At 30.7% G+C, this 72,089-nt stretch overlaps 3 protein-coding genes, 1 long non-coding RNA gene and 1 pseudogene across 6 annotated transcripts in view; 1 reads left to right on the top strand and 4 right to left on the bottom strand.

The window, feature by feature from the left end:
• Positions 1–13,740, bottom strand: part of LOC130803302 (probable receptor-like protein kinase At5g39020) — a 14,805-nt gene extending 1,065 nt beyond the window's left edge. Inside the window, exons 1-7 of the mRNA XM_057667502.1 lie at positions 12,797–13,740; positions 7,278–7,715; positions 6,482–6,597; positions 5,582–5,629; positions 3,671–4,796; positions 2,264–2,363; positions 1–540 (exon numbers count right to left, since the gene is read on the bottom strand). The exon at positions 1–540 is cut by the window's left edge and continues 1,065 nt beyond it. Coding sequence (XP_057523485.1) covers positions 1–540; positions 2,264–2,363; positions 3,671–4,796; positions 5,582–5,629; positions 6,482–6,597; positions 7,278–7,715; positions 12,797–13,605 — 3,177 coding nt within the window. The 5' untranslated portion in view covers positions 13,606–13,740. The remainder of the gene's footprint in view (positions 541–2,263; positions 2,364–3,670; positions 4,797–5,581; positions 5,630–6,481; positions 6,598–7,277; positions 7,716–12,796) is intronic.
• Positions 13,741–32,986: 19,246 nt separating this feature from the next.
• Positions 32,987–41,751, bottom strand: LOC130802233 (probable receptor-like protein kinase At5g39020). 3 transcript variants are annotated; one of them, XM_057666162.1, is made up of 5 exons: positions 40,780–41,751; positions 36,559–36,987; positions 35,827–35,936; positions 34,834–34,881; positions 32,987–34,278 (listed from the first exon to the last, which is right to left on the bottom strand). In XM_057666162.1, exons 1-5 carry the CDS (start codon positions 41,607–41,609, stop codon positions 33,161–33,163), a joined length of 2,535 nt encoding a protein of 844 aa, XP_057522145.1. In that variant the 5' UTR covers positions 41,610–41,751; the 3' UTR covers positions 32,987–33,160. The 3 variants fall into 3 exon arrangements, with proteins under 3 accessions (XP_057522145.1, XP_057522146.1, XP_057522147.1); XM_057666163.1 differs by lacking the exon at positions 34,834–34,881 and having other exon boundaries at positions 40,780–41,750; XM_057666164.1 differs by lacking the exon at positions 36,559–36,987 and having other exon boundaries at positions 40,780–41,748.
• A 1,418-nt stretch (positions 41,752–43,169) lies between these two features.
• On the bottom strand, positions 43,170–45,955 carry LOC130802232 (probable receptor-like protein kinase At5g39020). The gene is made up of 2 exons (XM_057666160.1): positions 45,240–45,955; positions 43,170–43,742 (listed from the first exon to the last, which is right to left on the bottom strand). The coding sequence occupies exon 1, from the start codon at positions 45,810–45,812 to the stop codon at positions 45,267–45,269; it is 546 nt and encodes a 181-aa protein (XP_057522143.1). The 5' UTR covers positions 45,813–45,955; the 3' UTR covers positions 43,170–43,742; positions 45,240–45,266.
• Positions 45,956–55,974: 10,019 nt separating this feature from the next.
• LOC130803301 (probable receptor-like protein kinase At5g39030) lies at positions 55,975–70,949 on the bottom strand (annotated as a pseudogene).
• LOC130802231 (uncharacterized) lies at positions 58,913–60,910 on the top strand. Its single transcript, XR_009039758.1, has 3 exons — positions 58,913–59,152; positions 59,978–60,051; positions 60,472–60,910. It is a non-coding gene; the product is annotated as an uncharacterized LOC130802231 (long non-coding RNA).
• Positions 70,950–72,089: the final 1,140 nt, after the last annotated feature.

Genomic DNA, 72,089 nt, shown 5'->3' with positions numbered 1-72,089 from the left:
TGTTGTCGTAAGACGTTTTATGGCCACAATAGTGGCTCCATCATCTATTGAACCCTTGTAAACTTTACCGAACCCATCGGTTCCTATGATCAAATCGTCGTCGAAATCGTTTGTAGCAACTTTAACTTGCGCAAATGAAAAACGTCGACAAAGATCGGACGACAGAGAAGAAATCACACTAGCGGTAGTTGCATTAGATCCAGAATCATCCAACGGCGAAATCCACTTAAGCTTGCTAGTATCATCTTTGCTCATTGTTTTCATGAATTTTTGTTTCTCCTTTTTTCTTCGGAAAATGATTATGAAATATATTGATGATATGAGTGCGACTACTAGAATAGCACCAAGGATTCCTCCGATAATCGGTATTAAATGATGAGAACTATTCGACGATCGATTATTACCTTGTAAAGATGTTAAATTCATAAGGATATTAGGATTTGGTGCGGCAAGAAAACCATTTGAAGAGTTCAACTTGAAAATCTTCAATCCATTGAGCAAGAGATCGTCATATCTAGAAAAACAAGACAAAAGTTTCAACTTCAATGCAAATTTGAAAAAGTCATTAAATAAAGTATTTTTCGAAGGAAAATATTCTTGTTATCAAACAAATAATTACTCTATATGCTCTTTTGAAATTGCAATAATGAATCATATATAATACAAAGACTAAGAAATTGTAAAGTCATTTATATTGCATAAATCTGGATTAAATTTAAAGTAAGGAAAAATTTGTATATGACAAAATTTTCCTTGGTGGGACCACTTCCCTAAAATAAAATGTGGCAAGAAAAATAAACAAACTAACTTTTTTATTTTTAAAAACTAGAGAAATGAGTTTCAGGTAAAAACAATTGGAAAAGTAAACTTCACATAAAATAGCTATCTTAAATAGCAATTTTAAACCCATATTGGCTAAAAATGTAAGTTTTTAAACAACGATTGTGGATCACAATGTTGCAATTGGCAATTAGCAAATGCATGCATATGAACATATGATCTGTTCACATTATCCAATTAGCTAACCTTCTCCATTCATCTACATACTAATTTGTTCACAAATTATTGTAAAATCAATAGAGTAATGATTTATTTAGAGCGTTGTTCGCATAACAGTTTAATAATATGGATAAAATAATAATGAGCTACTTTTGTGAAAGAACATTTCTCGATGAGACGACCACAAAATAAGAAGCACATATGTTAACATTTGTACTAGTTGAGCTGTTCAACCCTTATATGATGAACGTCTCATAGTGAGACCGTCTCTACACAGGAATTTGTGAATAGTAATTGCTCGGCTAAACAACATTTTAAGTAGCGTTTAGTGGTAGATGTAATTGTTTTCAAAACATTATAAGTTTTAGCATTTCAAAATCAAAATTAACGATTTATGATATTCTTATACATTTAAAATATATATATATATATATATATATATATATATATATATATATATATATATATATATATATATATATATATATATATATATATATATATATATATATATATATATATATATATATATATATATATATATATATATATATATATATATATATATATATATATATATTCCAATAGCGATTATGTGACAAATTGATTGATATTAGAGCCCATATAGCTATCAGACTCTACATATATGAACATAAATACAAAATTTCGTAACTAAACCTTTTGGGTTATAATGAGTTCTATGCTCCTATTTTTTGGCCCAGAGAAACACAAGTGATATCAAGCCTAATAAACAGAAAATGAAATGATAAAACAGAAGGTTTTAGGAGCCAATCGTCTTATATTGAGACCAATAGTCCAATCGGTTTAATTATAAATTTTTACAATACGCGATCAATAATTGATCAATTTAAAGTCATAATTGATATCTTTAAGGTCATAAATATAATTGGTTTCTTTTATAAGTTATAACTGATCATTTAATTGATCACTTTTTTGATCACTTCAACGTTTGAATTGATCACTTTAACATCGAAATTGAAGACTTTAAAATAATTGTCCATTTAAGTTTATAAACTTGTAAGTAGAAATTGATTACTTTAATGTCAAAATTGATCACTGTTAGATAAAAATTGAATATTTTTATTTTATTTGATTTATTTAATGTTTACTTTAAGTTGAAATTGATCACTTAAATGTCAGAATTGATATCTTTAAAGTCAAAATTAAATTTATTTTCTAATTTTGGGGTTTTGCGCCATTTTTATTTTTTTAACTTTTAGCTTTTGGGCCGGCCCAATTGTACCGCCTCACATTGAGGCGGTCTCTCCCAAGTTTTTGCCATGATATAAAGCCCACTCAGTAATAAAGCCACTCTCCTCCAAGCTACAAGAGCAAGTATGAAACTGTCTCACGATCATATGGTATTAACGATCTGTTTAGTTAGTGATACTAAATAGTGATAATGGAAATGATTTATAGTGTTTTATTTCACCTCAATTTCCATGTCATTCCTATGGTGATGAAACTTTGATCACAATAAAATATTTTTGTTTACAAATTTTCATTACCACCTAATACCACCTTTCCCAATGGTAATGCATAATGCATTGGGATGAATTGTATGAAGAAAATGAGATAATTAAAGTTGGACAAGTATGGCCATCAAGGTAGCCAAGAGATTTTTCAATCAAAATTACACTAGTTTTTATTTCCATTCCTACCATTTATTACCATCTACCTAACGGACTGACTCTATTAAAGAAAAAAATGAGTGCTATAATATTCAAAATGTTAGTTTTAGCATATAAAATGATGTGTTAAAGTATTAAACAACTAAAAGTGAGTAAATTTTGAGTACTAAAGTGAATGTGTTAACTAATTTAGTAAGACTATTTAGCCTAATTTAAGACCGTTTTACGATGAGATCGATATAAATAAGAAAAGACTTTTATTCTATTTTTTATTTCTATAAATGCATTTTTCTTAGAGAAGAAGCCTTGTAATGGCATGTTCCATGCTTAAAGATTGGAATGCAATACCTTTTATGGTTGGAGATAATTAAGTTATAATCAATATTTTGAGAAGTTTCAAACACCCATTGCAAATTGAGTTCTTCAATTGAGACACACGTTCGCCTCTTAATATTAGGATTTGCCATTATTAATATCTTAAACTACGTACATAAAAAAATTATAAAAATATTATCATAGACCCGAATTTAAAAGGCCAAATTGCAGTCATTGTCTAAGCAAATTCGGTGAGATTATTCCCGAGCTTATTGCGTACGCAATCAAGGTAGCGAACGTCCATCGGTTGGGGATGTTGGTTGGGGCCTACAGTTTGTTTTACAACTTCAAGAAATTGCGGAGAAGAATAAAATCATCGATGGTGATTTCCTAAAGTTGTGTTTGGAACTAATAAATTCATTTCAAATTGTAAATTTCAATTGTGAAATCATAAAGAAAGAATTTGAAAATAACAAGATTGTGAATCATTCTCACATTCTTAACTTTATCTACTTTTAATACAATGGTAGAAATGACTTCAATTCAAAATTGAATTCATTGATTTGCCAAACATGAAATTAAACCAATAATCATCGTTTCCAAATATAACATAAGCGAATTAACTAGCAAATTATGTTGCACTTATTGGAGACAATCATTTACACAAAGCTAAAAAGCTCACTATAATGGCTACATTGTCTAACTAGAACATGAAATGGAGGATACAAAAAAGTCCACCTAATGAGATTTCATCTAGAGTGGTAGAAATTTCGTGTGATCTCAAAGGAGAAGCAAGAGATGGAATCGGAGGAATCTGCAGCAAGTCGAGTGTTCCTTCGAGCATTTCTACAACTCGAGTCATATTTGGTCGGGTGAAGGGGTTGGTTTGTATGCACCATAAACCCACTACAACCATCTTCCTTTTGAGTACTGATCCCTCGTTGTTGTTTGTGGTGTCGATTTGATCGATCTCTTCAACTTCCTCGAGTTGCTTGTAAATCCAATGCGGAAAATACTGCTCACTACTATGTTCCACTTTCGCATCAATATTTTTTCGACACCCAATCATTTCTAAAACCAACATTCCGTAACTATAAACATCTGATTTATGAGAAACTCCGCCAAATCTCTTGAAGAAAACCTCAGGAGCAATGTACCCTGCAGTTCCTCTGGCTTCTGACATCGAAATTATGCTGTCCTTTTGTGGGCATATCTTAGCCAGGCCAAAATCAGATATCTTGGGGCAATAATTCTCGTCTAATAGAATGTTTTGGGGCTTAATGTCAAAGTGTAATATTCTCGTGTTGCACCCTTGGTGCAAGTACTCTAGCCCTCTTGCAATCCCAATCGCGATTTCAAATAAACTTTTCCATGAGAGTTGTTGATTGTTTTCGTCTCTGCCCCCATGTGTGAACTTTTCAAGAGATCCGCAAGGCATGTAGTCATATATAAGAGCGCGTTTTGAACCCTCGTAACAGAAGCCTAGGAGTTTCACAATGTTCTTATGATTGGTGTTTCCGATACTTGCAACTTCATTGATGAATTCCACCATATCCATATCTCGATTCGATGATCTCTTGAGAATTTTCACTGCCACTTGATCCCCACAATCTAGTTTTCCTTTGTATACAATACCGTAACCTCCTTCACCTAGCTTGATTTTGAAGGAGTTTGTAATTCTCTTCAAATCTGCATAAGTATGCCTCTTTGGACCGAGGGAACCATGTTGTTTCAACAATGTTTCAATTTCTTTACTTTTCTCGATCAGCGAGTTCATTTTTTTGTACAAGAGGATTAGTGCAATTAACATACATATGCCTATTCCAATTCCTGAAAAGAAAATATTCACATAGGAGTTAGCTTTACTGGTAAGACCACAAGCTGAAAAAATGAGTCTGGACAATTCAAATAAAAATTGAAGTAAAAACATAGGTGTACCACGTTCGTTAGCATGGGGTTCACATGTAACCCCATCTCTTAGGAAAAAAAAAATATAAGCTTTGCTGGAATCAAAGTCACAACCTACACCAACAAATGTGGTAGGCATGCCACTGCACTGTGTAAAGTTGTTTGATAGTTTTGCTGGAATATAGAAAATAATATTAAATGAAAGCGAAACATTCAAAATGGGAGGCCTGAATTTCAAGTTATAACCAAGGCTAATTTTTATTGTCCAAATTCTCTATAAATTAGTTTACTTTTTTAATTTAATTGAATTAGTTTCTAATTTGGGTAGAATTTTTAGGGTTCTTTTTTTATAATTTTTGTTTAGAATATTGAATTTTTGTAATCTACTTATAAGTTCGAAGAACGTTTACGATAATTTATAGTGTAGTTGAAATTATTCTTCTAGTTTATAAATTTGTATATTCTATTTCTCTTTTTCTGATGTTGAATGATATACATGTGAATAATAATGGACACTTTAACATGTACAAATTCTGATATGATGTTAGATTTGGGTTTGTATCTCAGGTCTCCTTTGTTCAAAAAAAGGAGGCAGCAGGTGTTTTTAACACGAAGTTGTTCACTGTTACTAATTGCGAATAAGAGTTGAAAGGAAAATCTAAAACTTCTTAAGTAGAGCAAAGATGGATAGGAAATGATGAATTTACCAAGTATGATGAAGATGATCATGATTTTGGTTAGACCGTGTTCACGTCCTACAATGTGCAACCAAGATTTGTTTAGTGAAACATTTGCAAGAAATAATGATGAAAATGATAACCATTAAACATTCCTCTGTTCTTTGCATTTTATTATATTTTAGCCAAAATGTCATCACATTGGAAATCATGATGTAACAAATTTAAAAGACGCGAGAGCATTACACTACTTAGACATAAATCAATCCAGTTATATATTTTTTCAAAATACATAGAAGGGCCAGGATGATGTCAGGGTTTTCGAAATCACAAAAGTGATCAACACAGTAGCAAATAGATATTTTCCAAGTAGTAAATCTAATCTCAAAAATAATATTGTTATTATAGTAGTAAATTCAATCTAGGTAATTAACTCTAATCTGAACTAATGATAGGATACTTAACCCAAATCAATATCTAAAATCTTGGGATATTCTATTGAATAATTTATCAACCGATAAAATATATAATATATCTTGAAGTTACAACCAAAAGCTTAAATTAATATTAAAGCCTCAAGATATGTACGTTATATATTCTATCAATAGTTAGCACTAGATCAAACATGGCTTGAACCTATATATGACATGCCTGAAGCAGGTAAGTGCGTGATCAGACCAGTGGTCGATGGAGCTCCAACTTATTATGCTTATGGTTATGGCTAGAATTCTACTTCCTCCGTTTATTATATACTTGCAACTGATAGAGACAATTTCTCACAAAACATATGGTTGTGGTTGGAATTTCTACTTCCTCCGTTTATAATATATGTGCAACTGATAGAGACAATTTTTCACATAACATATTTGAATCAAATCTTATTATTAGAAAGGTTGACAAAGTTTAAACGGCAAATAATAAGATTATTACTTTGTAAAGGGAGAGTAGGATTTGGTGCAGCAAGAGTAGGATTTGGTGCAGCAAGAGAACCATTTGAAGAACTCAACTTGAAAATCTCCAATCCATTGAGCATAACATCGCCATACCTAAAAACACAGAGCAACAGTTGAAACTCTAACTATATTGTTGTGTATTTATTTAAAACAATTAAAAAATTAAAAATTTATTGTAGTGTGACAAAAAGTCTTATCCTAATTTTCTAAATATGAAACAACATCAACTTTTAAATATTATGTCAAGAATATATATTTACAACAGTAAATATATTTGTATTTATTATGAAATATATCTTGCTTATATTAATGAAAATAATTATTAGCTGATTAATTATTAGTTGAATATTTGTTTTTTTTTACCCTATTTATTATATCATGGGGTCTTAATCATTAACTTAAGATTTTTATCCTAATGATTAATTATTAGTAAAGAAATTTTTTATTTTTAAAAAAAATAGAGAAATGGGCTTCAGGTAAAAACAGTTGAAAACTAAACTTCTCGTGAAATTGCTATCTTAAATAGCGATTTTAAACCTATATTGGCTAAAAATGTAAGTTTTTGGGTCAGAAGACTAAAAAAACACTGTCAAAGACGGCGAGTTTGACTTGGTTGAAATATATGCAAATGTATTGTAGAAAGTCTTTCCATTTATCCTTGTGATAGGCGTTCAATTTTTAACCCAGGAGAAAATCAATGCTTGACTCCTAACCTCCTCATGCAGGGACTGGATTCTCGATTTCTTACCCATAAAAAACAATGATTAACTTACGTTGCGGTAGGGTCGGGAGTAAGTGTCACTGAAAGAAGACCTCTGGTTTCGACACTAGCTTTGTTGCTACCACTACCTTCAAAAAGCGTAACGAAATCTCGATACATTGGAATTTTAATGCCACCAGTTACCGCAAAAACATCAATATCACGTGCACCCATTTGATTGTTGATACTAACGTCGAAAACTCTTTGGCCAGTGTTGTTGATTGAGAAAACTAACTCGCAAAAATGGAGCCTCACAAGATAATTAAATCCAACATCGACCTCGAACAACCATGTCAAATTTTGGTTTTTCTTCAATTCTCCAACATCTGGTCCCATCTCCCTCAATGTCAAGTACACTAACTCTGGCGCCGTATACGATGGTGTTGCAACTGTATAATTGAAGTTTGTGGTTGCAGTTGCGATGTAGGAATATGTGTCGTTTAGACCAGTACTGATTATGTACAACATAAAAATAAAATTAATCAATTTACCATCATATATGATAGATTCCGCTTAAAACTGGGTTTGTGGGTTCGTGACTGACAAATCATACCTACACCCCATCTGACGACAGGGCAAGAGGGATATAGTCAAAGCGACGCTCAAATAAAAAGAGCACTACAAAGAAAGAGACAAATGAAACCAAATACAATAGCAAAGTTACATGCGTTCAACACAAGCTAAGGTACAACTCAATGTAATCAATAAAAATAAACAAATAAATATATACATATATATATATATATATATATATATATATATATATATATATATATATATATATATATATATATATATATATATATATATATATATATATATATATATATATATTGTTATGATTGGTGTGACTTGAGTGCACAATTGGTGTGTGCATTCATGTGGTGACTCTTGGGATGAAATCCCATAAGTATGTCATGAATGGGTGTATTAAGATGAGTCTTAATATTTGTGGTTTATGATGGTGATTAAAAGTATGGATTAATGAGGTAATGAAATATGAAGAGTTATGGGACTTAATGAAGAAGTGCAAAGGGCTCCTAGGATGCTGTTTTTGGCTCTTCATATACTTAGGGATGTTTCATTATCATTTAATCATAGCTTTAATGTACTTAATGTTACTTAGTATGATCTCTCCTATAAATAGAGAGCTCTCATTCACTTTGTAAGTGTGGGTGAACATCATCCACATCCACAAAATATACCCCAAGCCAAATACTAGCCTATATCTCTTCTCTATTGTAATTCTCCATATTTTGAGAGTTCTTTGAACTCCTTTTGATAATATAAGAGATACTAGACACCGGAGGACGTAGCCTTAGTTGGGTGAACCTCATTAAATCTTTGTGTCATTTTATTGCTTTATTTTCTCCTACAAACATTGATTTTATTGATAGCGTAATTTGTTTGTCACAAAACCTCATACACTCGATCTTGGCAATATTGGAGTTTGAAACACATTGTTCGAACTCTAATACATCGTCGTTTTCAATTGGTATCAGAGCCACGTTGTAATTATCGTGTTTTAGAGGTTATATTGGTGCAACATGGCTACAATGAAACTTGATATTGAGAAGTTTGATAGGAGTGTGAACTTTGGCTTATGGCAAGTCAAAATGAAAGCAATTTTGATACAAAATGGAGTGCATAAAGCACTAGATGGTGTAGAGAAGAAACCCGAAGGCATTAGTGAGGCTAAGTGGGAAGAAATGGATGCGAATGCTTTATCCGCCATACAACTTTGTCTCTCTAATGAAGTTTTGAGAGAAGTTGTAAAGGAGGAAACTTCAAAAGGCATTTGGGAAAAATTGGAATCACTCTATATGGAAAAGAGTGTTACCAATCGACTTTTGTTAAAGAGTCGTTTGTATGATCTCAGATTGCAAGAAGGGAAGCCCATGAAATCGCACCTTGATGAATTTTACTCAATAATTATGGATTTGCAAAATATTGATGTAAAAGTAGATGATGAGGATTTGGCTATTCTATTGTTAGTTTCTCTACCGTTTTCATATAAGCATTTTAGGGAAACCTTGCTATATGGAAGAGACACTTTGAGTAGTGAGGATGTTAGAAAGGCTTTGACTCAAAAAGACCTTATTGATTCTCAATTTGCTCAAAAGGAGTCTAGAGTTTCCAATGATGCTCTAATTGTTAAAGAGTCGAGTAGGAACAAAAGGAGCATGACTTGCAAATTTTGTAAGAAGAAAGGCCACCTCAAGAAAGATTGTTGGAAATTAAAAGCCAAACAATCCGATGAAAGCAAGTCCGCAAAAGTTAGCTCCGCCGAAGCTAGCTATGTTGAAGATCAGATATATGATGTTGATGCTCTTGTCGTTACTAGTGAATATAAGGGTGGTGATTCTTGGATTTTGGATTCGGGATGTTCGAGACACATAACTTTTAACTCTAGGTTCTTCTCAACTTATCAAAAGGTTGATGGAAGAAAAGTCACTATGGGCAATGAGGCTAGTTGTCCGATAGTTGGTATTGGAGATGTTAAAATTGTCATGTTTGATGGTGTTGAAAGAACATTGACCGGAGTCCTTCATGTTCCAGGTATGAATAGAAACATAATTTCCCTTAGTATTCTGGATAAAGAAGGTTTTAGGTGCATTGGTGAAGGTGGAGTTTTGAAGGTTGGCAAGGGTCCTAATTTGTTCTGGAAAGGATCCATTAATGATGGCTTGTATATGCTTTTGGGTTCAACCTTAATTAGTTCGGCTTGTATGTCCACTACTTCAACCGAGCATGAAAATGAAATTGATACTTCTTTTAACGACAGTTTGAGAATAATTTCAACATATCCCAATGAGTCCATGGGATGTATGGACTTGATTGGTAATTAAAAGCATACTCTTGTGAGCCCCTTTTGAGGGCATGTTTAGTGCATGTGCTATGTTTATGCACATGTGTTGTTTTTGTTTTGACTATGATGTTGTGTAAGTTGTTATATTATGGAGTGAATTAGAGAATTTCATTGACTTAGGTGAACTCAATTCAAGGTGGAGATTGTTATGATTGGTGTGACTTGAGTGCACAATTGGTGTGTGCATTCATGTGGTGACTCTTGGGATGGAATCCCATAAGTATGTCATGAATGGGTGTATTAAGATGAGTCTTAATATTTGTGGTTTATGATAGTGATTAAAAGTATGGATTAATGAGGTAATGAAATATGAAGAGTTATGGGACTTAATGAAGAAGTGCAAAGGGCTCTTAGGATGCTGTTTTTGGCTCTTCATATACTTAGGGATGTTTCATTATCATTTAATCATAGCTTTAATGTACTTAATGTTACTTAGTATGATGTCTCCTATAAATCGAGAGCTCTCATTCACTTTGTAAGTGTGGGTGAACATCATCCACATCCACAAAATATACCCCAAGCCAAACACTAGCCTATATCTCTTCTCTATTGTAATTCTCCATATTTTGAGAGTTCTTTGAACTCCTTTTGATAATATAAGAGATACTACACACCGGAGGACGTAGCCTTAGTTGGGTGAAACTCGTTAAATCTTTGTGTCATTTTATTGCTTTATTTTCTCCTACAAACATTGATTTTATTGATAGCGTAATTTGTTTGTCACAAAACCTCATACACTCGATCTTGGAAATATAGGAGTTTGAAACACATTGTTCGAACTCTAATACGTCGTCGTTTTCACATATATATATATATATATATATATATATATATATATATATATATATATATATATATATATATATATATATATATATATATATAGGGTCAAGTTCCAGTGAAAACCAAGCTTATATAAAAACCGTGAGAACCAAAAAATGTATTACCTTTTTACAGGAAAGGTGTTACTTTTGCACAAAAAATGTGTTACTTTTGTTTTTAAAAAAATCTGGTACTTTTACCAAAAAAGTGTAACTTTCAGAAAAAAAATATAAATGCAAAGTAACACGTTTTTCTGGAATAGTAACACATTTTTATACAAAAAGTAATACCTTTTTCTGGTTCTCACGTTTCTCATATAAAGATGGTTTTCACTTGAACTTCTTCCTATATATATATATATATATATATATATATATATATATATATATATATATATATATATATATATATATATATATATATATATATATATATATATATATATAATTCAAAAATAAGTACATAAAAGTAGTGTAGTGCTATTATTCCAGATTTAAAATTGTATTTGCAGTTTTAAATGATTATTTAATCATCTAATTAAACTTTTGGATAAATTGAGTACTTGATATGACTTCAAAAGGTCATGTTAAGAATTAGAATCTCATTCATCTAACGTTTAAAGTGGGATTATATACTTCAAATATATGGAAGACTTGTATTGCATGATGTACACTTATAGCCTATAGTGAGAAGAGACGTGATTATACTTCTATATTGCATATTTCCTCCGTTTTTTTTCTTTATAGAATAATTTTACATTGTTCTTTATTCTATAGTATCTTACATATTGCGATTATTATATGAGAAAAATATATAACCATTTGAAATCTTATTTTATTCGTCTCTCCACGCATATCAATATAATATCATATTATTGTATTTTTAGTTATGTTTAACTCGATCTTATAAACCCATTGAACTTGGCAAACACGGGAAGAAACTAAGTATATATATACATATTAGTGTGTGATGTAGTAAACACATTCAAACTCTGCACACAAGTCAAAGATGTCACTGCTACAATCGACATATTGGTCAATTATATTTACCAAGAGCTTGTTTGGTCAACAAATAAATACTTAAATTCCTATAAAATTTTTAATTTCTTAAAAAATTAATAACTTAAAAAAAATTCTTAGAAATTGTTTTTTTCTTTTTCTTTTGGTTGAATACTGAAATTGGAAATTATCACATAAGTATCGAGCTATGAGTGATAAGTATAGAGCTATGAAGATTGCATTTTTATCATTACTAAAGAATTTTTTATTTTTATATCATAAATTTCGAATAAAAATTTAATTTTATTTTAATATTTTAATAATAATCTTTATAATTCTCACATATTTTCTAGCCACTAATTTCATTTTAACATTTGTATATTTCTTATAATCCTTATATATTTCTCATTAACTTTATAAAAATATTTTTTTATTAATTATGATCCTTATAATTTTTTCAATGACTTTATTATTTCAATTTTTTTAATAATTATATATGGTGCCTATTTTTTTCATTAAATTAAATTTATTATTTAATAAAATAATATATCTATTATCTAAAATATTATATTTTCTATATACATTCGTTATGGAAACTTTATAAGAAAGGAAGAAAGTAATTGATAACTTTGTAGGAAAAAAATATTATTTATTTTTTTACTTGACACTAATAAATTAATTACTTCCTATGCTTTTTGGGAATTCAAAAGAATTTATATTTCCTGGTGACCCAAAATTATCAATCCACCAGATAGTTTTAAGTTTATCAGAGAAAGAAAGAAAATTAGAAGACAATTGTCTAAAATTAAATTCAGGAAATTTGAAAAATATTGTTGAACTTACATCATGTAGTCATCGTCTCTACCGAACCAAGTCCGGCTAAGTCCGGAAAAATCACTCAGATCCACGATCGACCCACCAACGTTCAGCCGGATAATATTTTCCATAGCTATTAAATCCGAAAAATTAAACGGGTTATTCAAATAATCTTGAAACCCACCCGTAAGATATGGAACCATATTGGATCCGGAACGGTTAAAGTACAACCCATCGGGAACAGATATAATCTCCAACCCGTTTATGAACCCGAACCCATCCGGGTTACTTGGTGAGAAAGTTAGGTTTATAGCCCTTTGCCCCTCTCCTTCGTCTAAAGAGATGTGAATCTCTCTTACAAGACCGTCTGTTACCGGCGCGGTGGTGTTGGTGTGCGCATTAGCGTGGGCCATAACAGCGTACGCGCTAAAGTTGCGCAAAATATTAAACCCATTGATTGTGAGCGAAAGAAAAGATGATTTGGTGTCTATGATGTCGTAGGATATGAATAGGGGTGGAAAGTAGAGGCGGACTAGTTTTGGGCCCCACGTAGCAACAGGTATGGAATATGTTGTCGTGGCCTGAAATATTCGGGCCATGTGATAAGGAGTTGAAGCCGCCTCCAGTGCTTTTGCAGTGCATTTACTGGTGGCAGATTGCGTATTTAGGATGAAATCTAGATCGCTCTGCCATGTACCACCGTCGTTATAGGTAGGTTGGCCAAAGTTGATGAAAATGTGGTCGGTTGGTTCATATGGGGTTGTAATGGAATTTGCAAGAGTTGTAATAAAGAGGTAGAAAATAAGTGTGGAGAGCAATTGAGGGTGAATGAACATTATTGGAGATAGAGAATTAAACGAGTATGGACATATAATTTTTATCAATCAATTTAAATTTAAAAGTACGATTTTTGAGGTGTATTTTACATTAAAAATTGGATAAAAATTTGAGCACTTGAAAGTTATGCTCTGACCTACAAAATTTAGTTTTTTTTTTTTTTTTTTTTATATATATATTTCTCTTATTTCTCCGAAAATTATCATTATATATTCATTTTTTTTTATTTTTCCATTATATATTCATAAATTCTCAAATAAGATGGTTTTATGGTGAGATTATCTTTACATTTATTGTCGTCTTAAAGTCATTACTTATAACCTTAAAGTGATTATTCAAGATTTTAATGTGATTAATTTTTATAGTGTTAAAGTGATCACTTATAACTTTAAAATAATTACTTATAGCCTTAAAGTATTTATTTATAATTTCAAAGTCATCAATTAGAGAAATAGACAAATTATATAAATTTATTTCAATGATAAAATAGTTTGTTGAAATTCCTTGGCTAGATAGGGGTTGAAAAAAGGATGGCAAACAAGATAAGGATGGCAAATAGTTTGTTCACAAATTAATGTAAAATCAATAGAGTAATGATTTATATGCTTGAACTTCTTGTCTCCTGCTTTTCCTAACATCAACAAATAATTTCAATGTTGGTGTGACTCACTTTGATTTTATTCATTTGGATTTCTTACAAGTGAGAAAAATTGGTGTTATGGTTTGCCTTAATTGAATTTGGGTTATTTTTAAGTTATCATTTGCGTATTTAGAGCGTTGTCTGCATAGAAGTTTAATAATAAGGATAAAATAATAATGAGTTATTTTTGTGAAAAAGCATTTTTCAGTGAAACGACCACAAAACAAGAAGCACGTATGTTAATAATTATATTAGTTGGGCTATTCAACCCTTGTATGATGGTCTCATGGTGAGACCGTCTCCACACAGGAATTTGTGAATAGTAATTGTTTGGCTAAATAACATTTTAAGTAGCGTTTAGTGGTTGATGTAGTTGTTTTCAGAACATTACAACTTTTAGCATTTCAAAATCAAAATTAACGTTTTATGATATTCTATATATATATATATATATATATATATATATATATATATATATATATATATATATATATATATATATATATATATATATATATATATAGGGTGTTATTAAACATCGCCACCCTTTTTCATTTTATCGCCACCGACCTCTCAAAATTACTATTTTGCCCCTTAAGTTTAAAAAATTACAAAATTGCCATTGGACTTAATACTTAATTAACAAATGTAAATTACGCTTAATAATACTATTAACACTATAATGACGAAGATTTCTCTATACATATGGAATTCTCAGACGCGTTATTGTATCATATACGAATTCAAACACGGTACTATCTCTCTAAAAACGTTATTCGGTGTAAAACAAGTTGTTTCTTGTAATCGTTTAACTATGGCTAACGAAAGCGACTACGAATCGGATCCGGTACTTAAATTTTTCGATTTGTATCGGTGTAATTTTTTTTTTTTAAAAAAAAATCGCATAAAACTGATGTACTAGACCACGGTTCAGTCGCAAAAAAATATGCGACTGGACCATGGTTCAGTTGCACAAAATCAGGTGACTGAACCATGGTCCAGTCGCCCAGTTTTGTGCGACTGAACCATGGTCCAGTCGCCTAATTTTGTGCGATTCAAATTTTTTTTTTTTAAATTATTATATTTTTATTTGTTATTATAATTATTAATTTTATTATTATTATTAATATTATTATCATTATTAATGTTATTATTATTATTATTATTATTATTATTATTATTATTATTATTATTATTATTATTATTATTATTATTATTATCAGTATTATTTTTGTTATTATTATTATTGTTATTATTATTATTATTATGATTATTAATGTTATTATTATTATTATTATTATTACTATTATTATTATTATTATTATCATTATTATTATTATTATTATTATTATTATTATTATTATTATTATTATTATTATTATTAATGTTATTATTATTATTATTATTCTTATTATTATTATTATTATTTATTTTTAGTATTAGTATTTAAATTAATTTTTGTTATTAATATTATCTTTATTTTCATTATTAATGTAATGAATTTATATTTATTTTATTTGAAATTTGCAGGAGTTTGAAAACTTCGGAGACAACGTAGATTACTCCGGTAGCTTTGTTACGGATAGAGAATTTATTTTCGTAGATGAATTACATAGTTGGGCCGATGCGATAGCAATAACAATTGGTTTTCAATTTACACGTGCTTCCTATAAAAAAAAGAAGGACGTTCTAGAGTTAGTGTTTATTTAAGATGTCACCGCTATGGTAATATTAGGGGTGATTTACATAATCTAGATAACGCTGCCCAACCTGGTTCCAAAAGTAGATGTTGCGGGTGTAAATTTTTGATTGTAGCAAGTAGTCGTAAACCAGGAGAAAGACCTTGGACGGTAAGGGTGTGTCCTGGCGAAAAAGGAAGACATAACCACCCGTTCTTAGTGTACAGAGACGGTCATGTAAGGGCCAATAGGATCAATGTAGATATTCGGGTCCTCGGGAGCACATACGACAACTTAGTGCAACCGAAATGCAACCGGCCTTTATTATGAATGCAATTAGAGATAATTTTCCTGGTTTTTATGCTAGTATGAATCAAATATATAATATTAGGCAATCAATAAGGAGAGAAGAAATGGAGGGTAGGACTCCCCTTCAACACTGTCTTCATATGGCCACAGAACTTAATTATGTGGTCTGGACAGACTTGGATAGCGATGGGCAATTGTGCAGATTATTAGTTGCAAATCCCATCTCTATTCAAATGATACGTACGTGGCCCTATGTTGTATTGATAGATACAACGTATAAAACGAATAAACAAAAGTGCCACTGTGCGAAGTGATCGGAATGACGCCAACCAATCACAACTTCTTGGTTGTGTTTTGTTTGATGCGAGATGAGGCGGCTGTGTCGTATTCTAGAGTTTTGCAGGGATTGAGAGATATTTTCGGCACAGCTCAGACTCCTAGCGTCATTGTTACCGATCAAGATGAAGGTTTATCTGCAGCTATTCGTGACGTCTTCCCAGGTAAAAAGGTTTTGCTGATTAATTATTGTAGTTTTATCTATTGATTATGTATTAATTACGTTGAATGTTGTCTTTAATGTAGATGTGCGGCATTTGTTATGCATTTGGCATGTTGCAAACGACGTAGAGAACATGGTGGACAAGTTGTGTGGCGGAAAAAAATATCAACAAGGACAAATTTTCAGGACAGGTAGATGGAACCCCCTGGTTGAAAGTTCTACTATTGGCGAATTTGAACATAGATGGCAAGCGATCGTGAATACGTGGTAGGTTAGGAACAGAAAGGTCGTTCGGTATCTGGCTGGAACATGGATTCCACTTAGAGAGAAATTTGTGCGTGCATGGACGAATGATTGTTTGCACATGGGTAACCAGACTACCAGCAGAGTTGAAAGCCAACACTCGTCTTTCAAGTATTACCTTGGTAGAGGTAATAGCTCATTCGATACCCTGTTTAAAAGGGCACACGCACAAATTACAAATCAACAAGCCAGGATCCGACAAGCGCTACAGGAATCCATGAATTCTGTAGCAACGTCTTTGCGACAACATTTCTTTAGACCTTTATATTGCCACGTATCTATCTATGCCTTGAAGCAGCTCCAGCTTGAGTATAACCGTATGTTAGAATTGGGTGATTTTGTATTGAACAAATGCGGTTGTGTACTTCAACACACACATGGATTGCCGTGTGCTTGTTATATATATATATATATATATATATATATATATATATATATATATATATATATATATATATATATATATATATATATATATATATATATATATATATATATATATATATATATATATATATATATATATATATATATATATATATATATATATATATATATATATATATATATATATATATATATATATATATATATATATATATATATATATATATATATCTATCGGTTCGCACGGAGCTTTGTATGTGGATGACATTCATCAATTCTGGAGCACTTTGAGGTACACAGAGGTAGGACACGAGACAAACGAAGGAGTACGATTCGCCAACGCCAATGACAAAGAGTACTTTCAATCTCTGGTAGATGAAGTTCTAAAATCTGATCCCGCAGTTATACGCCGAATGTCTCAAGTACTTGAGTATGAACTGCACCCTGATGGAGCCGAAATACCTGAGCCTTACGCAAGTCCACCTAGAAAGGGAAGACCAAGCACAAGCAAAACCATGAGAAGAAATAAAAGTGCATTTGAATATATTAGATCATCTTCTCGTGGTCGAGGCTCTAGATCTTCATCCCGCGGGAGATCCAGTGGCAGATCCAGTGGTCGAGATACGCAATCATCAGTTGGAATTAAGTTTAGTTTCAATTTGTCTGGTACATGACTTTCCTTTCATTATTTACTTTCATTTGTTACAACTTCATCGTATTTACTTTATTTTCAATTATTGCAGATGATCCAGGAGGTCGCGATTTTTCACAGTTTTCATGGCCTAATCACATCCCATACATCCTTCCACCTTACTTGTTTGACTGGATTGATGTGTTAGGTGAAGGTAACTGTGAATTTAGAGCTATTGTCGTCACAGAGCTGGGAGGCGAGGAAGCATGGCCTCTTTTAAGACGTGCTATGTGTATGGAAATGCAAATGAACAGAGAACAATACCTGAGTTTGTATCTATCCCAGGTGTCGTTAGACGAGGCTATATTCAGACTAGGTTCACACAGCAATGGACCTGCTCCTTTTGTTCACTGGATGGATGCACCGATGGCATTGTACTCTGCAGCAATGTTTCTTAACATTGGCATTGCTTATTATGATTCTGCTGACGGTGATTCGCAATACAACTGTCTGATTCTTCCATTAAGAAAAGCACTGGGCGTGCATAGTGTAAATAAAGTTATACATATATGTTGGGTGAATGGAAATCATTTTGTTCAACTTTTATGAACGACGATTCAGCCCCACTGCCGCCCATCCATCAACGTTGGAGAGAAGCAGTTGACGATTTCACCAGACATATTGAGACACATTTCACTACGAGGATTAGGCTCTGGAATAATCTACGCGGGCCACAACCACCACCAACTAATAACACCGCTGACGATGCTGTAAATTTAGATACTCCATAGTCTTACGTGTTGTATAAATCATTATTTAGTTGTATTATAAAAATTATACACGAGATTCATTTTGTATGTAGTTCATAGTAATAGTACTGTGTATAGTGTTTGTTATAGAAAATATAGAAGACATTCATTGTGTATAATTACGATGTAAATTATTAAAAGCATTGACGTAATCATGAATTAAATGCGATGTAAATAGCGTTAACGAAAATAAATACAATCATTAATGTAACATAGTTTTAGTACAGACTATGAAGAGCCATGCCCTTTAAAAATTTGTCATTCGGCAAATAAATCTCTACAATCATTAAGATATATTTCTAACGCATGTTGTTGACGGGGGTTCAAATCCGCGAGCGAAGGAGGTAGTCTAGCCACTGGAGCGAATCGACTGGGCCATTCATTGAGGAACTAAAAAAACAAAAAGAAAAAAGGAGTTAACAAGATATAAAACAACAAAAAAAAAGGGAAATTATCAATAGTGCCCTTGTACTATTGAAAAATTACAATGGTACCCAACTGCATTTCAGTGGTACCCCCCAATTATATGGTAATTACAACCGTGACCTTAATGATGAATTTTCCGTTAAATGTCCGTTAAAACCTAACCATGGTTAGTTTCTTCTTCTTTTTCCCTTTTCTCTTTCATGGCTGCTCTTCTTCCATGGCAGCTCTTCTTCTATGGTTAGTATGAAATTACAAATTGCAAGAGCAATAAAATCTTTTTCATCCCAAAAAACAGCATTTTAAACCTAGAAATAAAATTAAATCAAATCAAAAACCCAAAAATCAAATCAAATTTCACCAGAAATCGAATCTCACCGGATAATTTGTTCTGCAGAATTAGAAGCTTTTTCATAGTCCCTTTTTTACACATATCAGGAGGGATTGTACCGGAAAGAGAATTGGTCGATACGTCGATGAAATTGAACTCAGCCCATGATCCAAGCTTCTGGGGAAGTTCTCCGGTGAGATTATTACTATATAGAGATAAATTTACCAGATTCTTGAATCCATACAAGCTGATTCATGAATTTAAGCTCAGATAAATCACCTTCTAAGCTATTATTTGAAGCATCAAAACGCTGTAATTTCGTCAAATTTCGAAACCCAGTTGGGATTTTCCCGGTGAGTTGATTACCGTAAAGCTCGAGTTGCCATAGATTTGTAAGATTGGAAATCTCAGATGGAATTGACCCAATTAAGAAATTAATGGATAATTCAAGATTAATTAACTGATGCAAAAGATTAATTTCTGGATTTTTGTTTAAATTTGGATGTCTCCAAACATCAAATTTGGAACTGAAAATTGTCATTTAAAGTGGCTAAATTCCGTCATTGAAATGTGATACAAGTTCCAAATGCTACCTTACAGAAGTAATTCATGATTTTATGTCAAGCCATTTAGGTTGTATAATCATTGCTCATATTTTGATGTTCAATCACATAAAATAAATTGGACCTTCTTCAACTGTTCATCAGAATTCCAACAACTATAACAGTTTACCATATATAACTTTATCAGAAATATTCTATTAATCTTTGATTTTTGGGTTTTTGATTTGATTTAATTTTATTTTATTTCTAGGTTTAAAATGCTGTTTTTTGGGATGAAAAGGTCCTTAATTTTCTATGCCCCCTTCAATTTTGAGCTAATTGAGCAATTTCATATTGTTAATAGCATAATACCAGACATTGATTGGTGTTGAAGTTTTTCTGGTTTTCCTGAATTGGGTCTTAATTCTTTTCTTTTATTAGCAATTTCTGATTGTACCAATGTGTTGATTCAGCTTCTCCTTGGAATTTTGATATCTACTATCCGAGGTTCTGGCTGCCATGGAAGAAGAGCTACCATGGAAGAAGAGCAGCCATGAAAGAGAAAAGGGAAGAAGAAGAAACTAACTATGGTTAGGTTAAATTTCAAATTTAACGGACATTTAACGGAAAATTCATCATTAAGGTCACGGTTGTAATTACCATATAATTGGGGGGTACCACTGAAATGCAGTTAGGTACCATTGTAATTTTTCAATAGTACAAGGGCACCATTGATAATTTCCCAAAAAAAAACCACAAAGACATAGCATAAAACAAGTATACTTTCAAAACTCACGTATTCAGCTCTGTTCTGAGAAGGACCAGCACCGGAAGTCGGGCCTACGTCGGGGGCTATGTACGGGTGCGAGCACACTCTGAACCAGTCAACGTAATTTTGTTCAGCCTCTGATGGAACAGATGCCCGACGAAGTGCCTGCTCAACAAGGCGCGCACTAAAGGGGAACCTACTCCATGCCTCCAAATAAACAGCAGAAGATGCAAAGGTCACGGAGTAAGTACCGTGTGCCGGTCGAAGAGCCTGGGCTGGTCTCATAGGAGCGGGGGGAATAGCCTGCATGAACCCGATCTGTCGCAATGTCCGCTCCGGCAAATACACCTCGACGATATCAAAGCACGTGATACCCCCGATGATGGTGGTGCGTGGGTGCTCATTGAGCAACGCCCTAGGAGCAGAATTGTACGGAGTCCATTCCACCTGCATGCATGCCAAGTTAACCAATAAGAATAATATAAAATTAAAAACACATGGATAACAAAATGTCATGTAATGTACAATACCTGAGTCTCCGTCATTGAGTCAAGAACCCTGCGGTAGTCCCTCAGCCTGTCCACCTCACGACATGGTTTCTTCGGTGACCACATCTCCGCCCTAGTCATGTTTGGCACATCTTCTCGACGAGGATGAGGGCGGAAAGCGGGAAAGTACTCATAGATCCATGTCTGGAGCAATGTTAGGTAGCCCGCAATGGTCTTGCAACCAGCCCTAGATGCCATTCCGAGCTGCCTATACAAGTAGGCCAAGGTCACCGCACCCCAGGCCACCTCCTGCTGATCGTCGTTCACGGCAAGTATCGGGTTAGGTCGCATGCCAATTCTGGTCTTATCCGCCAGCAAGATAGAGCCGACAATAGTCATGTAGTACGCTGTCGTCTGGGTATCCATGGCCTGCGACCTATGACACAGCTGCATCAGTTCAGCAACGTTCACACAGCCGCAGGTGAATGCACCTCTACGCCGAAGCTCAGACATAGGTCCCCGAATAGATTGGTGATACCGACCTGCCACTCCGCGTCAGAAGGCTCAGCCGGCAGAGAACCTTCAATGGAAATGCCCAGTATGCGTTGCACGTCATGCAACATAATCGTCCATTCCCCCATGGCATGTGGAAGGTGTTCGTATCCGGCTGCCACCTCTCCACGAAGGCCGATATCAAAGCACAGTCGATGTGTTAGTGCATAATTTCCGGTAGTCGGCCGAGGGAAGTGGCAGGTAGAACATCGTTTAGCTCATCGGACATATCCCTCAATCGGATGATGGACTTCACCGGCCTCTTCCTAATACGGCAATCCGGAATCGGAGGCGTACGCTCGGAGCCGTCGAAAATAACTTTAGCTATGTGCCCGCCATAGCTAGGGATCAGTCGCGTATCTGTCGGCCCCCCGAGCTGGGGCGACGTGACTAACCAGTCCGTATTAGCGGACTGTGATGGCCTCCTCTCCCGTGGCGGCTCATTATCGATGAAACTACGTCCTGCGCGCTCAGATGCGGCAGAAGAACTAGGGCCGCCACGTGCAAATCTCCCGTCCGGCCCCCGAACAACAGTCCAGTCCAATGGGCGAGAATCAAGAGCTTCGTATTCCACATCATCAGCATCATTATCATCGGGACTAGAAACCCTCCAACTACTTTGGATGCTGCTAGACTGGTCATCAAGAGGGGTTCGCACTACGTCTAGCGCACTCGACCTTTGGGCAATACTGTGTCTGGCAGCCTCTTCATGCCTAGCCCTCCTAGCAGAACCCGTTACCCCCCTCTCATGCGGGTTCCCTCTGAGTAAGGTAGGCCTAGAACTATTATCTCTCAACAATTGTCTAAAAAAACCCTTTCCTTTTCCTTGATTACCAGCCATTTTCTACAATTTTTGACAGTTTCATTAAACATTAAAAATAAATGAACAGAATCAAAAAACAATATTAATTTTCTAAATTGACAATAAGCATAAAAATAATAACAATATTAACAAAAATAATAACATTAATAATAATCATAACAATAATAACACAAATAATAACAATAATCATAACACTAATAACAAAAAAAAATAATTAAAAATAAAGCACAATATAATAACAATAATAATAATAACAATCACTATAATAATAATAATATAATAGTAAAAATAAAAAGAATAACAATAATAATAATAATAATAATAATAATAATAATAATAATAATAATAATAATAACAATAATATAAATAAGAATAATAATAATTATTCTAAAAAACAAACAAATGAAAAAAAAATAACAATAATCATAACACTAATAACAAAAAAAAAATAATTAAAAATAAAATTAAAGGAAAATATAATAACAATAATAATAATAACAATCACTATAATAACAATAAAATAGTAAAATAATAAGAATAACAGTAATAAGAAGAATAATAATAATAACAATAATAATATATATAAGAATAATAATAATTATTCTAAAAAAAAATTATAAAAAAAAAATATATAAACAACAATAATAAAAATAATTTTCAACACAACATACAAAGTTTATTAATAATAATAATAATAATTATTATAATAAACATATTTAAAATAATTAAATTTTAATTTAAAAAATAATAATTTAATAATATAAATAATAACAATCACAAAATTAATAAAAAAATTAATAAAAATAACAGTAATAAAAAAAATAATAATAATAATTATAATAAACATATTTAAAATAATAAAATAGTGATTAAAAAATAATAATTTAATAATAAAAATAATAATAATCACAAAATTAATAAAAAAATTAATAATAATAACAGTAATAAAATAATAATAATAATAATAATTATAATAAACATATTTAAAATAATAAAATAGTAATTAAAAAAAATAATAATTTAATAATAAAAATAATAACAATCACAAAATTAATAAAAAAAATTAATAATAATAATAATAATAATAATAATAATAATAATAATAATAATAATAATAATAATAATAATAAAAATAATAATAATAATAACATGTTTAATATAATAAAATAGTAATTAAAATAAAATAATAATTTAATAATATAAATAATAACAATCACAAAATTAATAAAAAAATTAATAATAATAACAGTAATAAAAAAAACATATAATAATGATAATAATTAATCAAAAAGAAACGAAAAAAAAAACAAAAAAATGAATCGCCCAGATCTGGGCTGTGGGATCCCGGTTCAATTGCCACTTTTTGGGCGATTGAACTGGGGTCCAATCGCCCAGATCTGGGCGATTCATTTTTTATTTTTTTTATTTTTTTTAATTAAATTAATAAATTACATTCGAAAATAAAAAAAAAACAACAACAACTATAACAGTACAAACAACATTCAAAATAATATAAAAAAGTTATTAAAAATAAAAATAATAATAATAATTATTATAACAAATATATTTACATTAAGAAATTAAAAATCAAAACATAAATATATATTTAATAATAAAAACAATAACAATCACAACAATAATAACAATAATAATAAAATTAATAATAATAACAGCAATAAAAATAATAATAATAACAATAATAATATAATTAAAAATTATAATAATTATTCAAAGAAAAAAGAAAAAAAAAAAAAATTAAATTGAATCGCCCAGATCTGGGCGGTTCATTTTTATTTTTTTTTTTCCTTTGTAAATTTAAATTAATTACATTCGAAAAAAATTACCTCGATTAATTGTTTGCGGATTGAACTTAGTTTTTGCTCCAACAATTTGCTTTTGTAAGTTGGTTTTTAAGTGTGGTAAGAAAAATTTTAGTGAAATTGTGGTATATGTAGGAAATTTTAAGTTCAATGGCAAAATCGTAATTTTTTGAAAATCCAGGGGCAAATTCGTAATTTCCTCAGGGAGGTGGCGATAAAATGAAAAAGGTGGCGATATTTAAGAATTGGGTATATATATATATATATATATATATATATATATATATATATATATATATATATATATATATATATATATATATATATATATATATATATATATATATATATATACATATATATATATATATACATATATATTTATATATATATACATATATATATATATATATACATATATATATATATATATACATATATATATATATATATACATATATATATATATATATATATATATACATATATATATATATATATTTACATATATATATATATATATATATATATATATATATGTATATATATATATATATATATATATATATATATATATATATGTATATATATATATATATATATATGTATATATATATATATATATATATATATATATATATATATATATATATATATATATATATATATATATATATATATATATATATATATATATATATATATATATATATATATATATATATATATATATATATATATATATATATATATATATATAAAATTAAACGGGAAGGGTGGGCTGTTGAAGATGCTTGATGTTAAATGCGAAAATCTTATGGTAAGACTATTTTTATTAGGATAACTTATGTATGAACATGAATACAAAACTTGGTAGCTAAACCTTTTGGGTTAAAGTGAGTTCCCTGAACCTATTTTTTGGCCCAATTATAAAGTTCAACTTGATTCTTTTGAAAATGATATCAAGCCCACGTAGTAATGATGCCACTCTCCCCAAGATCAACCCTCGTATGAAACGGTCTCACATATTAGATGGTATTAAAAGCGACTACTTAATTTTAAAAAATGAGTATTTTAATATTTAAAATGTTAGTTTTAACATTTAAAATAAGGTGTTAAAATATTAAACAACTAAAGCGAGTAATTTGAGTACGAAAGTGAATGTATTAACTAATTTAGTTGATTGACTATTTAACTCAATTTAAAATAAGTTTATGATTAGACCGATATAATGAGAAAAGACTTTTATTCAATTTTATTTTCTATAAATGCATTTTGCTTAGAGAAGAAGCTTTGTAATGACATGTTCAAATCATTTTTATCAAAAACAGCGTCATATTAATTAATGTGAAGCAATATGATCATAAATGACTATTATTTAATACTTTATTTATTTATGCTTAACCTTTAATTAAATTTAGTAGCCTTGGGTCGAATTTTAGATATTTGAGTGCGAAATTAACTCAACTGTCATAACTCATATTTACTTGTGATATGTTATAAAATTTAATATTAATAAATTTTAAATTAATTAATTTTGTCAGAACCTAAACAGTCACGAATTATATTCCGTTGTTTGCCATCTTGCAGTAAATAACCTAAGCTTTTATAAAGCATTATGATCTGTCATGGTAACATTTATTTAACTAATCTATTTATTTAAATTATTAGTCATTTGACCTTAATAACCCTTGACCTTTTGGAGTGACCTTGACTTTTAGTCAATGGGCCTTTTTTGGATTCTCCTAACTCTTCAGTTGGCCCATAAGCAAGAGGCCCATACAAAACCCTAACTCCCTCCAGAAAATAACCTCATGTTTGACCCAACTTCCCACTCTCCCACATTGCTTGGTTGTCCTTCTTCCATGGGTAGCAACTGCCCACTACCTCCATGATGGCCAACCTCTTCTCAGAAATAACTTCCTTTCTTCATCATTATAAATAGGGACTACCATCAAGAAGGAAGGATCATCTGAAAATAGCCTTCCTGGTATCCTTACTCACACTCTGCTTCATTAACCTACCCAAACACTAGCAATCTCAATCCCGATATCACTATTCCCGGATTCATTACATAATCTTTTATTCATTAATCTTTGATCTACGTTCTGACTTGAGCGTCGGAGGGGTTTTCCGGGAGATCACCCCCCGGACAAGGCTAACGTGTTGTACTGCAGGAATTCAAGCCGCTTCTTTCCACGAATCGCCGTTCCTGATAACGCTTCCATTCACGGTATTTTAAGTGTTTTCCATTTCCTCGTTTCATTATCGAAACATGATCAATGAATTAAACAAAACAGTTTTTTAGCATAGAAGAAAATTCAACATAACAATGAAAATTGTTCTGATTTACTTGAGGGCCATTATAGATTATGAAATAGAAAATTAATAAAAAGTTGGTCAAATTTAAGCGTTGATATATATATATATATATATATATATATATATATATATATATATATATATATATATATATATATATATATATATATATATATATATATATATATATATATATATATATATATATATATATATATATATATATATATTTACAAATAAAATAAAATAAAAAATTAAAAATCAGATATCCTTTTAGTAAATACTCCGATTTGGATCCGGAATATCTGCCTTGGCAGTGTTGGTGGTGGTCGCATGTAGCGGTGTGAGGATGAACTCTAGATCGCTCTGCCATTCGCTTACCAGTTGGTGTTCTGTTTTTTGCTTTTGCCTTTTACATTTTATACTCGTTTTTTACCTAGTTATTTTTATTTTATTTATTTCCTATTTTATGTTTAAGGTCCAAACTTGTATAGTAATATACTAATATGTAAGCTGACGGATTCAATTTCAATCATTCCTTCTCGTTAAAGGTTTTAGACTTTGGTGAGCGATGGTGACTAAAGAAGAAAGAAGAATGATAGTGTGATAATGGTTGCAATTGGTGGTGAAGGTGAAGCCCTCTAGCCTTGGCACGCGCTTGATGGAAGCACTCTTAGTGATGACGGAGGTGGGTGAAGTTTCTTAATGATGATGGCTTGTGTGTTACAAAAAATTTGTAAGATCGTAGACAAATCAGTAAAATGATGGATCATTTTAAGTAGTTTTTCTTATAAAAATTTAAATTATAAGAAATACTTCCTTCGTTTATTAAATAACTTTTATTTGTCATTTTTAAATGTTTTATTTATTGTTTTCATAATGAATTTTTCTATTTGTATCACAAATTTGGACATTAAAATAATCTTCATTTTAATATTTTAATAATGCCTATTTTCCCCACATATTTTTCATTAATTTAATTTTAACAAATTTATATTATTTATGGTCCTCACATATTTTTAACTAATTTTATTAAAACATCTTTTTATTAGTTGTGGTCTCCATATTTTTCCACTAACTTTCTTTTAATAATTTTTAAATGTTTATGGTCCTAATTTCTTCAATTAAATTTATTATTCAATAAATAATATATTCAAAAACTAAAGATTTTATTTTTCTTAATTCTCGTGAACATTTCTTGTGGTAACTTTATTAAGGAATGAAAGGAGTATATGTTAAAATTATATGTATGGTGACAAATGTAATAGGATCACACATTGATACTCCATATTTTAACTTTTTTATATCCATTAAAAATCATGAGTAGCATTTTTATCTCTTTATACATGGAATATTTGAAAAGTATCCAACAATATAAAATAGAGAGAGTAATATACAAATAATTATAGTAGTACTATTATTACTTTTTATAATTATATCTATCTCATATTAAAAATAATTTTTTTATCAAAATGAAACATTTTTCTTTGTTATTTATTTAAGGAAAAATTACCGTGAATGATATAAACTTTAATTAATTTCTCTACAATAATACGAAATTTTAATTAACCTGAAATAATACCAACTTGGACATACGTTTTCCCATAGCATTCAAATTCACATGCAACCTGTAAAACAGGTAATTCTACCCTAGAAAAAAGATAATTTTATTTAAAGAAAAATAATTTCCAATCCCCTCTTCACTCTCCACCTATGCACCACCCCCTCCCCTTCCCCTGCGACGGCGCCCCCCACCCAACGAGGCTCAACAACCCATATCTGCAACACCAATTTAATAATGGTGGTCAATTTTGATGGTCGAATTTGGTAGTGGAAAGGTAGATTAAAGATTATGTTGGTTTGAATTTGGGATGGTTATGGTGGTGGTTCACATTTAGGGTGGGTGGTTATGGTGGTTGTTTGTGGAGGTCGCATCAGGGGAAAGGAGGTGAGGAAGGCTGCACAGGACGCTGTTTATGGGAGGCCGATTTGTGGTGGTGGAGTGGAGGGAAGGGTTTGATGGTGGTTGAAAATAGAGGGGGATAGGGGCTGCGCAAAGGATGGGGAGTTGGATTCGGTGGTGGATTTTGATGAAGATGGTGGTGGCTGGAAGTGGGTGGGGAATAGGAGTGACAGTGAGCGGGAAACAGTGGTAGTTGTGGCCTGTGGGGGATGGGGGCTGGAGGTTGGGCTAGGGATAGGGAAAGGGTACGGTGAGGATTAGGAATTCATGTTCTTTATTTTTTCTTTTTTTCCTTTTTTTTGTACTTTTTATTTTATTTTTTGTATTTTATTTTTTTTTTTAACAACTTAACCTACAATTGTAGGTTAATAATAGGTTAAAAATGCTCTAGAGAAACGTCGACAAAGATGGGACGGCAGAGAAGAAATCACACTAGCGGTAGCTGCATTAGATCCAGAATCATCCAACTGCGAAATCCACTTAAGCTTGCTAGTATCATCTTTGCTCATTGTTTTCCTGAATTTTTGTTTCTCCTTTTTTCTTCGGAAAATGATTATGAAATATATTGATGATATGAGTGCGACTACTAGAATAGCACCAAGGATTCCTCCGATAATCGATATTAAATGATGAGAACTATTCGACGATCGATTATTACCTTGTGAAGATGTTAAATTCATAGGGATATCAGGATTTGGTGCGGCAAGAGAACCATTTGAAGAGTCCAACTTGAAAATCTCCAATCCGTTGAGCAAGAGATCGTCATATCTAGAAAAACAAGACAAAAGTTTCAACTTCAATGCAAATTTGAAAAAGTCATTAAATAAAGTATTTTTAGAAGGAAAATATTCTTGCTATCAAGCAAATAATTACTCTATATGCTCTTTTGAAATTGCAATAATGAATCATATATAATACAAAGACTAAGAAATTGTAAAGTCATTTATATTGCATAAATCTGGATTAAATTTAAAGTAAGGAAAAATTTGTATATGACAAAATTTTCATTGGTGGGACCACTTTCCTAAAATAAAATGTGGCAAGAAAAATAAATAAACTAACTTTTTTATTTCTAAAAAATAGAGAAATGGGCTTCAGATAAAAACAATTGGAAAAGTAAACTTCACATAAAATAGCTATCTTAAATAGCGATTTTAAACCGATATTGACTAAAAATGTAAGTTTTCAAACAAGGATTGTGGATCACAATGTAGCAATTGGCAATTAGCAAATGCATGCATATGAACATATGATTTGTTCACATTATCCAATTAGCTAACCTTCTCCATTCATCTACATACTAATTTGTTCACAAATTATTGTAAAATCAATAGAGTAATGATTTATATGCATGAACTTCTTGTCTCCTGCTTTCCTAACATCAACAAATAATTGCAATGTTGGTGTGACTCACTTTGATTTTATTCATTTGGATTTCTTACAAGTGAGAAAAATTGGTGTTATGGTGAATTTGGATTATTTTTGATTTATCATATGTTTATTTAGAGCGTTGTCCGCATAGCAGTTTAATAATAAGGATAAAATAATAATGAACTACTTTTGTGAAAGAACATTTCTCGATGAGACGACCACAAAATAAGAAGCACATATGTTAATATTTGTATTAGTTGGGCTATTCAACCCTTGTATGATGAACGTCTCATAGTGAGACCGTCTCTACACAGGAATTTGTGAATAGTAATTGCTCGGCTAAACAACATTTTAAGTAGCGTTTAGTAGTAGATGTAACTGTTTTCAAAACATTATAACTTTTAGCGTTTTAAAATCAAAAATAACGATTTATGATATTCTTATACATTTAATATATATATATACATACATATATATATATATATATATATATATATATATATATATATATATATATATATATATATATATATATATATATATATATATATATATATATATATATATATATATATATATATATATATATATATATATATATATATATATATATATATATATATATATATATATATATATATATAGGGCTGAACACGGTCCGGTCTGGTCCGGTTTGACAGAAAAATCAGACCAGACCAGAAATTCCGGTCTGGAAATTTTTCAGACCAGACCAGACCAGTCAAGAGACCAGACCGGACCAGACCAGACCGTTCTAGAACGGTCTGGTCTGGTCTGGTCTACGGTTTTTTTTTAATTTTTTTTTTTATTTTTATTGAGTGAGATCAGAAATAAAAAGGATTTATTTCTTCTTCTCTTCTCTCTTTACTATCCTGTTCTTGTTTGTGTTTCGATTAGCAAGGCAAAATTCATCACTGCTCGTGGATAAAAAAATGCAAAGCAAATCATCATACAGATATGCATTGACTCACTAAAGTAAGCAGATTATCAAGCAAGATAATCTATCAGAGCCAGCTAAATTCTATTGTAGTAATTGATAGTAAAGTGAACAAAAAACTTCCCAATTTATTAAGTAAAAGAACAAGGATGAGGTAAATGATAAAATGATAGAGATTAGAGATAAATTTCTTACAAAGCTCGATTCACAAAAATCAAAATTTCTGAATAAAAATGAAGGAAATTGCAAATTGGACAACTTTGAACATTGAAATCCTAAAATCTGAGATGATGATCTAAATTGACATGCTTAATCCAAAAAATTATCATAGTCTACCAAGTGCTTAATCATTAAAATGCCAAACATATATTTCATCCATCGAAGAAGAAATGGAGGATGAAACAAAAACCCTAAAAATCAAAAACTGATAAAAAAACCCTAAAAATCAAAAAAATCAATCAATATACTTACATTACGAGATTCTACACTTGATTCCGTGGTGAATGGTGAGATTGGAGAATGAAGATTGGAGGACTGTCGACTTTGAAGCTTGAAGGAGGCGTCTTTGAAGGAAGCAGAGGCGTCTGGCGTCTTTGAAGAGAGGTCGATGGGTTGAAGCTTGAAGAGTTGAAGGAAGCGAGCCGTCTTTGAAGGAGGTCGATGGGTTGAAGACTTGAAGCAGATGGGTTGAAGCTTGAAGGGGACTGTCTTTGAAGGAGGTCGAGGAAGAGAGGAGAATGGGAGAAGGAAGCAGCTTTTGCTTTTCCTAATTTACGGCAGCAGGAGAACAGGATAGCCCTAAGCCCCTAAATCTAATCCCTAATATTAGAGTTTATTACGGTTTATTGGTCCGGTTTGGTCTACAAATTTAAAAACCGGGACCGGACCGTAAACCGTTTTTAAAAAAAAAAAAAACCGGACCAGACTATTCAGACCGTAGACCAGACCAAATACTTAAATCACGGTTTGGTCCGGTTTGGTTTACGGTTTATACCAACCCATGTTCAGCCCTATATATATATATATATATATATATATATATATATATATATATATATATATATATATATATACATATATATATATATATACATATATATATATATATACATATATATATATATATACATATATATATATATATACATATATATATATATATACATATATATATATATATACATATATATATATATATACATATATATATATATACATATATATATATACATATATATATATATATATATATATATATATATATATATATATATATATATATATATATATATACATATATATATATATATATACATATATATATATATATATATATATATATATATATACATATATATATATATATATACATATATATATATATATACATATATATATATATACATATATATATATACACACACACATATATATATATATATATATATATATATATATATATATATATATATATATATATATATATATATATATATATATATATATATATATTTATTTATATATATATATATGTCCATCGGTTTGTTTGGGGCCTACAGTTTGTTTTACAACTTCAAGAAATTGCAGAGAAGAATAAAATCACCGATGGTGATTTTCTAATGTTGTGTTTGGAAATAATAAATTCATTTCAAATTGTAGATTTCAATTGTGAAATCATAAAGAAAGAATTTGGAAATGACAAGATTGTGAAATCATTCTCAAACTCTTTACTTTATCTACTTTTAATACAATGGTAGACATGACTTAAATTCAAAATTGAATTCATTGATTTGCCAAACATGAAATTAAACCAATAATTATCGTTTCCAAACATAACATAAGCGAATTAACTAGCAAATTATTTTGCACTTATTGGAGACAATCATTTACACAAAGCTAAAAAGCTCACTATAATGGCTACATTGTCTAACTAGAACATTAAATAGAGGATACAAAAAGTCCACCTAATGAGATTTCATCTAGAGTGGTAGAAATTTTGTGTGATCTTAAAGGAGAAGCAAGAGATGGAATCGGAGGAATCTGCAGCAAGTCGAGTGTTCCTTCGAGCATTTCTACAACTCGAGTCATATTTGGTCGGGTCAAGGGGTTGGTTTGTATGCACCATAAACTTACTACAACCATCTTCCTTTTGAGTACTGACCCCTCGTTGTTGTTTGTGGTGTCGATTTGATCGATCTCTTCAACTTCCTCGAGTTGCTTGTAAATCCAATGCGGAAAATACTGCTCACTACTATGTTCCACTTTCGCATCAATATTTTTTCGACACCCAACCATTTCCAAAACCAACATTCCGTAACTATAAACATCTGATTTATGAGAAACTCCGCCAAATCTCTTGAAGAAAACCTCAGGAGCAATGTACCCTGCAGTTCCTCTGGCTTCTGACATCAAAATTATGCTGTCCTTTTGTGGGCATATCTTAGCCAGGCCAAAATCAGATATCTTGGGGCAATAATTCTCGTCTAATAGAATGTTTTGGGGCTTAATGTCAAAGTGTAATATTCTCGTGTTGCACCCTTGGTGCAAGTACTCTAGCCCTCTTGCAATCCCAATCGCGATTTCAAATAAACTTTTCCATGAGAGTTGTTGATTGTTTTCGTCTCTGCCCCCATGTGTGAACTTTTCAAGAGATCCGCAAGGCATGTAGTCATATATAAGAGCGCGTTTTGAACCCTCGTAACAAAAGCCTAGGAGTTTCACAATGTTTTTATGATTGGTGTTTCCGATACTTGCAACTTCATTGATGAATTCCACCATATCCATATCTCGATTCGATGATCTCTTGAGAATTTTCACAGCCACTTGATCCCCACAATGTAGTTTTCCTTTGTATACAATACCGTAACCTCCTTCACCAAGCTTGATTTTGAAGGAGTTTGTAATTCTCTTCAAATCTGCATAAGTATGCCTCTTTGGACCGAGAGATCCATGTTGTTTCAACAATGTTTCAATTTCTTTACTTTTCTCGAACAGCGAGTTCATTTTTTTATACAAGAGGATTAGTGCAATTAACATGCATATGCCTATTCCAATTCCTGAAAAGAAAATATTCACATAGGAGTTAGCTTTGCTGGAATCACAGTCACAACCTTCACCAACAAATGGGAGGCCTGAATTTCAAATTATAACCAAGGCTAATTTTAATTGTCCAAATTCTCTATAAATTAGTTTACTTTTTTAATTTAATTGAATTAGTTTCTAATTTGGGTAGAACTTTTTAGGGTTCTTTTTTTTAATTTTTGTTTAGAATATTGAATTTTTGTAATCTACTTATAAGTTCGAAGAACGTTTACGATAATTTATGGTGTAGTTGAAATTATTCTTCTAGTTTATAAATTTGCATATTCTATTTCTCTTTTTCTGATGTTGAATGATATACATGTGAATAATAATGGACACTTTAACATGCACAAACTCTGATATGATGTTAGATTTGGGTTTGTATCCCAGGTCTCCTTAGTTCAAAAAAAGGAGGCAGCAGGTGTTTTTAACACAAAGCTGTTCACAGTTACTAATTGCGAACAAGAGTTGAAAGGAAAATTTAAAACTTCTTAAGTAGAGCAAAGATGGATAGGAAATGATGAATTTACCAAGTATGATGAAGATGATCATGATTTTGGTTAGACCGTGTTCACGTCCTACAATGTGCAACCAAGATTTGTTTAGTGAAACTTTTGCAAGAAATAATGATGAAAATGATAACCATTAAACATTCCTCTGTTCTTTGCATTTTATTATATTTTAGCCAAAATGTCATCACATTGGAAATCATGATGTAATAAATTTAAAAGACGTAAGAACATTACACTACTTAGACATAAATCAATTCAGTTATATAAATAATATATAAAAGGGCCAGGATGATGTCAGGGTTTTCCAAATCACAAAAGTGATCAACACAGTAGCAAATAGATATTTTCCAAGTAGTAAATCTAATCTCAAAAATAATATTTTTATTATAGTAGTAAATTCAATCTATGTAATTAACTCTAATTGGAACTTATCTGAACTAATGATAGGATACTTAACCCAAATCAATAGCTAAAATCTTGGGATATTCTATTGAATATTTTATCAACTGATAAAATATATAATATATCTTGAAGTTACAATCAAAAGCTTAAATTAATATTAAAGCCTCGAGATATGTACGTTATATATTCTATCAATTATTAGTACTAGATCAAACATGGCTTGAACCTATACATGACATGCCTGAAGCAGGTAAGTGCGTGATCAGACCAGTGGTCGATGGAGCTCCAACTTATTATGCTTATGGTTGTGGCTAGAATTCTACTTCCTCCGTTTATTATATATTTGCAACTGATAGAGATAATTTCTCACATAACATATGGTTGTGGTTGGAATTCTACTTCCTCCGTTTATTATATATTTGCAACTGATAGAGCCAATTTCTCACATAACATATTACAATCAAATCTTATTATTAGAAAGGTTGACAAAGTCTAAACGGTAAATAATAAGATTATTACTTATTATGAGTGCGACTACTAGAATAGCACCAAGAATTCCTCCGATAATCGGTATTAAATGATGAGCATTATTCGACGATTGATTATTACCTTGTAAAGATGTTAAATTCATAGGGATATTAGGATTTGGTGCGGCAAGAGAACCATTTGAAGAACTCAACTTGAAAATCTCCAATCCATTGAGCAAGACATCGTAATACCTAAAAACACAGAGCAACAGTTGATCATTATTGCAAATTTGAAAACTAAAATCTAACAACATCAACTTTTAAATATTATGTCAAGAATAATATTTACAACAGTAAATATATTTGTATTTATTATGAAATATATCTTGCTTATATTAATGAAAATAATTATTAGCTGATTAATTATTAGTTGAATATTTGTTTTTTTTAACCTAATGATTTTTACCCTATTTATTATATCATGGGGTCTTAATCATTAGCTTAAGATATTTACCCTAATGATTAATTATTAGTACAGAAATTTTTTATTTTTTAAAAAAATAGAGAAATGGGGTTCAGGTAAAAACAGTTGAAAACTAAACTACTTGTGAAATTGCTATCTTAAATAGCTTTTTAAACCTATATTGGCTAAAAATGTAAGTTTTGGGTCAAAAGACTAAAAAAACACCGTCGAAGACGGCGAATTTGACTTGGTTAAAATATATGCAAATGTATTGTAGAAAGTCTTTCCATTCATTCTTGTGATAGGCGTTCAATTTTTAACCCAGGGGAAAATCAATGCTTGACTCCTAGCCTCCTCATACATGGGCCGGATTCTCGATTTCTTACCCATAAAAAACAATGATTAACTTACGTTGCGGTAGGGTCGGGAGTAAGTGTAACTGAAAGAAGACCTCTGGTTTCAACACTAGCTTTGTTGGTACCACTACCTTCAAAGAGCGTAACGAAATCTCGATACATTGGAATGAAAATGCCACCAGTTAGCGAAAAAACATCAATATCATGTGCACCTATTTGATTGTTTATACTAACGTCGAAACGTCTTAGGCCAGCGTTGTTGATATTGGAATCAAACTCGCAAAAATGGAGCCTCACAAGATAATTAAATCCAACATCGACCTCAAACAACCATGTCAAATTTTGGCTTTTCTTCAATTCTCCAACATATGGTCCCATCACCCTCATTGTCAAGTACACTAACTCTGGCGCCGTATACGATGGTGTTGCAAAAGTATAATTGATTGTCATATCGTTGTAGGACGCTGTGTAGTTTAGACCATTACTGATCATGTACAACATAAAAATAAAATTAATCAATTTACCATCATATACGATAGATTCCGCTTAGGACTGGGTTTGTGGGTTCGTGACTAACAAATCATACCTACACCCCATCTGAAGACCGGGCAAGAGGGATACAGTCAAAGTAGTATAGTGCTTGATATGACTTTTAAAAATAAGTACATAAAAGTAGTATAGTGCTATTATTCCGAATTTAAAATTGTATTTGCACTTTTAAATGATTACTTAATCATCTAATTAAACTTTTGGATAAATTGAGTACTTGATATGACTTCAAAAGGTCATGTTTAGGATTAGAATCTCATTCATCTAACGTTTAAAGTGGGATTATATACTTCAAATATATGGAAGACTTGTATTGCATGATGCACACTTGTAGCCTATAATGAGAAGAGACGTAATTATACTTCTATATTGCATATTTCCTCCGTTTTTTTATGCTTTATAGAATAATTTTACATTGTTCTTTATTCTATAGTATCTTACATATTGCGATTATTATATGAGAAAAATATATAATCATTTGAAATCATATTTTTTCGTGTCTCCATGCATATCAATATAATATCATATTATTGTATTTTAATTATGTTTAACTCGTTCTTAATTATAAACGCATTGAACTTTGCAAACACGGGAAGAAAAATATATAAGGGCATGTTTGGTTGGCTCTTTTTTAATGGTATGGAATGGTATCACAACCATTCCAATGTTTGGTTAGGCCTTTTTACATTGGGATGTCATACCCTCTGAATTCTCATCCCATTCCAATCCTCTAAAATCCCATATCCTCCTACCCCCAAGTTTCAAACTCCATTCCATCCCATATTCAAACCCTAATTCACTCTTATATAAAAAAAGAGTGAATGATCCTATCTACCCTTTTGCTTTCACACATTTCATACGTCAAACACCGGCCACTTGCACTTGCTGCCGGCTACTGCCTTCCAGAATCCAGACCACCGTCCACCAAGACCACTGCCGGCTGCGCCTGCGGCTGCCGTTCCCTAGGTATTGCCCTAAATTTTTGAAATCCCCAAACGTTAGGGTTTTTTTTATTTCAAATTTCAATTTTGTTTCTTTTACATGTTATATTGTGATTTTTGAATTGTGAATCATGTTATTGTGATTTGTGAATGTGTGTGTAAGTGTGTATTGTATTTTGTAAATTGGTAATTAGATTTGGGAAACATGACAGGCTGCTCAAGAGTATTAGGCTGTTGAAGGAATCTAATGAAGTTCTTGCTAAGATCATGGACAAGATTTCAATAATGGAGTAACTGTATTATGGTCATGAATGGTGGAGTAATTGAAAGGTTTTGACATCATCATTATCTAGGGAGATTAATGATGTTTTTCATTTGAATCTTGTGCTTTTTTGTTTGTTTATTAACAGAACTTGCATGTTTCAAGTATGCTGTTTTAGAGATGTAATGCAAGTGTTTTGGTTGTCTATTCGGATTTTAAAATTAATATATGGCACATTCTACGCAATCAAATTTATCAATCACCCAAAATCACGATTTCTATTAATGAAATGAATGAATGAATGTTCATGAAAGTACTCGAACCTCGCCAACGGTCTTTACCACCGTTTTGTAAAACGCCCGACTTGAATTTATACTTGGGTCTGTGTGGTTGGTATTTGGCAACCCATTTCATCATCAAATCAGATTCAGAAATCTTATTCAACAATCCGCCATTGAAATACTCATCAAGCTACCTTTTGAATTCTTACATTATACAGCAAGGAACACACAGGTATTCTTTGCATCCCTTCCTTCCTTTATTCATTCATCTCTTTCCCCTTTTGTATGTAATCTTTTCTTTTCCTTTTCCTTTTACTGTATATATGGCATTATAGATAAGATATTGAAAGCAAAATGATAGAATATATATATGGTAATATATAATTTTTTTTCTATTTATTAATATGATGATGCATGTATACATTCACAGAAATGATTCCATCTCAATTAGCCATAGTAAGAAGAAGAAAGAAGAGACAAATTGAATTACTACTACTTTTTATGGTTGTTAACAATGTCGTCACAATCATGTACTTGGTGGTGTGTATGATGGGTGTAATTGTTTATGAAATTGAACGATCACGTTATAGCAAAAGTGAGAAGAAACACCTTAGACAAAAGCACTTGGATGCACTAATCAAGGATAGTGATATAGTCTGCAAAAGTAAACTTCGTGTGAATAGAAGAACCTTTTATGTCCTTTGTGAGATGGTCAGAGATGTCGGTGGTTTAAATGGCACTCGAAATATGTCTTTGGAGGAAATTGTAGCTATGTTCTTGTACACTTCTTTGGCACATCATTTGAAAAATAGGACAATTAGAAGTCATTTCTTTCGAAGTGGAGAAAGTGTTAGTAGAAACTTCCACCGATGTCTTCTTGCCGTCTTAAAACTACATACTCACTTGCTAAAAAAGTCGACACCTATAACAGAAGATTGTGAAGTGGATAGATGGAAATGTTTTAAGGTAATAACATAATTTCATCTATATTATTTAAATATCTATCCACTTTGTTTATTGTAAAACTTATCCCACTTTGTGTTTGGTTGTCAAAAACATATATTGGAATCTTTTTGTGTGGAGATGTATTGACACCATTTTGAGTGAAAATGTATTGAACTAGTACTTTTTAATTAGTGGTAATTATCTATTTGCAACATTATATGTGTGTATGTATTTGTGTGTTTAATAAATGTATGTATGTATATATATATATATAATATATATAAACTGGACAGAGAATCCATTCCATAATTGAACCAAACAGTGTGAATGGATTGAATATCTATTATAGGATTGAACCAAACAGTTTTAGTCTGCTATGGGGTTCTGAATCCATACCATCCTGATATGGGGTTCTATACCATTCCAATCTTGCTCACTGAACCAAACGGACCCTAACAAGTGTGGGATGCGGTAAACACATTCAAACTCTGCACACAAGTCAAAGATGTCACTGCTACAATCGACATATTGGTCAATTATATTTACCAAGAGCTTGTTTGGTCAACAAATAAATACTTAAATTCCTATAAAATTTTTAATTTCTTAAAAAATTAATAACTTTAAAAAATTCTTAGAAATTGTTTTTTTCTTTTTCCTTTGGTTGAATACTGAAAATGGAAATTATCACATAAGTATAGAGCTATGAAGATTGCATTTTTATCGTTACTTAAAGAATTTTTTATTTTTATATTATAAATTTCGAATAAAAATAACCTTTTTGATCTTATTTTAATATTTTTATAATAATCCTTATAATTCTCACATATTTTCTAGCCATTAACTTCATTTTAACATTTGTATATTTCTTTTGATTCATACATATTTCTCATTTAACTTTATAAAACTATTTTTTTATTAGTTATGATCCTTATAATTTTTTCAATGACTTTATTTTATTTTTTTAATAATTATATATGATGCCTACTTTTTTTCATTAAATTAAATTTATTATTTAATAAAATAATATATTCATTATCTAAAATATTATATTTTTCTTATTTTCATTTACATTTCGATAAGAAAGGAAGAAAGTAATTGATAACTTTATAAGGAAAAAATACTATTTATTTTTTTACTTGACACCAATAAATTAATTACTTCCTATGCTTTTTGGAATTCAAAAGAATTTATATTTCCTGGTCCACCAGATAGTTTAAGTTTATCAGTGAACAAAGAAAATTAGAAGACAATTGTCTAAAATTAAATTCAGGAAATTTGAAAAATATTGTTGAACTTACATCATGTAGTCATCGTCTCTACCGAACCAAGTCCGGCTAAGTCCGGAATCATCACTCGGATCTACGATCGACCCACCAACGTTCAGCCGGATAATATTTTCCATAGCTATTGAATCCGATAAATTAAACGGGTTATTCAAAGAATCTTGAAACCCACTAAGATATGGAACCATATTGGATCCGGAACGGTTAATGTACAACCCATCGGGAACAGATATAATCTCCAACCCGTTTATGAACCCGAACCCATCCGGGTTACTTGGTGAGAAAGTTAGCTTTAGACCCTTTTGCCCGTTTCCTTCGTCCAAAGAGATGTAAATCTCTCTTACAAGCCCGTATGTTACGGGCGCAGTTGTATTGGTGTGCGCGTTCGCGTTAGTCGTAACAGCAAACGCACTAAAATTGCACAAAATATTGAACCCATTAATTGTGAGCGAAAGAAAAGACGATTTGGTGTCTATGATGTCGTAGGATATGGATAGGGGTGGAAAGTAGAGGCGGACTAGTTTTGGGCCCCACGTAGTAACAGGTATGGAATATGTTGTTGTGGCCCGAAATATTCGGGCCATGTCATAAGGAGTTGAAGCCACCTCCACTGCTTTTGCAGTGGATTTACTAGTGGAGTTACTGGTGGCAGATAGCGAAGTGAGGATGAAGTCTTGATCGCTCTGCCATATACGGTTATCGATAAGTTGTGGAGAATTCTTTGGTAGGCCAAAGTTGATGAGGAGGTGGTCGGGTGGTTTATATGGGGTTGTAATGGAATTTGTTAGTGTTGTGATGAAGAGGAAGGAAAGAAGTGTAAGGAGCATTTGAGGGTGAACGAACATTATTGCAGATTGGAGATAGAAAATTAAATGATTTTGAATAATTAGTATTTCTATCTAATCAATTTAAATTCAAAAATGTGATTATTGAGGTGCATTATTTTCAGAGTAGTAATTTTGTATAACACTAGTATGTATGTTGACCGTTTACTTTATCTTCTACTTTTACATGACAAATTGGATACAAATATCAATTTGAGCACTTGAAAGTTATTATTCCAACTAAATTTGTCTTTTTCTCTTTTGGTTTGGTGAATTAAACTTGTTTAATTTTTATTTTTTTAAATATTATAACATCGCTAATTCTTGCGAGTGAGAAACGTTTTCTTTAAGAGAATATATCTGATTGGATCAGCCCATAAAGAAAAATATAGTAAGAGTAACATTAATCTTTAATGAATTGAATTTGAAAGACAATCTCTCAGGAGACTGGAGCCTGCGGTTATCACATAGTTATTTTAAATTTTTATCGAAATGGTTATGGGCTTAAGGCTATGGTCATTAGCCCATATACCGCCCAAATTCGGAATCCAAGAGGAAGAGATAGTGGACAGATCAAACATGTTTTTTCTATCTAAATATTTTACTATTTCTCTCTTATTTCTGTAAAATATCAATTTACTTGTTTTTTTCTTTGATTAACTATCTAAAACTCCTTTTGTAGTCATAAAACATATTAGAATAAGTTAGGACAAAAGGCTTAAAAGCCCACAAAATCCCGCACATAAAACAGAAAGCTTATGTTTTGTTCGCTGCCATTTTGCTCGATCGAGCGCTTTCTCTGAGGCTACTTGAACCCTGTTGCATTAAGGCTCGACCGAGCCAAACATGCTCGACCACTCGAGCGGTCTTCAAAGCCCTCCAATCTTCGTGCCTTGTCTTCATTAAGACACCCCAAATCATTCACCTTGATCACTTCATCAAGTGATCCAAATCTCAATCCTCCATAGCTCATGTTCCTTACATCTTCACTCTCAAGAGTGCAGGATAAGGCATGAGCAATCAAGTGATCAAACCCATCACCAAGGTCATTGAAATTGGGCTTGACTCAACAGTAATAAAGATGGTTTGTATAAAAATAGTTGTTGGCATTTGGTTGCTTATTAGAAAAATAATTGAGTCATAATTCCAAAAACCATCAAAAATATTACCCATAGTAGCTTTTGGGTTATGACTTTAAGTTATTTACCAGAAACTTTTTTCTAAATGTCCAACGAAAAAATCACTTGCAGCGCGTAAGATGACAGTAGGAGAGACGTGAATGCGTTGGATGTTGTGACAGACCAACATAGATAAGATTAAGAACCGTGCTTTGAGAGAAAGACTAGAGGCTTCACCCATCTCTGTAGAGATGCGTGAAAGTAGATTGAGATGATTTTGGCATGTATGAAGGAAGACCGTCGACATGCAAAACATCACGAATGATAGAAGTAAAGTCATGATAGGCCTAAGAAAACGTGAGAAGAGCAAATTAAAATTGACATGAATGGATTGTATCTTTCTAAGAACTTGACTAAAGATAAATTAAAATTAGTTGGAGACGTGGTTTTGGTGTCTGTGAGCATCAATAATTACCTTTGGCTCATAGTCTTGCCTTTATGATTGTGTTTGTATTTCTCTGGCTTATGCATATAAGCTATTACTAGTCTTAGCTTGTTTGTTTTTTCTTCTTTGTCTTGCTAGTCATTTTAGTTCATTTGCGGGTTTTTTTGGAGTTAAAGGTTGTATAGATTGTAATTTTTTTTTACCTCTTTTGATAAGGTAAGGTATGTTAACTTTAGTGATCAAAATATACTTAATATGAAGATTATAAATTTATTATAAATGCCACCAGTTAGCGCAAAAACATCAATATCATGTGCACCTATTTGATTGTTTATAATAACGTCGAAACGTCTTAGGCCAGCGTTGTTGATATTGGAATCAAACTCGCAAAAATGGAGCCTCACAAGATAATTAAATCCAACATCGACCTCGAACAACCATGTCAAATATTGGTTTTTCTTCAATTCTCCAACATATGGTCCCATCACCCTCATTGTCAAGTACACTAACTCTGGCGCCGTATATGGTGGTGTTGCAAAAGTATAATTGATTGTCATATCGTTGTAGGGCATTGTGTAGTTTAGACCATTACTGATCATGTACAACAACATAAAAATAATATCAATTGAAATCGAAATTAGTAAGAAAATTTACTGATTAAGAAACTTCTTCATCAAATATAAACAATCCCAATTGTTTATTACTGATATCAAAGACTCCCAATTTCTTAAAATATAAACATTCCCAATTTATCAATATATGATCTTTTGACCTTCAAAAGTCTAACTTTTTATGCCTTTAAATTGATTATAAATATCAAAATAATTAAGCTTTTGGATAAATTAATTACTTAATATGGTATAAAAAGATCATGTTAAGGGATTGAATTTTGTCCACCCACCTTTTAAAGTTGAATTATAAACTTCATGATGCACACTTGTAACCTCTAGGCTCTAGTGAAAAGAGACTGTGATAAAATATATATACTGCATACTTCATGTGTTTTTTTGGATGCATCATACAGAAATTCTATGATATTTTACATATTGCAACTATTACACGAGAATATAATATTTTCATATGAAATCTTGTTTTATTTGCATCACCGTAATATTTTTAAAATACTAAAATTTTGTAATTTTTAGTCATGTATAACTCTATATATGAGGTTCGACAAACGCAATAAAATACGAAAAAAAGCTTTTAGATGTAAGTAAAAACGAAATATAAATATTAGGGCGTAATATAGTATACACATTAAAACTCTCCATATCTTAGAAATCCAATAAATCTAATTATTTACTAACTGCTAGGATGGACATATTAATTCATTGTTCTATTTTTCTAATTTTTTGAAAGTTTCCTTTAAAATTCTTCGAAATCGCTGTATTTTTCTTTTCAGTTGAATACTGAAATCGGAAATTCTCACATAAATCAAGAGTTATGCAGGACATTATTTTTTTTTTTAGAAAAAATTATTGTGAATGATTTAATATGTTACCCATTCTTTGCTAATAATCTTACCTTTTGAAAATTTTTAAATAATCTAACCTTTGCATATATTTTGTTGCGAATGGACCTTTGTCGCAAAGAACCGGTTAAAACCGATCGGTTGTAACCGGTTCTTTGCAACAAAGGTCCATTCGCAACAAAATGTATGCAAAGGTTGAATTATTTAAAAATTTTCAAAAGGTGAGATTATTAGAAAATAATGACTTTATTTTAACATTTGTATATTCTTTATGATCCTTATATATTTCTCATTAACTTTATAAAAATATTTTTTTATTAGTTATGATCCTTATAATTTTTTCAATGACTTTATTTCAATTTTTTAATAATTATATATGGTGCCTACTTTTTTTCATTAAATTAAATTTATTATTTAATAAAATAATATATCCATTATCTAAAATATTATATTTTCTACACAAATAAATTAATTACTTCCTATGCTTTTTGGGAATTCAAAAGAATTTATATTTCCTGGTGACCCAAAATTATCTATCCATATCAGTGAAACAAAGAAAATTAGAACAATTGTCTAAAATTAAATTTAGGAAATTTGAAAAATATAGTTGAACTTACATCATGGTAGTCATCGTCTCTACCGAACTAAGTCCGGCTAAGTCCGGAATCATCACTCGGATTCACGATCGACCCACCAACGTTCAGCCGGATAATATTTTCCATAGCTATTGAATCCGAAAAATTAAACGGGTTATTCAAATAATCTTGAAACCCACCCGTAAGATATGGAACCATATTGGATCCGGAACGGTTAAAGTACAACCCATCCGGAACAGATGTAATCTCCAACCCGTTTATGAACCCGAACCCATCTGGGTTACTTGGTGAGAAAGTTAGGTTTATAGCCCTTTGCCCGTCTCCTTCGTCTAAAGTGATGTAAATCTCTCTTACAAGACCGTCTGTTACCTGCGCGGTGGTGTTGGTGTGCGCATTAGCGTGGGCCATAACAGCGTACGTGCTAAAGTTGCGCAAAATATTAAACCCATTAATTGTGAGCGAAAGAAAAGATGATTTGGTGTCTATGATGTCGTAAGATATGGATAGGGGTGGAAAGTAGAGGCGGATTAGTTTGGGCCCCCATGTAGTAACAGGTATGGAATATGTTGTCGTGGCCCGAAATATTCGGGCCATGTCATAAGGAGTTGAAGCCGCCTCCACTGCTTTTGCAGTGGATTTACTGGTGGCAGATAGCGAAGTGAAGATAAAGTCTTGATCGCTCAGCCATGTACCACCGCGGTTATCGCTCAGCCAAAGTTGATGAGAATGTGGTCGGGTGGTTCATATGGGTTTGTAATGGAATTTGCAAGAGTTGTAATAACCGGATTCTTAAAATTCGCCACCTTTTTCATTTTATCGCCACCTCTTCTAATGAAATTACGAATTTGTCCTTAGAATTTAAAAAATTACAACTTTGCCACTTGATTGGTATTAATATTTTTTTTAATTATTATTAATTTAATTTATAATATTATTATTATTATTATTATTATTATTATTATTATTATTATTATTGTTATTATTATTATTATTATTATTATTATTATTATTATTATTATTATTATTAACATTTTTATATTCTTTTAAATAATAGTAATAATAATAATAATAATAATAATAATAATAATAATAATAATAATAATAATAATAATAATAATAATAATAACAATATTAATATAAATAAAATTAATAATAATTAAAAAAAAAATATTAATACCAGTCGCACTTTTTGTGCAACTGGTATTAATTTTTTTTTTGAATTTTGAATTATAAAATTTCTTTTGTTTAATTAATTTATTTTTTAAGTTATTGTTAAATAATAATAATAATAATAATAATATTAATAATAATAATAATAATAAAAATAATAATAATAATAATAATAATAATAATAGCAATAATAATATAAATAAAATTAATAAAAAATATGTTTTAAAGTGCAATGGCAAATTCGTAATTTTTTAAAGTCCAAGGGCAAATTCGCAATTTCATTAGGACGGGGTGACGATAAAATAAAAAGGGTGGCGAACTTAGTAATGCCCTTGTAATAAAGAGGTAGAAAATAAGTGTGGAGAGCAATTGAGGGTGAATGAACATTATTGGAGATAGAGAATTAAACGAGTATGGACATATAATTTTTATCAATCAATTTAAATTTAAAAGTACGATTTTTGAGGTGTATTTTTTCTAGAGTAGTAGAAGTGTAACACTCGAGTAATTTTACATTAAAAATTGGATAAAAATTTGAGCACTTCAAAGTTATGCTCTGACCTACGAATATATATATATATATATATATATATATATATATATATATATATATATATATATATATATATATATATATATTTATATATATATATATATATATATATATATATATATATATATATATATATATATATATATATATATTTCTCTTATTTCTCCGAAAATTATCATTATATACTTATTTTTTTTATTTTTCCATTAAATATTCATAAATTCTCAAATGAGATGGTTTTATGGTGAGATCATCTTTACATTCATTGTCGTCTTAAAGTAATCACTTACAACCTTAAAGTGATTATTCAAGATTTTAAGGTGATTAATTTTTATAGTGTTAAAGTGATCACTTATAACTTTAAAATAATCACTTATAGCCTTAAAGTATTTATTTATAATTTCAAAGTCATTAATTAGAAAAATAGACAAATTATATAAATTTATTTAAATGATAAAATAGTTTGTTGAAATTCAATATTTACTTGGCTAGATAGGGGTATAAAAAAAAGGATGGCAAATAAGATAAGGATGGCAAATAGTTTGTTCACAAATTAATGTAAAATCAATAGAGTAATGATTTACATGCATGAACTTCTTGTCTCCTGCTTTCCTAACATCAACAAAAAATTGCAATGTTGGTGTGACTAACTTCATGTCTATGGTGAGACCGTCTCTACACAGGAATTTATGAATAGTAATTACTCGACTAAACAACATTTTAAGTAGCTTTTAGTGGTAGATATAATTAACATTTTATGATATTCTATACATTTAAATATATATATATATATATATATATATATATATATATATATATATATATATATATATATATATATACATATATATATATATATATATATATACATATATATACATATATATATATATATATATACATATATATATATATATATATATTCCAATAGCTATTAGAGTCTATAAATGTATGTGACAAATTGATTGATATAAGATGGCGGATTGGTACCCTAGAGAGGTTGAGAGCCCATATAACTATTAGACTCTACATATATGAACATAAGTACAAAATTTTAGCAAAATAACAGTTTAAGTAGCGCTTAGTAGTACATATGACAATTTTCAGAACATTATAACTTTTAGCGTTTTAAAATCAAAATCAAATTTAGTGTTTTAGGATTTTGTTTTACTCAAAAATTTATATTCTAATAATTACTATAAGTTCCTAAAAATTAAGTGGCAAATTGATTGATATAAGATAAAGGGAGTGGTATACTAGAGAGGTGGATAGCCCATGCAGCTACACAAATTCTTAAATGCGATGATCTCATGGTAAGACCATTTTTATTAGGCTAATTTTTTAGGATAACTTATGTATGAACATGAATAGAAAATGAGTATCAAGTTCCCTGCACAAATAAATTAGCCTAATAAATGGTATTAAATAGTCGCTTCTAATGATATCAATCCCACGTAGTAATGATGCCACTCTCCCCCGAGAGCAACCCTAGTATGAAACGGTCTCACAGATTAAATGGTATTAAAAGCAACTATTTAATTTTAAAAAAATAAGTATTTTAATATTTAAAATGTTAGTTTTAACATTTAAAATAATGTGTTAAAATATTAAACAACTAAAGTGAGTATTTTGAGTACGAAAGTAAATGTGTTAACTAATTTAGTTGATTGACTATTTAGCTCAATTTAAAATACGTTTATGATTAGACTGATATAAATGAGAAAAGACTTTTATTCAATTTTCTTTTCTATAAATGCATTTTGCTTAGAGAAGAAGCTTTGTAATGACATGTTCAAATCATTTTTATCAAAAACTATTTGTTAACAGCGTCATATTAATTAATATGAAGCAATATGATTATAAATGACTATTATTTAATGATGAAGATGATCCTGAATTTGGTTAGACCGTGTTCACGTCCTACGATGTGCAACCAAGATTTTTGTGGTATAAACATATGGCCCAATCACCCTCATTGTCAAGTAGACTAACTCAGGCGCTTGTAATTGTGTAATTGATGTTTGTGGTATCGTTGTAGATCGATGAGAAGTAGTTGTGACCATTACTCATCAAGTACAACAACACTAAAATAATATTAATCGAAATCAAAGTTACTAACCATTTTTATTCACTGTACATTATTTCTTCAAATATAAGCAAATATTTATTAAATCTAATTAATAAGTTTTTATCAGAAAATAATCCAAAAGTGTAATTATTCACAACGAAAAGGTGAAAGGTTGGATTATTAATGTTAATTTTTCCTATTTATATTAAGTCTAATTAATCATTTTTTATCAATTTCTACCACATAACTAGAGTTGTGCAATGGAGTGAGGACTCTTTGGGGCCCGGATTTTAGTGTTAAATAGATTGAGCTTTAAATGAACCCTTTATTTAAATAAAAATGATACAAGCTAATAATGGGCTATGAATTATTCTTGCCAACAATCAACATATTGTACATTTCTTAAACAACTAATCTTGCGAGTGACCGTCTCAATATGAGATCAATAATCTAATAGTCCAATAGTCCAATCAGTCCAATTATATTTTTTTCCAATAGACCAATAGTAATTAATCTATTTAAGTTTATAATTGATTTCTTTTATAAGTTATAACTGATTATTTAATTGCTCATTTTATATATAATTGATCACTTTAAGGTCTAAATTAATCACTTTAACATTGAAATTGAAGACTTTAAAAAAATTGACTCATTTAGAGATATAAACTTGTAAGAAGAAATTGATCACTTTAATGTAAAAATTGATCACTTTTAATCAAAATTGAATTTTTTTATTGATATCTTTTAAAAGTTGTAACTGATCATTTAAAGAATCACTTTATATATAATTGAGTTCTTTAAAGTTTTACTTTAAGGTATAAACTAGTACGTTCATAAATTATAAACAAGTCAGATCGGGTCGAGAGTTCCTCGCCCACGTTCATAAATTCCACCAATTATTTTACTTCAACCCAAATTTTGTAGAAACATTGAACTATTAACAATTTAAAATTGTAGTTACGACCCGTTGGTTGTTGGTACCAAATAGTAGTAATAAGAATTGAACTTATTACAATTTAACATGTTTTTAGCACATTCAATTAATTAAGTTTTGTTAGTATGGAAGAGAATGACCCAAACGATTGTTTTGGAACTGGTTAAGAAATAATCATAATACGTGCCATAATGCCAATTACTGGTGTTTAAAATCATATACCGAATCGATTCGGATCCGAAAATCTGCTTTTCGGATAGTGAAAATCATGATTTGGTTTGTTCCGATTCGGATCAAAATGGATTTCTAGGTTTCATATATCTGATTTATCGAATCGGTTACTGGATATCCGATTTTATTTTATTTTTACTTTTTTGCCTTTTTAAAAAAATTTTACGATTTTTTACACATAAATATTTAAACTCATTGCGCTTTCTTTCTTTAATGAAACTTATTATTTAATGTTTGAAAAAAAATCATTTTTTTGAATATGATTGGATTTTCAAAAGTCTAATTTAATTAACAATAAATTAATTATGTAACTTAGTTGTACCATTGAATTATAAATATTAGTATACTCAATAATATAATCAAAGTTTTATATATATATATATATATATATATATATATATATATATATATATATATATATATTAAAAAATAAAATTTTAAAAAAATTTCAAAATCAGATATCCTTTTAGTAAATACTCCGATTTGGATCCGGAATATCTGCCTTGGCAGTGTTGGTGGTGGTCGTATGTAGCGGTGTGAGGATGAACTCTAGATCGCTCTGCCATTCGTCAAAACTGCCATCATCGGTGGGCTGAGTGGAATGTTTTGGTAGGCCAAAGTTGATGAATTAACATTTATGGTGATAAAATTAAATGTTTGGATATGGACTATCAATGTATCATATACAAGTATATGAAGTTCATAATAATTAATTTCTAAGAATTCTTTAGAACTTTTGTAGTCTTAAAAGAGCAGAGATAGTCATGGATAGCTGAAATCCTACACCTCTCTAAACACCTGACTAATGATAGGGGTAATTGGAAGCGCCTTATTTATGTCTTAGACTGCTGAAATCTTTTCGCTTACCAGTTGGTGTTCTGTTTTTTGCTTTTGCCTTTTACATTTTATTCTTATACTCGTTTTTTATCTAGTTATTTTTATTTTATTTATTTCCTATTTTATGTTTAAGGTCCAAGCTTGTATAGTAATATACTAATATGTAAGCTGACTGATTCAATTTCAATCATTCCTTCTCGTTAAAGGAACCTATCATTCCAAGGAACAATCTAGAGCTGGGGGATTCTTTGGCCGCATCCTCTTTTATGGGTATGGGTTGCCGTCTTCCTTCCCTCCCCAAATCCTGATCATAATTTTCTATGAACGGGATACACTGGATACGATGATGATGATGATGGGATGGTCATTGACTATTTTTTTGTATACAAACTGTGAACTGAGCTGGAAAAATCAAATTGCAAAAAAACTGAACCGATCAAAAATCAGCTCAAAATAGTATATTCAAGTCTTAATATCTATGAATACCTTTTAAAAAAAAGGAAAAATTATATAGAATAATTTAATTTTTGTATAATTTTTCTAGAATAATATTACTATGTCATATTGATTAATACATGAACAATATCAAAAGTATGAGCTGTATTTTCTTAGAACATACATATACCTCACATTTTATGATTACACCCTTCAAAATTAAGGTTTTAGACTTTGGTGAGCGATGGTGACTAAAGAAGAAAGAAGAATGAGAGTGTGATAATGGTTGCAATTGGTGGTGAAGGCGAAGCCCTCTAGCCTTGGCACGCGCTTGGTGGAAGCACTCTTAGTGATGACGGAGGTGGGTGAAGTTTCTCAATGATGATGGCTTGTGTGTTACAAAAAATTTGTAAAATCGTAGACAAATCAGTAAAATGATGGATCATTTTAAGTAGTTTTTCTTATAAAAATTTAAATTATAAGAAATACTCCCTTCGTTTATTAAATACTCCAACTTTTATTTGTCATTTTTAAATGTTTTATTTATTGTTTTCATAATGAATTTTTCTATTTGTATCACAAATTTGGACATTAAAATAATCTTCATTTTAATATTTTAATAATGCCTATTTTCCCCACATATTTTTCATTAATTTAATTTTAACAAATTTATATTATTTATGGTCCCCACATATTTTTAACTAATTTTATTAGAACATCTTTTTATTAGTTGTGGTCTCCATATTTTTCCACTAACTTTCTTTTAATAATTTTTAAATGTTTATAGTCCTAATTTTCTTCAATTAAATTTATTATTCAATAAATAATATATTAAAAAACTAAAGATTTTATTTTTCTTAATTCTCGTGAACATTTCTTGTGGTAACTTTATTAAGGAATGGAAGGAGTATATGTTAAAATTATATGTATCGTGACAAATGTAATAGGATCACACATTGATACTCCATATTTTAACTTTTTTATATCCATTAAAAATCATGAGTAGCATTTTTATCTCTTTATACATGGAATATTTGAAAAGTATCCAACAATATAAAATAGAGAGAGTAATATACAAATAATTATAGTAGTACTATCATTACTTTTTATAATTATATCTATCTCATATTAAAATTAATTTTTTTATCAAAATGAAACATTTTTCTTTGTTATTTATTTAAGGAAAAATTACCGTGAATGATATGAACTTTAATTAATTTGTCTACAATAATACGAAATTTTAATTAACCTGAAATAATACCAACTTTGACATACGTTTTTCCATAGCATTCAAATTCACATGCAACCTGTAAAACAGGTAATTCTACCCTAGAAAAAAGATAATTTTATTTATAGAAAAATAATTTCCAATCCCCTCTTTACTCTCCACCTATGCACCACCCCCTCCCCTTCCCCTGCGACGGCGCCCCCCACCGAACGAGGCTCAACAACCCATATCTGCAACACCAATTTAATAATGGTGGTCAATTTTGATGGTCGAATTTGGTAGTGGAAAGGTAGATTAAAGATTATGTTGGTTTGAATTTGGGATGGTTATGGTGGTGGTTCACATTTAGGGTGGGTGGTTATGGTGGTTGTTTGTGGAGGTCGCATCAGGGGAAAGGAGGTGAGGAAGGCTGCACAGGACACTGTTTATGGGAGGCCGATTGGTGGTGGTGGAGTGGAGGGAAGGGTTTGATGGTGGTTGAAAATAGAGGGGGATAGGGGCTGCGCAAAGGATGGGGAGTTGGATTCGGTGGTGGATTTTGATGAAGATGGTGGTGGCTGGAAGTGGGTGGGGAATGGGAGTGACAGTGAGCTGGAAACGGTGGTAGTTGTGGCCTGTGGGGGATGAGGGCTGGAGGTTGGGCTAGGGATAGGGAAAGGGTACGGTGAGGATTAGGAATTCATGTTCTTTATTTTTTCTGTTTTTCCTTTTTTTTGTACTTTTTATTTTATTTTTTGTATTTTCTTTTTTTTTTGAGCAACTTAACCTACAATTGTAGGTTAGTAATAGGTTAAAAATGCTCTAGGAAAATTCATATTAAAGTTGGTATTATTTAGGATTAATTGAAAGTTCGTATTATTGCAGGAAAATTAGTAAAAGTTCGTATTATTCACGGTTATTTTTTCTTAATATTATTACTAACATTAATAATATGTCGATGCTAATTACAATAATACTTCTTCCGTTCTGAAATACTAGTTACATAACGGTTTTTGACACTATTTATCGTTCAAGTTTATATTATATATTGCGGCTAATGTGTAAAAAAAAATATTGTCAAGTGAGATCTTGTTTGAATCGTCTAATCGCATAGTTTCATAATATTAATTTTTTTTATATTGTTATTATTCATAATTTTAGACATTATGAATTAAAACAATACAATACATTGAATAGTGTGTATAATCAAGTAGGCACTCAAAAGAGATGGAGGAAGTATGTTTTTTGCTTATTAGCCTTTAAGTAAATTTAGTCGTTTTCGATGACTCACTATGCTAGTTTAAGGTGTGCAAAGCTCATCTGTATGTATACGTGGATTAAACTTAATTGTCATTTTTTTTTTACTCCTTCCTATTCTTATTAGATGATTTATTTATTTTTTTCATACTATTCATCAATTATTCTAGTTTATATTTTATTCTCACACAAATTGTTGTGTGATACGGTCTTATTGTGAGACGTTCTTCAATTATGAGTTGAATAACTCAATTTACAATTTTTAATAAATAAGCTTCTTGTTTTGAGATCGCTTCACCGAGAGCCAGTCTTTCACAAGAGTAGCTATTATTCTCAATATATTAATAAGTGTATGTGATCTTGTTTGATTCGTCTCAATGTATATTTTATTATCATTAACTTTTTATAATTTTTAACAAACACTTTTCGACACATTAAAAATTAAAATGATGTATAAAAAATGTGAAAAACCATATGAGGTATTATTACATTAGAATAAAAAAGGTTATAATACTTCAAACAATTCAAAACAAATAGATTTTTATTTAAATAAATTAGTTCATAGCCTAGGAAGGTCCAACCTTGGACTCCTTATTTGCCATCTTCCAATAAAAAACAAAAGCTATGATCAATCAATTTATCAAAATGGTTTTTAGCATAGAAGAAAATTCAACAACTTTATGAAATTTGTTCTTATTTTACTTGAAGTTGCCCGAACTTGTTTTTATTTATAAAAAACAACTTTATAAATTCAACAACCAATAGATTATAATCTAAAATAAAGAAAAAGTTGCCCGAACTTTAAGGGTTAATCTTGTGAGTTGTGAGTTGTGACATTTAATAATATTGTCACCCTTTAAATTTCATCTATCACTCTCAACTCTCAAGTCTCAAGTCTCAAGTCTTATTTTGCCACTCACCAATTGACTTGGTCCAATTTGTCTACTTAGTATACAAGTCTCTCCCAAAAGTATTCTTATTTTTATCGCTACATTTTCTTTTATTCTTGTAATTTTTGTTTTTAGATTTTAATGTAAATATAAAAATTAAATAACTTTAATTGTAAATTTTTAAAAGTTATAATAAATAATATTTAAAAGATATATATCGAAATGAATTTATCAATATTCACATATGAATATGCTTTTTTATATAAATTAATGAGAATTATTAATTAAAAATTTGACATAAAATTTTATAATTCCATTTGAGAAGAGTAAAGAATTTTGTTATGTATGTATGTGGCAAAGTAGAAAAAAACTAGACTTTTATAAATTGCTAATCTTGCTCTCTTCTCTCTTTTTTTCTCTCAAAAAATTCTAACCTTCATTGTAAATTTTGAAGCTACTATCAACCTTATAATGATCACGATAGAGGGAAGACTTTAGTATTGGATCTCCAATATAATTATCATGACTTTTTTTATATACTTCCTCATATTCAGCCTACTTGTCCCATTTACCTTTTTAACACTTGTCGAGGCAACATTTTAACCTTTAATATCTTTAATTGTGCATAATTAAAATTTATGAAAAGTTGATATTAATAATCATTGTATTGAGACGAATGAAAAAAATCCCGCTTGATTATATTTTAAGTTATAGATTAAGAATAAAATACAAATTAAGAGTGATTAGTGAATGGTAACCAAAAAGTAATTGGGACAAGTAGGAAGAGTAGGAGGGAGTAAAATTTTTTTTGATTAAAATTGTTATGTATTTGATCGATTGTTACTCTGTTCTAGATGTCGTATGATATTTTTATCAATAAATTATTAGATTTTCTTAAAAAAAAAAAAACTAAAAAATGAAATGGAATAACACGGCACTTATGCATCTTATATTTTTTATGATATAATTACTCATATTAAAAACACAACCATACCTTGAAATATTCAAAATATAATACTAATTAATAAATTAACAGTTTTATTTATTATCCTCAAAAAAAAATTTACAAAAAAAATATATTTTCTTATTTCTTTTAGATACTCTTGTAAGAGAAATAAAAATCTTATATTCTCATGTCGTATGAAACACATTTTATAGAGAAATCGTCTCATACAACAATTTGTACGAGTCATCTGGCTTTTGGGTCGATAATCTCAGAAAAAACGGAACCAGACTTCATATCAATTATGGGTGATTCCAATGAATTAAATGTAGTAGTTCTACTATCCAATAACTTTTTTGTGCCCATATCAACCATTTTAGTATCAGAAAAATCATCATTTAATGTGGTCGATTCATCATCAGTATACATTGAACCTAATGCATTTGCCCCATCAAGTTTAAAACTTATCGTAGAATCTGAAATTTCTCCTTGAGGATCATCACTTAAATTGTTTTGCATAATTTTCTCCGCGGTTTCTTGTAGTTGTAAGGCAAATTCAATGCCCCAAACTACGTCCCCCATCGAAGGACAATCACTTCCATGTTCTCGTATACACATTTCTGCCACTTCTCCAAATTTTCTTAGACATTTGGGTGCAATTTGCCCTATTAGATTTGGATCGACAATTGTGTGGAGGGTTTTATTTTTGTAGTTATAACGAGCCCACACGCTAAGTTCACTTGTTGCTTGGGTAGATTAGGGTTCATCGCAGATCGAGCACATAAAACCTCGAACAACAAAACTCCGAAGGAGTATACATCTGATTTCTCTGTCAATTGTTGACGTCGATAGTACTCTGGATCTAAATATCCAACACTACCTTTAACAGCAGTACTAACATGGGTAGGACCCATATCACCAGGAGTGGGTCCTACCTTTGAAAGGCCAAAGTCTGAGACTTTGGCCATCCACTTATCATCAAGAAGAATATTCGTAGACTTGACATCTCGATGAATAATCAATTGTTTAACATCCGCGTGAAGATAGTGCAAACCGCGAGCTGATCCAAGATAAATCATAAGTCGTTGCTTCCACGACAATGGTGTATGGTTCTCGCTTCTCTCGGGATTCTTTTACAACAAGTGATCTCGAAGAGTGCCACGTGGCATATACTCGTAAACTATGATCATTTCATCGTGTTCGTCACAATATCCGATTAAGGACACCAAATGTATGTAACGTAGTCTCGATAGCATCTCGATTTCTGTTTCAAACTCGCGAACGCCTTGCTTTGATGTTGTCGTAAGACGTTTTATGGCCACAATAGTGGCTCCATCATCTATTGAACCCTTGTAAACTTTACCGAACCCACCGGTTCCTATGATCGAATCGTTGTCGAAATCGTTTGTAGCAACCTTAACTTGCGCAAATGAGAAACGTCGACAAAGATCGGACGACAGAGAAGAAATCACACTAGCGATAGTTGCATTAGATCCAGAATCATCCAACGGCGAAATCCACTTAAGCTTGCTAGTATCATCTTTGCTCATTGTTTTCATGAATTTTTGTTTCTCCTTTTTTCTTCGGAAAATGATTATGAAATATATTGATGATATGAGTGCGACTACTAGAATAGCACCAAGGATTCCTTCGATAATCGGTATTAAATGATGAGAACTATTCGAAGATCGATTATTACCTTGTGAAGATGTTAAATTCATAAGGATGTTAGGATTTGGTGCAGCAAGAGAACCATTTGAAGAGTTCAACTTGAAAATCTCCAATCCATTGAGCAAGAGATCGTCATATCTAGAAAAACAGACAAAAGTTTCAACTTCAATGCAAATTTGAAAAAGTCATTAAATAAAGTATTTTTCGAAGGAAAATATTCTTGTTATCAAACAAATAATTACTCTATATGCTCTTTTGAAATTGCAATAATGAATCATATATAATACAAAGACTAAGAAATTGTAAAGTCATTTATATTGCATAAATCTGGATTAAATTTAAAGTAAGGAAAAATTTGTATATGACAAAATTTTCCTTGGTGGGACCACTTCCCTAAAATAAAATGTGGCAAGAAAAATAAACAAACTAACTATTTTATTTTTAAAAAATAGAGAAATAGACTTCAGGTAAAAATAATTGGAAAAATAAACTTCACATAAAATAGCTATCTTAAATAGCGATTTTAAATCCATATTGGCTAAAAATGTAAGTTTTTGAACAAGGATTGTGGATCACAATGTAGCAATTGGCAATTAGCAAATGCATGCATATGAACATATGATTTGTTCACATTATCCAATTAGCTAACCTTCTCCATTCATCTACATACTAATTTGTTCACAAATTAATGTAAAATCAATAGAGTAATGATTTATATGCATGAACTTCTTGTCTCCTGCTTTCCTAACATCAACAAATAATTACAATGTTGGTGTGACTCACTTTGATTTTATTCATTTGGATTTCTTACAAGTGAGAAAAATTGGTGTTATGGTTTGCCTTAATTGAATTTGGATTATTTTTATTTTATCATATGTTTATTTAGAGCGTTGTCCGCATAGCAGTTTAATAATAAGGATAAAATAATAATGAACTACTTTTGTGAAAGAACATTTCTCGATGAGACGACCACAAAATAAGAAGCACATATGTTAATATTTGTATTAGTTGGGCTATTCAACCCTTATATGATGAACGTCTCATAGTGAGACTGAAATAGACTACATTTAATAAAGCTTAATTATAAGTTTATTAAACTGATTGGGGTTATTAAGTAAGTTAATTCGAGTAATAATATTATTATTTTGATGATATTGACTCAAGTATTCCGTTGGTAACATTTTCAAAAAGAGGTATATTTTATTTAATGTATAAAATTTATATAAAGAATACTTCGATTAAAGTGTATTTTGATTATATTTTATTAATTGATTACTATCTTATCTTTATAAAAATAAATTTAAATAAAGTATTGAAAAATAAATTATACGACGAAAAATATGGGTGTATTACCCATCTCATATTTTCGTGAGTATGAGTATGAAGTTGAGTCACCGTAATTTCGCCATGTAATTTATGACTCATTACGTTAACTCCTTAATTATAAACCCTTATACTCATCCATTTCCCTTTCTCCCTCACACTGGACTCACTCATTCTCTATCTCCGTCACGGTTCAGCAGCCCCGGCATCACAACAGGCCGCGTTTTTTCCCTCCACGAGCAGCCCCTGCAGCACAGATCGCGTCCCCCTTTCCCCACGAACTGTCACCGGCAGTAGCAGCACGCCTGGCCATTGATTGCTGCATGTGTCGCCACTCCTTCCCTTGGTCCACCACCACCACAACTACCACCTACAATCTTACCTTTAGTTGAAAGGTCCTTTAATGGTGATTGAGGTAATCCACAAACTATTCTATTTAAGTATTAATTGAATGTTTTAAAGTAGTTTGGTATTTGTGGATTCAATTTGGGGTTTTTAAATCAAATTTAAGCATCAACTTGAATTTAATTAGAGTATATGAGTTTAATTAGTAATTGGGTTCTTGCTAGTGTTGATTAGTATTGGTTATTTGGGTTATTTGATTTCTAGTATAAAACTTGGTATTGTGGATTTTGAAATTTCAGTTTCGAAGCTTAACTTTCTGTTTTGGCTATTTTGTGATCGTTCTAATTGTTTATGGGTTTCAGTGTCTTAATAAGAATAGTAGAGCTCTGAGTAATGGTCGCGTAGCCACTTAAATCGTCTCATTTGGTTTCCGTATGAGTGAGTTATGCCTGTTTTAGTCAAAGGTGTCCTAAAACCATTACGGGATTCCTAATTTGGGATCAAGAGATACGGAAATTAATTGGATAATTAAATATTTTTGGATGAAGTATTAGATTCTGTTGAGACTTGTTGATTGTAGGAAGAACAATGATCTTTGTGTTTAATCAAATACATTCTAATAGATTAAGGGTCTTGGTGTAACCTTAAATCCTTGTGAATCTTGATATGTAAGTATGAGATGGATGGACATTGAATTTACGAAATTGGTGGAACATGGTTGTTTATAAGAAAGTATTGGGTAATTGATATTCTTGAATCGACTGTAAGATTTTAAAGGTTAGAATGCTAGCATAACTCTTGGTTAAGCTGCGGTCTTAGGAGGAGATGTAATAAGTTACATGTTAGTTTGTAGTATCGAACGCTTTGTTGTGATGTTATGTTTGTTATGCTTCAGGAGGCGACGTCATCGAGGAACCTTTCTAGTTGATAGTTGCGAATCGAACCTGACTCCTTGAAGCGACATCATCAGTGAGTAGTAACAGTCCCTTAAAGGGTCTGGCCAGACTACTTTTTGGTGTAAAACAGTTTTATCAAAGTTCTTTTGAATTGGAAATTGTTGAGACATTTGTTGTTGTGAATGTTTATGCTGATATTATGATATGGTCAATGGATCGGGCTTGCGAGCTGGTCATTGACGGAGTTGAGGAACATTGTTCCCTGCTCCCTGTTTGAAGTGAATTGTCATTGAGATATTGACTAGCTTCACCCGAGAGTGACATATAGCCTTAGAGCTATGGATGAGCCTCTCAACTAGACTCCCTGTGCGCACATAGATCTAGGAAACTGATGTTGCTTTTAAACCTATAATTTGAATTGCTGTGTTTTATTGTTTTGGATTGTTACTTCTCATTCAGTTTAATCTGATTCCCTATTGTTTTCATCTTTTAGTTTGATCACAGATCGGAACCGGTCGGGAACGATGGGTTAACGGTGTTGAATAGCGTTCCAAGGATGTATATTGAGCTGAGCACGTAGGAATTTGTAGTTTTGTATTAGGTTTTTGGATAAATGTATATTTGTTTTGGTTGTGCTGGTTATATCGGACTTGTAGAAAATTGTATGATTATCTTGTGTATTAGTTAGATGTTGGTTTTGGGATTTAGCTGAGTTAGTCACGTTGAAGAGCTTGTGACCCCTTTGCCCAAGTTTTGGAAGTGTGATTTCAGTTTCTTGGGAAACGAATCTAGTGATGACCCTATTTACCCAGTCAACGGTAAGTCTGGTTGTTACAGAGACTGTCTCTACACAGGAATTTGTGAATAGTAATTGCTCGGCTAAACAACATTTTAAGTAGTGTTTAGTGGTAGATGTAACTGTTTTCAAAACATTACAACTTTTGGCGTTTCAAAATCAAAATTAACGTTTTATGATATTCTTATACATTTAAAATATATATATATATATATATATATATATATATATATATATATATATATATATATATATATATATATATATATATATATATATATATATATATATATATATATATATATATATATATATATATATATATATATATATATATATATATATATATATATATATATATATATATATATATATATATTCCAATAGCTAGTTTGTGACAAATTGATTGATATTAGAGGGAAGGATTGGTACCCTAGAGAGGTTGAGAGCCCATTATCAGACTCTACATATATGAACATAAATACAAAATTTCGTAACTAAACCTTTTGGGTTATAATGAGTTCTATGCTCCTATTTTTTAACCCAGAGAAACACAAGTGATATCAAGCCTAATAAACAGAAAATGAAATGATAAAACAGAAGGTTTTAGGAGCCAATCGTCTTATATTGAGACCAAGAGTCCAATCGGTTTAATTATAAATTTTTACAATTCGCGATCAATAATTGATCAATTTAAAGTTATAATTGATATCTTTAAGGTCATAAATATAATTGGTTTCTTTTATAAGTTATAACTGGTCATTTAATTGATCACTTTTTTGATCACTTCAACGTTTGAATTGATCACTTTAACATCGAAATTGAAGACTTTAAAATAATTGTCCATTTAAGTTTATAAACTTGTAAGTAGAAATTGATTACTTTAATGTCAAAATTGATCACTTTTAGAAAAATTGAATATTTTTATTTTAATTGATTTATTTAAGGTTTACTTTAAGTTGAAATTGATCACTTAAATGTTAGAATTGATATCATTAAAGTCAAAATTAAATTTATTTTCTAATTTTGGAGTTTTGCGCCATTTTTATTTTTTTAACTTTTAGCTTTTAGGCCGACCCAATTGTACCGCCTCATATTGAGGCGGTCTCTCCCAAGTTTTTGCCATGATATAAAGCCCACTCAGTAATAATGCCACTCTCCTCCAAGCTACAAGAGCAAGTATGAAACTGTCTCACGATCATATGGTATTAACGATCTGTTTGGTTAGTGATACTAAATAGTGATAATGGAAATAATTTATAGTGTTTTATTTCATCTCAATTTCCATGTCATTCCCATGGTGATGAAACTTTGATCACAAAAAAATATTTTTGTTTACAAATTTTCATTACCACCTAATACCACATTTCCCAATGGTAATGCATTGGAATGAATTGTATGAAGAAAATGAGATAATTAAAGTTGGACAAGTATGACCATCAAGGTAGCCAAGAGATTTTTCAATCAAAATTACACTAGTTTTTATTTACATTACTACCATTTATTACCATCTACCTAACGGACTGACTCTTTTAAAGAAAAAAATGAGTGCTATAATATTCAAAATGTTAGTTTTAGCATATAAAATGATGTGTTAAAGTATTAAACAACTAAAAGTGAGCAAATTTTGAGTACTAAAGTGAATGTGAACTAATTTAGTAAGACTATTTAGCCTAATTTAAGACCGTTTTACGATGAGATCGATCTAAATAAGAAAAGACTTTTATTCTAGTTTTTATTTCTATAAATGCATTTTTCTTAGAGAAGAAGCCTTGTAATGGCATGTTCCATGCTTAAAGATTGGAATGCAATACCTTTTATGGTTGGAGATAATTAAGTTATAATCAATATTTTGAGAAGTTTCAAACACCCATTGCAAATTGAGTTCTTCAATTGAGACACACGTTCGCCTCTTAATATTAGGATTTGCCATTATTAATATCTTAAACTACGTACATACAAAAATTATAAAAAGATTATCATAGACCCGAATTTAAAAGGCCAAATTGCAGTCATTGTCTAAGCAAATTCGGTGAGATTATTCCCGAGCTTATTGCGTACGCAATCAAGGTAGCGAACGTCCATCGGTTGGGGATGTTGTTTGGGGCCTACAGTTTGTTTTACAACTTCAAGAAATTGCGGAGAAGAATAAAATCATCGATGGTGATTTCCTAAAGTTGTGTTTGGAACTAATAAATTCATTTCAAATTGTAAATTTCAATTGTGAAATCATAAAGAAAGAATTTGAAAATGACAAGATTGTGAAATCATTCTCACATTCTTAACTTTATCTACTTTTAATCCAATAGTAGAAATGACTTAAATTCAAAATTGAATTCATTGATTTGCCAAATATGAAATTAAACCAATAATCATCGTTTCCAAATATAACATAAGCGAATGAACTAGCAAATTATGTTGCACTTATTGGAGACAATCATTTACACAAAGCTAAAAAGCTCACTATAATGGCTACATTGTCTAACTAGAACATCAAATGGAGGATACAAAAAGTCCACCTAATGAGATTTCATCTAGAGTGGTAGAAATTTCGTGTGATCTCAAAGGAGAAGCAAGAGATGGAATCGGAGGAATCTGCAGCAAGTCGAGTGTTCCTTCGAGCATTTCTACAACTCGAGTCATATTTGGTCGGGTGAAGGGGTTGGTTTGTATGCACCATAAACCCACTACAACCATCTTCCTTTTGAGTACTGATCCCTCGTTGTTGTTTGTGGTGTCGATTTGATCGATCTCTTCAACTTCCTCGAGTTGCTTGTAAATCCAATGCGGAAAATACTGCTCACTACTATGTTCCACTTTCGCATCAATATTTTTTCGACACCCAACCATTTCCAAAACCAACATTCCGTAACTATAAACATCTGATTTATGAGAAACTCCGCCAAATCTCTTGAAGAAAACCTCAGGAGCAATGTACCCTGCAGTTCCTCTGGCTTCTGACATTGATATTATGCTGTCCTTTTGTGGGCATATCTTAGACAGGCCAAAATCAGATATCTTGGGGCAATAATTCTCGTCTAATAGAATGTTTTGGGGCTTAATGTCAAAGTGTAATATTCTCGTGTTGCACCCTTGGTGCAAGTACTCTAGCCCTCTTGCAATCCCAATCGCGATTTCAAATAAACTTTTCCATGAGAGTTGTTGATTGTTTTCGTCTCTGCCCCCATGTGTGAACTTTTCAAGAGATCCGCAAGGCATGTAGTCATATATAAGAGCGCGTTTTGAACCCTCGTAACAAAAGCCTAGGAGTTTCACAATGTTTTTATGATTGGTGTTTCCGATACTTGCAACTTCATTGATGAATTCCACCATATCCATATCTCGATTCGATGATCTCTTGAGAATTTTCACTGCCACTTGATCCCCACAATGTAGTTTTCCTTTGTATACAATACCGTAACCTCCTTCACCTAGCTTGATTTTGAAGGAGTTTGTAATTCTCTTCAAATCTGCATAAGTATGCCTCTTTGGACCGAGGGATCCATGTTGTTTCAACAATGTTTCAATTTCTTTACTTTTCTCGATTAGCGAGTTCATTTTTTTGTACAAGAGGATTAGTGCAATTAACATGCATATGCCCATTCCAATTCCTGAAAAGAAAATATTCACATAGGAGTTAGCTTTACTGGTAAGACCACAAGCTGAAAAAAATGAGTTTGGACAATTCAAATAAAAATTGAAGTAAAAGCATAGGTGTACCAAGTTCGTTAGCATGGGGTTCACATGTAACCCCGTCTCTTGGGAAAAAAAAATGAAGAGTATATAAGCTTTGCTGGAATCAAAGTCACAAATGTGGTAGGCATGCAACTGCACTGTGTAAAGTTGTTTGATAGTTTTGCTGGAATATAGAAAATAATATTAAATGAAAGCGAAACATTCAAAATGGGAGGCCCGAATTTCAAGTTATAACCAAGGCTAATTTTAATTGTCCAAATTCTCTATAAATTAGTTTACTTTTTAAATTTAATTGAATTAGTTTCTAATTTGGGTAGAATTTTTTAGGGTTCTTTTTTTTAATTTTTGTTTAGAATATTGAATTTTTGTAATCTACTTATAAGTTCGAAGAACGTTTACGATAATTAATAGTGTAGTTGAAATTATTCTTCTAGTTTATAAATTTGCATATTCTATTTCTCTTTTTCTGATGTTGAATTATATACATGTGAATAATAATGGACACTTTAACATGCACAAACTCTAATATGATGTTAGATTTGGGTTTGTATCCCAGGTCTCCTTTGTTCATAAAAAGGAGGCAGCAGGTGTTTTTAACACGAAGTTGTTCACAGTTATTAATTGCGAACAAGAGTTGAAAGGAAAATCTAAAACTTCTTAAGTAGAGCAAAGATGGATAGGAAATAATGAATTTACCAAGTATGATGAAGATGATCATGATTTTGGTTAGACCGTGTTCACGTCCTACAATGTGCAACCAAGATTTGTTTAGTGAAACTTTTGCAAGAAATAATGATGAAAATGATAACCATTAAACATTCCTCTGTTCTTTGCATTTTATTATATTTTAGCCAAAATGTCATCAAATTGGAGATTATGATGTAACAAATTTAAAAGATGCAAGAGCATTATACTACTTAGACATAAATCAATCCAGTTATATATTTTTTTAAAATACATAGAAGGGTCAGGATGATGTCAGGGTTTTCGAAATCACAAAAGTGATCAACACAATAGCAAATAGATATTTTCCAAGTAGTAAATCTAATCTCAAAAATAATACTTTTATTATAGTAGTAAATTCAATCTAGGTAATTAACTCTAATTGGAACTTATCTGAACTAATGATAGGATACTTAACCCAAATCAATAGCTAAAATCTTGGGATATTCTATTGAATATTTTATCAACTGATAAAATATATAATATATCTTGAAGTTACAACCAAAAGTTTAAACTAATATTAAAGCCTCGAGATATGTACGTTTTATATTCTATCAATTATTAGTACTAGATCAAACATGGCTTGAACCTATACATGACATGCCTGAAGCAGGTAAGTGCGTGATCAGACCAGTGGTCGATGGAGCTCCAACTTATTATGCTTATGGTTGTGGCTAGAATTCTACTTCCTCCGTTTATTATATACTTGCAACTGATAGAGACAATTTCTCACATAACGTATGAGAATCAAATCTTATTATTAGAAAGGTTGACAAAGTCTAAACGGCAAATAATAAGATTATTACTTTGTAAAGGGAGAGTAGGATTTGGTGCAGCAAGAGAATCATTTGAAGAACTCAACTTGAAAATCTCCAATCCATTGAGCATGGCATCGTCATACCTAAAAACACAGAGCAACAATTGACCATTATTGCAAATTTGAAAACTAAACTCTAACTATATTGTTGTGCATTTATTTAAAACAATTAAAAAATAAAAAATTTATTGTAGTGTGACAAAAAGTCTTATCCTAATTTTCCAAATATGAAACAACATCAACTTTTAAATATTATGTCAAGAATATATATTTACAACAGTAAATATATTTGTATTTATTATGAAATATATCTTGCTTATATTAATGAAAATAATTATTAGCTGATTAATTATTAGTTGAATATTTGTTTTTTTTTACCCTAATGATCTATTTATTATATCATGGGGTCTTAATCATTAGCTTAAGATTTTTACCCTAATGATTAATTATTAGTAAAGAAATTTTTTATTTTTAAAAAAAATAGAGAAATGGGCTTCAGGTAAAAACAGTTGAAAACTAAACTTCTCGTGAAATTGCTATCTTAAATATCGATTTTAAACCTAAATTGGCTAAATATGTAAGCTTTTGGGTCAGAAGACTAAAAAAACACCGTCAAAGACGGCGAGTTTGACTTGGTTAAAATATATGCAAATGTATTGTAAAAAGTCTTTCCTTTCATTCTTGTGATAGGCGTTCAACTTTTAACCCAGGGGAAAATCAATGCTTGACTGCCTCCTCATGCAGGGGCCGGATTCTCGATTTCTTACCCATAAAAAACAATGATTAACTTACGTTGCGGTAGGGTTGGGAGTAAGTGTCACTGAAAGAAGACCTCTGGTTTCGACACTAGCTTTGTTGGTACCACTACCTTCAAAGCGCGTAACGAAATCTCGATACATTGGAATGAAAATGCCACCAGTTAGCGCAAAAACATCAATATCATGTGCACCAATTTGATTGTTGATACTAACGTCGAAAACTCTTTGGCCAGTGTTGTTGATTTTGGAATCTAACTCGCAAAAATGGAGCCTCACAAGATATTTAAATCCAACATCGACCTCAAACAACCATGTCAAATTTTGGTTTTTATTCAATTCTCCAACATATGGTCCCATCTCCCTCATTGTCAAGTACACTAACTCTGGCGCCGTATACGATGGTGTTGCAACTGTATAATTGATTGTGGTATCGTCGTCGTAGGACACTGTGAAGTTTAGACCATTACTGATCATGTACAACATAAAAATAAAATTAATCAATTTACCATCATATACGATAGATTCTGCTTAGGAATGGGTTTGTGGGTTCGTGACTGACAAATCATACCTACACCCCATCTGAAGACAGGGCAAGAGGGATACAGTCAAAGCGACGCTCAAATAAAAAGAGCACTGCAAAGAAAGAGACGAATGAAACCAAATACAATAGCAAAGTTACATGTGTTCAACACATACAACTCAATATAATCAATATATATATATATATATATATATATATATATATATATATATATATATATATATATATATATATATATATATATATATATATATATATATATATATATATATATATATATATATATATATATATATATATATATATATATATATATATATATATATATATATATATATATATATATATATATATATATATATATATATATATATATATATATATATATATATATATATATATATATATATATATATATATATATATATATATAAAATTCAAAAATAAGTACATAAAAGTAGTATAGTGCTATTATTCCGAATTTAAAATTGTATTTGTAGTTTTAAATGATTACTTAATCATCTAATTAAACTTTTGGATAAATTGAGTACTTGATATAACTTCAAAAGGTCATGTTAAGAATTAGAATCTCATGCATCTAATGTTTAGAGTGGGATTATATACTTTAAATATACGGAAGACTTGTATTGCATGATGCACACTTGTAGCCTATAGTGAGAAGAGACGTGATTATACTTCTATATTGCATATTTCCTCCGTTCTTTTTTTATGCTTTAAAGAATAATTTTACATTGTTCTTTATTCTATGGTATGTTACATACACGATTATTATATGAGAAAAATATATAACCATTTAAGATCTTATTTTATTCGTTTCTCCACGCATATCAATATAATATCATATAATTGTATTTTTAATTATGTTTAACTCGATCTTATAAACGCATTGAACTTAGCAAACACGGGAAGAAACAAGTATATATATATACATATCAGTGTGTGATGTAGTAAACACATTCAAACTCTGCACACAAGTCAAAGATGTCACTGCTACAATCGACATATTGGTGAATTATATTTACCAAGAGCTTGTTTGGTCAACAAATAAATACTTAAATTCCTATAAAATTTTTAATTTCTTAAAAAATTAATAACTTAAAAAAATTCTTAGAAATTGTTTTTTTCTTTTTCTTTTGGTTGAATACTGAAAATGGAAATTATCACATAAGTATAGAGCTATGAAGATTGCATTTTTATTATTACTTAAAAGAATTTTTTATTTTTATTCCTTTAATCTTATTTTAATATTTTAATAATAATCTTTATAATTCTCACATATTTTCTAGCCACTAACTTCATTTTAACATTTGTATATTTCTTATGATCCTTATATATTTCTCATTAACTTTATAAAATTATTTTTTTATTAATTATGGTCATTATAATTTTTTCAATGACGTTATTTCAATTTTTTTAATAATTATATATGGTGCCTATTTTTTTTTCATTTACATTTCTTATGGAAACTTGATAAGAAACGAAGAAAGTAATTGATAACTTTGTAAGAAAACAATACTATTTTATTTTTTTAATTGACACTAATAAATTAATTACTTCCTATGCTTTTTGGGAATTCAAAAGAATTTATAGTTCCTGGTGACCCAAAATTATCCACCAGATAGTTTAAGTTTATCAGTGAAACAAAGAAAATTAGAAGACAATTGTCTAAAATTAAATTCAGGAAATTTGAAAAATATTGTTGAACTTACATCATGTAGTCATCGTCTCTACCGAACCAAGTCCGGCTAAGTCCGGAATCATCACTCGGATCCATGATCGACCCACCAACGTTCAGCCGGATAATATTTTCCATAGCTATTTGATCCCAAAAAAAAAACGGGTTATCCAAATAATCTTCAAACCAACCCGTAAGATATGGAACCATATTGGATGTGGAACGGTTAAAGTACAACCCATCGGGTACAGATATAATCTCCAACCCGTTTATGAACCCGAACCCATCCGGGTTACTTGGTGAGAAAGTTAGGTCTAGACCCTTTTGCCCGTATCCTTCGTTCAAAGAGATATAAATCTCTCTTACAAGCCCGTTTGTTACGGGCGCAGTTGTATTGGTGTGCGCGTTCGCGTTAATCGTAACAGCGAACGCACTAAAATTGCGCAAAATATTGAACCCATTAATTGTGAGCGAAAGAAAAGACGATTTGGTGTCTATGATGTCGTAGGATATGGATAGGGGTGGAAAATAGAGGCGGACTAGTTTTGGGCCCCACGTAGTAACAGGTATGGAATATGTTGTCGTGGCCCGAAATATTCGGGCCATGTGATAAGGAGTTGAAGCCGCCTCCATTGCTTTTGCAGTGGATTTACTGGTGGCAGATTGCGTTGCTAGGATGAAATCTTGATCGCTCCGCCATCTATCACCGCGGTTATCGGTGGGTTGTGGTGAATTTTTTGGTAGGCCAAAGTTGATGAGGAGGTGGTCGGGTGGTTTATATGGGGTTGTAATGGAATTTGTTAGGGTTGTGATGAAGAGGAAGGAAAGAAGTGTAAGGAGCATTTGAGGGTGAACGAACATTATTGGAGATAGAGAATTAAACGAGTATGGACATATAATTTTTATCAATCAATTTAAATTTAAAAGTACGATTTTTGAGGTGTATTTTTTCTAGAGTGTAACACTCGAGTAAATTTACATTAAAAATTGGATAAAAATTTGAGCACTTGAAAGTTATGCTCTGACCTACGAAATTTAGTGTTTTTTTTTTTTTTTTTTTTTTTATATATTTCTCTTATTTCTCCGAAAATTATCATTATATACTATTTTTTTTATTTTTCCATTAAATATTCATAAATTCTCAAATGAGATGGTTTTATGGTGAGATCATGTTTATATTTATTGTCGTCTTAAAGTAATCACTTATAACCTTAAAGTGATTATTCAAGATTTTAAGGTGATTAATTTTTATAGTGTTAAAGTGATCACTTATAACTTTAAAATAATCACTTATAGCCTTAAAGTATTTATTTATAATTTTAAAGTCATTATTTAGAGAAATAGACAAATTATATAAATTTATTTCCATGATAAAATAGTTTAATTTGTTGAAATTCAATACTTACTTGGCTAGATAGGGGTAAAAAAAAGGATGGCAAATAAGATAAGGATGGCAAATAGTTTGTTCACAAATTAATGTAAAATCAATAGAGTAATGAATTATATGCATGAACTTCTTGTCTCCTGCTTTCCTAACATCAACAAATAATTGCAATGTTGGTGTGACTCACTTTGATTTTATTCATTTGGATTTCTTACAAGTGAGAAAAATTGGTGTATGGTTTGCCTTAATTGAATTTGGGTTATTTTTGAGTTATCATTTGCGTATTTAGAGCGTTGTCCGCATAGCAGTTTAATAATAAAGATAAAACAATAATGAGCTACTTTTGTGAAAAAGCATTTCTCAGTGAAACGACCACAAAACAAGAAGCACGTATGTTAATAATTGTATTAGTTGGGCTATTCAACCCTTGTATGATGAACGTCTCATGGTGAGACCGTCTCCACACAGGAATTTGTGAATAGTAATTGTTCGGCTAAATAACATTTTAAGTAGCGTTTAGTGGTAGATGTAATTGTTTTAAGAACATTACAACTTTAAGCGTTTCAAAATCAAAATTAACGTTTTATGATATTCTATACATTTAAATATATATATATATATATATATATATATATATATATATATATATATATATATATATATATATATATATATATATATATATATATATATATATATATATATATATATATATATATATATATATATATATATATATATATATATATATATATATTCTGAAAGCGCAAGCCTCAAAGAGGTTCAACAATGAAAAACAAATGAAAAATATAATGTAAAAGAGAACAGAAGTGTTTATGAGGTATCTTGAATACCTCCCCCTCAAATATAGTTTATTATAATGAATTCAACAATTACAAGTATAATAAACCTCCCTTATCTTGAGAACAATCTCTCAAGACCACAAATACTAAAGCAAAGTAAGAACACTCTCAAGCTTCTAACAATGCAATAGCCCTCTCAACAATATGTGTGTTTGTGGTGAATGATACTATGAGTGATGAATCCTATTTATAGGCAAGATATTCATCACTCTTAGTATTCCTTCATAAATCACCATAAATCCACATGTAACATCCCAATTAACACCCTAATTAACCATGACAATAAACATTACAATAAACAATAGAGTAATGCACCACATTATTGCAAAGTCTCTACAAATTCTGACCAAAACAGAATCCAAAGTAGTCTGTTGATCTTCCTGTGGCTTTGATCAAACAACTCTCATCAACCATTCCAAACCTTAAACCACCCATATTCGACACATCTTTATCGACCCCCTCCAAAGTACAAGACAAAGCATGTTCGATTAAATGTTTAAAGTTAACGTCGTTATTAAGATTATTGGCACTTGCTTTAACATATTCCAATAGCTATTAGAGTCTATAAATGTATGTGACAAATTGATTGATATAAGATGGAGGGATTGGTATACTAGAGAGGTGGAGAGCGCGCCCATGCAACTACACAAATTCTTAAATGCGATGATCTCATGGTAAGACCATTTTTATTAGGCTAATTTATTAAGGTAACTTATGTATGAACATGAATACAAAACTTGGTAGCTAACCTTTTGGGTTAAAGTGAGTTCCCTGCACCTATTTTTTGGCCCAATTATAAAGTTCAACTTGTTTTCTTTTGAAAATGATATCAAGCCC

Source organism: Amaranthus tricolor, chromosome 16, assembly GCF_026212465.1.
Source record: "Amaranthus tricolor cultivar Red isolate AtriRed21 chromosome 16, ASM2621246v1, whole genome shotgun sequence".
Classification (NCBI taxonomy): Eukaryota; Viridiplantae; Streptophyta; class Magnoliopsida; order Caryophyllales; family Amaranthaceae; genus Amaranthus; species Amaranthus tricolor.
The sequence above is the reverse complement of the archived record's forward strand: the minus strand, read 5'-3'. Positions and strand labels throughout refer to the sequence as shown.

Bases quoted from the DNA above. Each gene is read 5' to 3' on its own strand.
- LOC130802233 (XM_057666162.1), bottom strand. From the start codon at position 41,609: ATGTTCGTTCACCCTCAAATGCTCCTTACACTTCTTTCCTTCCTCTTC. The intron at 35,937-36,558 runs GTAAGTTAATCA...CTGTGTTTTTAG, and splicing joins ACTCCCGACCCTACCGCAAC to GTATTACGATGTCTTGCTCA. The intron at 34,882-35,826 runs GTAATAATCAAT...TGCACATTGTAG, and splicing joins GAATTTAACATCTTTACAAG to GACGTGAACACGGTCTAACC.
- LOC130802232 (XM_057666160.1), bottom strand. From the start codon at position 45,812: ATGGCCCGAATATTTCGGGCCACGACAACATATTCCATACCTGTTACT.